The sequence below is a fragment of the Triticum dicoccoides genome, chromosome 1A, assembly GCF_002162155.2.
Source record: "Triticum dicoccoides isolate Atlit2015 ecotype Zavitan chromosome 1A, WEW_v2.0, whole genome shotgun sequence".
Lineage (NCBI taxonomy): Eukaryota > Viridiplantae > Streptophyta > Magnoliopsida > Poales > Poaceae > Triticum > Triticum dicoccoides.
In genome coordinates this window covers 602,916,772-602,972,301 of record NC_041380.1, presented here as the reverse complement: position 1 = coordinate 602,972,301, position 55,530 = coordinate 602,916,772, and the positions used below count along the sequence as shown (strand labels likewise).

General features: G+C 44.2%; 4 protein-coding genes across 6 annotated transcripts; 2 read left to right on the top strand and 2 right to left on the bottom strand.

Moving 5' to 3' along the window:
- The first annotated feature begins 22,126 nt into the window (after positions 1–22,126).
- LOC119294988 lies at positions 22,127–25,096 on the top strand. Of its 3 annotated transcripts, XM_037573306.1 has the most exons (4): positions 22,127–22,149; positions 22,257–22,513; positions 22,588–24,271; positions 24,393–25,096. In XM_037573306.1, exons 2-4 carry the CDS (start codon positions 22,353–22,355, stop codon positions 24,735–24,737), a joined length of 2,190 nt encoding a protein of 729 aa, XP_037429203.1. In that variant the 5' UTR covers positions 22,127–22,149; positions 22,257–22,352; the 3' UTR covers positions 24,738–25,096. The 3 variants fall into 3 exon arrangements, with proteins under 3 accessions (XP_037429203.1, XP_037429201.1, XP_037429210.1); XM_037573304.1 differs by having other exon boundaries at positions 22,133–22,513; XM_037573313.1 differs by having other exon boundaries at positions 22,133–22,513; positions 24,377–24,572.
- Positions 25,097–25,242: 146 nt separating this feature from the next.
- LOC119294984 (DNA damage-binding protein 1) lies at positions 25,243–35,925 on the bottom strand. The gene is made up of 19 exons (XM_037573299.1): positions 35,740–35,925; positions 35,142–35,190; positions 34,978–35,037; positions 34,785–34,876; positions 32,500–32,551; positions 32,243–32,305; positions 32,093–32,142; positions 31,467–31,542; positions 30,573–30,785; positions 30,368–30,474; positions 30,170–30,278; positions 29,582–29,782; positions 29,257–29,472; positions 28,907–29,017; positions 28,047–28,322; positions 27,414–27,688; positions 26,523–26,874; positions 26,108–26,392; positions 25,243–26,004 (listed from the first exon to the last, which is right to left on the bottom strand). Exons 1-19 carry the CDS (start codon positions 35,841–35,843, stop codon positions 25,423–25,425), a joined length of 3,273 nt encoding a protein of 1,090 aa, XP_037429196.1. The 5' UTR covers positions 35,844–35,925; the 3' UTR covers positions 25,243–25,422.
- Positions 35,926–42,087: 6,162 nt separating this feature from the next.
- Positions 42,088–45,139, bottom strand: LOC119349353. Its single transcript, XM_037617367.1, has 4 exons — positions 44,991–45,139; positions 44,623–44,863; positions 42,864–44,547; positions 42,088–42,749 (listed from the first exon to the last, which is right to left on the bottom strand). Exons 2-4 carry the CDS (start codon positions 44,844–44,846, stop codon positions 42,189–42,191), a joined length of 2,469 nt encoding a protein of 822 aa, XP_037473264.1. The 5' UTR covers positions 44,847–44,863; positions 44,991–45,139; the 3' UTR covers positions 42,088–42,188.
- Positions 45,140–52,519: 7,380 nt separating this feature from the next.
- LOC119349344 (translation initiation factor IF-2-like) lies at positions 52,520–53,659 on the top strand. Its single transcript, XM_037617358.1, has one exon. It carries the CDS (start codon positions 52,560–52,562, stop codon positions 53,433–53,435), a length of 876 nt encoding a protein of 291 aa, XP_037473255.1. The 5' UTR covers positions 52,520–52,559; the 3' UTR covers positions 53,436–53,659.
- The last annotated feature ends 1,871 nt before the right edge of the window (positions 53,660–55,530 follow it).

Genomic DNA, 55,530 nt, shown 5'->3' with positions numbered 1-55,530 from the left:
AGCGCTTGGCGAAGCCCTGTTGGAATCCCGCTACTTCCACCACCACGCCGTCGTGCTGCTGGATCTCCATCAACCTCTCCTTCCCCCTTGCTGGATCAAGAAGGAGGAGACGTCGCTGCTCCGTACGTGTGTTGAACGCGGAGGTGTCGTCCGTTCGGCGCTAGGATCATCGGTGATTTGGATCACGACGAGTACGACTCCATCAACCCCGTTCTCTTGAACGCTTCCGCGCGCGATCTACAAGGGTATGTAGATCCACTCCTCCCTCGTTGCTAGATGACTCCATAGATAGATCTTGGTGACACGTAGGAAAATTTTGAATTTATGCTACGTTCCCCAACAGTGGCATCATGAGCTAGGTCTATGCGTAGTTTCTATGCACGAGTAGAACACAAAGTAGTTGTGGGCGTTGATTTTGTTCAATATGATTGCCGTTACTAGTCTTATCTTGATTCGGCGGCATCGTGGGATGAAGCGGCCCGGACCGACCTTACACGTACTCTTACGTGAGACTGGTTCCACCGACTGACATGCACTAGTTGCATAAGGTGGCTAGCGGGTGTCTGTCTCTCCCACTTTAGTCGGATCGGATTCGATGAAAAGGGTCCTTATGAAGGGTAAATAGAAATTGGCATATCACGTTGTGGTTTTTGCGTAGGTAAGAAACGTTCTTGCTAGAAGCCCATAGCAGGCACGTAAAACATGCAAACAACAATTAGAGGACGTCTAACTTGTTTTTGCAGGGTATGCTATGTGATGTGTTATGGCCAAAAGGATGTGATGAATGATATACGTGATGTATGAGATTGATCATGTTCATGTAATAGGAATCACGACTTGCATGTCGATGAGTATGACAACGGGCAGGAGCCATAGGAGTTGTCTTAATTTATTTATGACCTGCGTGTCAACATAAACATCATGTAATTACTTTACTTTATTGCTAACCGTTAGCTGTAGTAGTAGAAGTAATAGTTGACGAGACAACTTCATGAAGACACGATGATGGAGATCATGATGATGGAGATCATGGTGTCATGCCGGTGACAAGATGATCATGGAGCCCCAAGATGGAGATCAAAGGAGCTATATGATATTGGCCATATCATGTCACTATTATTTGATTGCATGTGATGTTTATCATGTTTATGCATCTTATTTGCTTAGAACGACGGTAGTAAATAAGATGATCCCTCACTAAAATTTCAAGAAGGTGTTCCCCCTAACTGTGCATCATTGCGAAAGTTCGTCGTTTCGAAGCACCACGTGATGATCGGGTGTGATAGATTCTTACGTTCGAATACAACGGGTGTTGACGAGCCTAGCATGTACAGACATGGCCTCGGAACACATGCCAAACACTTAGGTTGACTTGACGAGCCTAGCATGTACAGACATGGCCTCGGAACACAAGAGACCAAAAGGTCGAGCATGAGTCGTATGGTAGATACGATCAACATGAAGATGTTCACCGATGTTGACTAGTCCGTCTCACGTGATGATCGGACACAGCCTAGTTGACTCGGATCATGTAATCACTTAGATGACTAGAGGGATGTCTATCTGAGTGGGAGTTCATAAGATGAACTTAATTATCATGAACATAGTCAAAAGGATTTTGTAAATTATGTCATAGCTCGCGCTTTAGTTCTACTGTTTAGTTATGTTCCTAGAGAAATTTAGTTGAAAGTTGATAGTAGCAATTATGCGGACTAGGTCCGTAAACTGAGGATTGTCCTCATTGCTTCATAGAAGGCTTATGTCCTTAATGCACCGCTCAGTGTGCTGAACCTCGAACGTCGTCTGTGGATGTTGCGAACATCTGACATACACATTTTGATAACTACGTGATAGTTCAGTTAAGCGGTTTAGAATTGAGGCACCGAAGACGGTTTTGAAACGTCGCGAAACATATGAGATGTTTCGAGGGCTGAAATTGGGATTTCAGGCTCGTGCCCACGTCAAGAGGTATAAGACCTCCGACGATTTTCTTAGCCTGCAGACTAAGGGGAAAAGCTCAATTGTTGAGCTTGTGCTCAGATTGTCTGAGTACAACAATCATTTGAATCGAGTGGGAGTTGATCTTCCAGATGAGATAGTGATGTTTCTCCGAAGTCATTTCCACCAAGCTGCTAGAGCTTCATGATGAACTATAATGTATCGGGGACATATATGATGATCCTTGAGATATTCGCGATGGTTGACACCACAAAAGTAGAAATCAAGAAGGAGCATCAATTGTTGATGGTTGGTGAAACCACTAGTTTCAAGAAGGGCAAGGGCAAAAAGGGATGCTTCATGAAACGGCAAATCAGCTGCTGCTCGAGTGAAGAAACCCAAGGTTGAACCCAAACCCGAGACTAAGTGCTTTTGTAATAAGGGGAACAGCCACTGGAGCAGAATTACCCTAGATACTTGGTAGATGAGAAGGCTGGCAAGGTCGATAGAAGTATATTGGATATACATTGTGTTGATGTGTACTTTACTAGTACTCCTAGTAGCACCAGGGTATTAGATACCGGTTCGGTTGCTAAGTGTACGTAACTCGAAATAAAAGCTACGGAATAAACGGAGACTAGCTAAAAGGTGAGATGACGATATGTGTTGGAAGTATTTCCAAGGTTGATCAAATATCGTACGCTCCCTCTACCATCGAGATTGGTATTAAACCTAAATAATTGTTTGGTGTTTGCGTTGAGCATAGACATGATTGGATTATGTCTATCGCAATACGGTTATTCATTTAAAGAGAATAATGGTTACTCTGTTTATTTGAATAATACCTTCAATGGTCTTGCACCTAAAATGAATGGTTCATTGAATCTCGATCATAATGATACACATGTTCATGCCAAAAGATATAAGATAGTAATGATAGTACCACCTACTTGTGGCACTGCCACTTAAGTCATGTCGGTATAAAATGCATGAAGAGGCTCCATGTTGATGGATCTTTGGACTCACTCGTTTTTGAAAAGTTTGAGACATGCGAACCATGTCTATTGGTGTATATGCATGAAGAAACTCCATGCAAATGGACCGTTTGGACTCACTTGATTTTGAATCACTTGAGACATGCAAATCATACCACATGGGCAAGATGACTGAAAGCCTCGTTTTCAGTAAAATGGAACTAGAAAGCAACTTGTTGGAAGTAATACATTTTGATGTGTGCAGTCCAATGAGTGCTGAGGCGTGTAGTGGATATCATTATGTTCTTACTTCACAGATGATTTGAGTAGATATTGAGTATATTTACTTGATGAATCACGAGTCTGAATTATTGAAAGGTTCAAGTAATTTCAGGGTGAAGTTGAAAGATCGTCATGACAAGAGGATAAAATGTCTATGATATGATCGTAGAGATGAATATCTGAATTACGAGTTTTGCATAGAATTAAGACATTGTGGAAATTGTTTCACAACCAATACAGCCAGGAACACCATGGTGTGATGGTGTGTCCGAACATCATAATTGCACCCTATTGGATATGATGCATACCATGATGTCTCTTATCGAATTACCACAATAGTTTATGGGTTAGGCATTAGAGACAACCACATTCACTTTAAATAATGCACCACGTAATTCCGATGAGATGACACCGTATGAACTATGGTTTAGAGAAACCTAAGCTGTCATTTCTTAAAAGTTTGGGGCTACGACGCTTATGTGAAAAAGTTTCAGGCTGATAAGCTCGAACACAAAGCGGATAAATGCATCTTCATAGGACACCCAAAACAGTTGGGTATACCTCCTGTCTCAGATCCGAAAGCAATAAGGGATTGTTTCTAGAATCGGGTCCTTTCTCGAGGAAAAGTTTCTCTCGAAAGAATTGAGTGGGAGGATGGTGGAGACTTGATGAGGTTATTGAACCGTCTCTTCAACTAGTGTGTGACAGGGCACAGGGAGTTGTTCCTGTGGCACCTACACCAATTGAAGTGGAAGCTTATGATAGTGATCATGAAACTTCAGATCAAGTCACTACCAAACCTCGTGGGATGACAAGGATGCGTACTACTTCAGAGTGGTACGTAATCCTGTCTTGGAAGTCATGTTGCTAGACAACAATGAACCTACGAGCTATGGAGAAGCGATGGTGGGCCCAGATTCCGATAAATGGCTCGAGGCCATAAAATTCGAGAGAGGATCCATGTATGGAAACAAAGTGTAGACTTTGACAGAACAGCTTGATGGTCATAAGGCTGTTGAGTGCAGATGGATTTTAAAAGGAAGACGGACAATGATGGTAAATGTCACCATTAAGAAAGCTCGACTTGTCGTTAAGATGTTTTCCGACAAGTTCAAAGAGTTGACTACGATGAGACTTTCTCACTCGTAGTGATGCTAAGAGTCTGTTGGAATTATATTAGCGATTACTGCATTATTTATGAAATCTTGCAGATAGGATGTCAAAACATTGTTTCCTCGACGATTTTCTTGAGGAAAGGTTGTATGTGATACAACCGAAAGGTTTTGTCAATCCTGAAAGATGCTAATAAGTATGGAAAGCTCCAGCAATCCTTCTAGGGACTGGAGTAAGCATCTCGGAGTTGGAATGTATGCTTTGATGAGATGATCAAAGATTTTGGGTGTATACAAAGTTTATGAGAAACTTGTATTTCCAAAGAAGTGAGTGGGAGCACTATAAAATTTCTGATGAGTACATGTTGTTGACATATTATGGATCAGAAATGACGTAGAATTTCTGGAAAGCATATAGGGTTTTTTGGAAAGTGTTTTTCAATGGAAAGCCTGGATTAAGCTACTTGAACATTGAGCATCAAGATCTATAAGGATAGATCAAAACGCTTAATGGTACTTTCAAATGAGCACATACCTTGACATGATCTTGAAGGTGTTCAAGATGGATCAGTCAAAGAAGGAGTTCTTGCCTGAGTTGTAAGGTATGAAGTTAAGACTTAAAGCTCGACCACGGCAGAATAGAGGGAAAGGACGAAGGTCGTCCCCTATGCTTAAGACATAGGCTCTACAGTATGATATGCTGTGTACCGCACCTGAAATGTGCCGTGCCATGAGTCAGTCAAGGGGTACAAGAGTGATCTAAGAATGGATCACAGGACAGCGGTCAAAGTTATCCTTAGTAACTAGTGGACTAAGGAATTTTCTCGATTATGGAGGTGGTAAAAGAGTTCGTCGTAAAGGGTTACACCGATGCAAACTTTGACACTAATCCAGATTATTCTGAGTAGTAAACTGGATTCGTATAGTAGAACAGTTATTTGGAATAGCTCCAAATGTAGCGTAGTAGATGCATCTACAAGATGACATAGAGATTTGCAAAGTACATACGGATCTGAAAGATTCAGACCCGTTGACTATAACATCTCTCACAAGCATAACATGTTCAAACCTAGAACTCATCGAGTGTTAATCACATGGTAATGTGAACTAGATTATTGACTCTAGTAAACTCTTTGGGTGTTAGTCACATGGGGATGTGACCTTGAGTGTTAATCACATGTCGATGTGAACTGGATTATTGACTCTAGTGCAAGTGGGAGACTGTTGGAAATGTGCCCTAGAGGCAATAATAAATTAGTTATTATTATATTTCCTTGTTCATGATAATCGTTTATTATCCATGCTAGAATTGTATTGATAGGAAACTCAGATACATGTGTGGATACATAGACAACACCATGTCCCTAGTAAGCCTCTAGTTGACTAGCTCGTTGATCAATAGATGGTTACGGTTTCCTGACCATGGACATTGGATGTCGTTGATAACGGGATCACATCATTAGGAGAATGATGTGATGGACAAGACCCAATCCTAAGCCTAGCACAAGATCATGAAGTTCGTATGCTAAAGCTTTTTAATGTCAAGTATCATTTCCTTAGACCATGAGATTGTGCAACTCCCTGATACCGTAGGAGTGCTTTGGGTGTGCCAAACGTCACAACGTAACTGGGTGGCTATAAAGGTACATTACAGGTATCTCTGAAAGTGTCTGTTGGGTTGGCACGAATCGAGACTGGGATTTGTCACTCCGTGTGACGGAGAGGTATCTTTGGGCCCACTCGGTAGGACATCATCATAATGTGCACAATGTGATCAAGGAGTTGATCACGGGATGATGTGTTACGGAACGAGTAAAGAGACTTGCCAGTAACGAGATTGAACAAGGTATCGGGATACCGACGATCGAATCTCGGGCAAGTATCGTACCGCTAGACAAAGGGAATTGTATACGGGATTGATTAAGTCCTTGACATCGTGGTTCATCCGATGAGATCATCGTGGAACATGTGGGAGCCAACATGGGTATCCAGATCCCGCTGTTGGTTATTGACCGGAGAGTCATCTCGGTCATGTCTGCATGTCTCCCGAACCCGTAGGGTCTACACACTTAAGGTTCGGTGACGCTAGGGTTATAGAGATATTAGTATGCGGTAACCCGAAAGTTGTTCGGAGTCCCGGATGAGATCCCGGACGTCACCAGGAGTTCCGGAATGGTCCGGAGGTAAAGAATTATATATAGGAAGTGCTATTTCGGCCATCGGGACAAGTTTCGGGGTCACCGGTATTGTACCGGGACCACCGGAAGGGTCCCTGGGGTCCACCAGGTGGGGCCACCTGCCCCGGGGGGGGCACATGGGCTGTAGGGGGTGCGCCTTGGCCTATATGGGCCAAGGGCACCAGCCCCAAGAGGCCCATGCGCCAAGAGAAGAGGGAAAGGAAGAGTCCTAAAAGGGTAAGGCACCTCCTAGGTGCCTTGGGGAGGATGGACTCCTCCCTTGGCCGCACCCTTCCTTGGAGGAAGGGCCAAGGCTGCGCCCCCCCCCTATCCCTTGGCCCTATATATAGTGGGGGAAGGGAGGGCAGCAAGACCGAAGCCCTAGCGCCTCCCACTCCCTCCCATGACACATCTCCCTCCTCCCGCAGCGCTTGGCGAAGCCCTGTTGGAATCCCGCTACTTCCACCACCACGCCGTCGTGCTGCTGGATCTCCATCAACCTCTCCTTCCCCCTTGCTGGATCAAGAAGGAGGAGACGTTGCTGCTCTGTACGTGTGTTGAACGCGGAGGTGCCGTCCGTTCGGCGCTAGGATCATCGGTGATTTGGATCACGACGAGTACGACTCCATCAACCCCGTTCTCTTGAACGCTTCCGCGCGCGATCTACAAGGGTATGTAGATCCACTCCTCCCTCGTTGCTAGATGACTCCATAGATAGATCTTGGTGACACGTAGGAAAATTTTGAATTTATTCTACGTTCCCCAACAGTTTCTCCGACGGTTTAATGAGGAAAGGCGCAAAGCCATTGGAGAAGAGGTGGCCCGGCTCTTGGCATCCGGGTTCATTGTGGAAGTTTTTCACCCAGAGTGGTTGGCTAACCCGGTGCTTGTACTCAAGAAGAACGGCACCTAGCGTATGTGTGTGGATTACACCGATTTAAACAAAGCTTGTCCGGCTAATCCTTTTGCTCTCTCTCGTATTGATCAGATCATTGATGCTATGGTGGGTTGTGAGCGTTTGAGTTTTCTGGATGCTTATTCGGGTTATCATCAGATCAAGATGGCAGTTAAGGATCAGGAGAAGACAGCTTTCATCACTCCATTTGGAGTCTTCTGCTATGTGTTTATGCCTTTTGGGCTTAAGAGTGCCCAGGCAACTTATCAACGGTGTGTGCAGAATTGCCTTCACAATCAGATTGGGCATAATGTTCATGCTTATGTGGATGACATAGTAGTGAAGTCCAGAAAAGAGGAAACCTTGGTAACAGATCTGAAGGAGACCTTTGATAACCTCCGGGTCTACAAGATGATGCTTAACCCGGCCAAGTGTGTTTTTGGAGTCCCAGCTGGCAAGCTCTTGGGTTTTTTGGTGTCCAATCGAGGTATTGAAGCTAACCCGAAGAAAATTAAGGCAATCACATCCCTGGCCAAACTAGCATGCATCAATGATGTTCAACGGCTGGCGGGTCGTGTTGCTGCTCTGAGCCAGTTCATAAGCCGGTTAGGGGAGAAGGCGATGCCTTTATATCAGATGATGAAAAAGACGGATGACTTTGTTTGGAGTGAAGCTGCAAATTCTGCCTTTGAGGATCTGAAGAAACAGCTTGCTAAGCCGCCGGTTCTTGCTGCTCCGTTTGAGAAAGAACCACTATTGTTATATGTAGTCGCTAACTCACGAGTTGTTAGTGTGGTGATTGTGGTGGAACACAAGGAAGCTGGCAAGGAACATCCGGTCCAGCGGCCGGTTTACTACGTTAGTGAGGTGTTGATTGAATCTAAACGAAGATATCCACATTGGCAGAAACTCGTTTATGGGGTGTTCATGGCAAGCCGGAAGCTAAAACATTACTTTCAGGGTCACCCAATCACTGTGGTTAGCTCTGCTCCTTTGGGAGACATCATTCAAAATAGAGAAGCTACTGGATGAGTCGCCAAGTGGGCCATTGAACTTGGGTCTCATGGGTTGAAATATGTGCCACGTACTGCGATCAAATATCAAGCGCTGGTTGACTTTATTAATGATTGGATAGAGATGCAGATGTCAGAGGAAAAACCAGACAACATATATTGGACGATTCACTTTGATGGGTCCAGACAGTTGGAAGGCTCGGGGGCTGGAGTTGTGTTAACTTCCCCTTGAGGTGACAAATTTTGTTATGTGTTGCGATTGATGTTTCCTTGTACTAACAACGCAGCAGAATATGAAGCCTTGCTCCATGGTCTTCGAATGGCGAAAGAAATGAGTCTAAGCCGGGTCCGGTGCCTTGGCGACTCAGATTTGGTGGCTCAACAGGTGTCAGGCAAGTGGGATTCCAAGGACCCTCTCATGACGGCTTATCGCCGTGAAGTCGATGTTGTTGCATGACATTTTAAAGCTTATCAGGTGGAACACATTGTCCGTAGGAAGAACGAAGCCGCCAATTCTTTAAGCCGGTTGGGATCTCAACGTAAGACGGTGCCACCTAAGACCTTTTTGGATGTTTTGTATAACCCGTCTGTTAAGTTACCTACATAGGAAGATTTAGCCGTTCCTGATCCGGAGGCACAGTTGGTGACGGCTCTTACGTCATCCCAGATTGGACATTACCGTTCTTGGCTTACATGACCCGGGGCGAGTTGCCAGCAGATGAGACCCTGGCCCGACAGATAACCCAGCGGTCCAAATCAATGACGATTTCTAATGGAGTTATATCATCATAGCGTCACTGGAGCATTTCAACGGTGTGTTTCTCCTGAAGAAGGCCCAGAAATACTTCGGGAGATACATGAAGGGGATTGTGGTCATCACGCCGGGTCAAAGTCTCTTGTGACCAAAGCTTTTCATCATGATTTTTACTGGTTGACAGCTCATGCTGATGCAGAGGATCTGGTCAGTAGGTGTGATGGATGTCAAAAATTTGCACGATGAGTGCATGTGCCGGCTCAAGAGTTGCGGATGATTCCAATCACTTTGCCGTTTGCGGTCTGGAAGCTTGACATGGTTGGACCTTTCAAAAGGTCTAAGGATAAAAAGACACATCTTTTAGTGGCAGTTGACAAATTCACAAAGTGGATTGAGGCAGAGCCAGTGAGTAAGTGTGATGCAGCCACAGTGGTTCAGTTCATGAAAAAGGTGATTTTTCGCTTTGGTTTTCCACACAGCATTATCACTAACAATGGTACTAATTTATCCCAAGGGGCTATGGAAGAATTTTGTCAGCGTGAGCATATCCGACTTGATGTTTCTTCTGTAGCTCACCCTCAATCTAATGGGCAGGCTGAGAGAGCAAATCTGGAAATCTTGAAAGGTCTCAAACCCCGGCTCATGGTTCCCTTACAACGGACGCCGGGTTGTTGGGTAGAGGAGTTACCCTCGGTACTATGGAGTATTAACACCACTTCTAACAGGTCTACGGGTTATACACCCTTCTTCATGGTTTATGGAGCGGAAGTGGTGCTGCCCAGTGACATCCGTCATGACTCGCCTCGTGTGGCGGCTTATGTTGAAGCTAATAGCGAACAAGCCAGACAGGATGCATTTGACTTGTTAGATGAGGAGAGAGACTTAGCAGCGGCTCGATCAACAATTTATCAACAGGACCTGCGCCGTTATCATAGCCGTCGGGTTAAATCCAGGACTTTCCAAGAAGGTGACCTGGTGCTCCAGCTCATCCGGGATCTATTCGATGCACACAAGCTATCCTCGCCTTGGGAAGGACCCTTTGTGGTCAGCAAGAACTTAAACAACGGGTTGTATTACCTCATTGATGTTCGAGAGCACAAAGATTCACGTAAGTCGGAGGAGGAGACCCGCCGGCCGTGGAACATTGCTCAACTTCGGCCATACTACACCTGAGCCACCGACTCTCGTCATGTACATACTTTGACGTTGTATATACTATGATAAGTAATAAAGCAGGACCTCTGTCCTTTTCCTTTTCAAAGATTGTATATCTTTACTTTCTTTTACAATTTAAATGACTATTAAGGAGCTGATCATATCTGAATCAAGTCTAACCTTTTTTGTTCCGGCTTATGATCGTATTCGAATCTATCTGTAAACCTCATGATCACTTGGGGGCTTCCTGTTCAAACATAAGTCATATTCGAACCAAAGAGAACATAGCTGTCGTAACCCTCTTGATCGGCTCAAAGCCAAACTCACTAGGGGGCTTCTTGATCGTATTTGAATCATAGCTTAACCCCTTTTGGGTCCGACTTGGATCGTATTCGAATCAGGGTCGTTAAAAACCTCTCAAGGTCATTTGGGGGCTTCCTGTTCAAACATAGGTCGTATTCGAACCAAAGAGAACATAGTTGACGGTACCCTCTTGATCGGCGCAACGCCAAAGCCACTGGGGCTATATGATCGTATTCGAATCTTAGCTTAACCCCTTTGGTATGGTTTACTGATCGTATTCGAATCAGAAACCCCCAACCTTTAATTACAAGGTTAATTTATATTGTTTACCAACTGTGATTTGTCTTATTGGTCTTTTATTGTATCAATTTTAAACAATTAGCACGGTCTTTTCACCGGCTTGACTATTTGACAATAAGTCGCCAAGGCATGATAGTCATCAGGAGTACAGAAGCATTGACTTCTCAAAAGGACTGGATCATCAATCTCATCACCCGGGTCATATAAACCGGTGGTCCAGAGGTAAAAAATATAGGTATGGCTGTTATTTGTGAACAGTTGTTTTCTGTATTAATCAAAGGTTGTTTCAACCTTGTTTATTTTCGCATATGTTTCTGTTTCTTCTACTATGATAAACTATTGGTTATAAACGGGTGTTCTGACCCGTTTGGTACTAAACCGCCAAGCCAGTTTTTTTCCTTTTTTCTACAGGAACAGACCCGAAATATTACAGAGATAACCATAAATGTGACGCATATATTGACATCAGGAAGCAAAGAGTCACACATTGCGTCTTATGCACGATGGCATAGGCAAAATATGAAGTGTTTCAAGCTAATTCTATTACAAGGCTTTTAAAAGCCCACAAATATGGTTCTCACTCTTCCCTCGTCGGTTCACCTCCTTCTGTCAATTGAAAGCTGGGATTGGACCAGTCAAAGCCGTTCATGGCAATGAACTCTGCTTCATCATCAATCAAGCCAGCCAAATCAACTTCTGGAGCAAATGTGTGTTGACGAATCGGCGGGATAAGGTCTGTCACCTTGTAAGAAGGAGTCGCCATCTTCTTATTCTCCAAATCAAAACCCGGCTGATATTTGTCAATATTGGTTTCATCTCCAAGAATGGTGGCCTGAGGTCAAACTCCCCTCATGCAAGCAATGAAGTCATCTTGCTCGAATAGAGATATGTCTTCCTTTACAGTCGGGTATCCCCTAGCTACATCCACCGGGTCTAGATCTGGCACCCAGGCTTTGGAGCGGCTCAGGGCAGTCAAGGATCCGGCTCTGGCACAGGATCGTTTGACTTCTTGGAACATGGTGGGTAAGATTGACAATTTTTTCAAGACATCACTAAGCCGGTTGGGTCCTTGATCGGCATGAGAGATAGCAGCCAGTGCTCGTTGAGCGCCAGTGTACAACTGCTCCACTAAGGTATAGACCGCCTTCAGTTTAGTCACATTATCTTGGCTCAGATTCTTGCTTCGCGGACCTGCGCATATTTTTTAAACAAGGGGTCAGCTGGCAGTTTATATTCCGGGTCAAAAGAAGGTATAAAAGATCAGTATAGATGGCTTACCAAAGATGGCAGAAACCATTTGAGACACCCGATTCTTTAAACTGGTCAATTCAGTGGTAACCTCCTCAAGCGCCGCTTCAGCTTTTTCGACGCGTTGTGTCAGTAGTATCTTTTCTTCCGCCCAGGATTTCTTTTTGGCAGTCAAGCTGGTTTTCAGTTTTTCTGTCTCAGCAAGACTTAATTGAAGTTTAGAGTCAGCAGACTTGATTTCTGCCTCTTGATCTGTCAGCTGGGTCTTGGCGTCAGTCAATTGGGAACCCAATTCAGCTAAGGCGTTCTACAAAACATACACAGTTGTGTCAAGGTTTAAACTAAAAGATTCAAGATTCAAGTTTCAAGTACTTTGCACTGCAAACCCACTTGGCACTTGGGAGCTAATGTATGCCAAAACAATTTCTTATGACTCTAATATATTTCAAGTCCCAAGTACCTTACAAAGTAACAGCACTTGGCACTTGGGGGCTAATGCATGATATTCAGAAAGTCTCTCAAGATTAAGCCAGATTACAATATTTGTTGGGTTCAGCACAAGACAGTTATGAAATTAAAGTACCGGCTCATTTATGATCAAGTGAACCGGCCCTTGGGGACTACAAGTGAAGTTTATACTACTTTATTGGACTTCAAAAAAATCTAAAGATAAAGCTTTAGCCTATATCATAAGTCTACAGATCATTCAGGTTTTATCATAATCTAAAGACTTGGGGACTGGCAGAATATAAGTAAGCTGGAAGAGCATACCTCATACTTCAGCTGCAATTGCTTGACCGTCTCGATTTCCGAGTCACGGCTGGAGAGCACATGGCTGAGATAGCCGGACAATATGTCATTGGCATTCAGATGGCTATAATGAGACACATCAAAACACACTTTCTGTCTCTCCAGGGCCTCTTGTTTAGCGGTGTGATGAGCCAACATGGTGGGATTCCCCGGCTCAACAAAACAGCTTCCAGTGATCAGAACGTCATGGACAGACGATGATGGCGGGTTGGCCAAGATGGATGGTCCCGTAGTAGAAGGGTTAACGATGGTATCATCAGCTGACGGCTCAGGAGGATCTAATTGAGCATTGGCAGTTGGGTCTTCTGGTGCTTCAGATTGAGGGGGGGAGGTGGCATGGCCGGTTCAGGTGCAAGGACTGACGGGTCTTCCGTTGGCCTAGTCACCTTGGTCTTCTTGGACTTGGCTTGGCCACTAAGAAAGATGTTATGAGACAGTTAGTATAAAGATGCAGTTTGAAAGACACGGAGGAAAGATGATTTTTTTTCCTTACCCAGGGGCAGTCTTAAAGGCCGGAAATTGAGTCTGAGACGAGTCGCCAGAAGAGCGAGACACCTCCTACAAAGATAAAATAAAGTTAGTAATGCAAGGGAGAAGATCCATTAATGGAAAGTAAAAGACGAAGAAATAAACCTCATTCTGGCGTTTTTGAGGAGTTTGTTGAAGAACGGAAGGCGGTTCATCGTCATTCCTGGCCTAACGGCGGCTCTCATATTGCTGCTTTTTCAAAAGAAGATGAGGGTCCAAATAAGCCAAAGGGTGTGAAAACTTATTTTCCGGGTTACGACTCGAAGTTTCTGTCTTGGCAAATGGGATAAGTCGGAGGAAATAGTTACCTCTTCTTTCACGGCCTGACTGGCCCCCGTGTCATCCTGGCAATGATCAGCGTTAATAAGGTTATTAAAAAACTGGCCAAGGGAGTCAAGGGCTACCTCCGACTCAGAAGTATCATCGTCAAGCTTTAACAGGTCTTCAGTGGTGCTCTTCTTCTTCTTCTTAGACTTCCGGGTCGTCTTCTTGGCGGTTATGGCGGCGGCTCCAGCTTTCTTGGCGGCTTCGTGGTCATATTTGGCTTTCCAGAAATCAAATTTGGCCTATAAACAAATAAACAAGATGAAAGGTCATGCAGGTATTTAAAACGGCTGAGAAAAATACAAAGAGAAAGAGATCAGAGGTTCTTTACCTCTGGCGCCGGGTTAAGTTTGCAGAAGGGGTTTAACCCGACTTTACTGCAGTCTTCATATTTGTCATTCACCAGAAGGGTTGACATTGAAACAATATCTTCTTCAGTTAATTGAACGGAGCTATGACGAAGAGAGTCGTCTAGGCCTCCACCATATTCATACATCAATTTGGATCGGCGGCTTAGAGGGATGACCCGCCACGCAACCCAGCAACGGGTCAAGTCAACTCCGGTTAAGCCGTTCCCCTATAAAGCGTTAATCCTTTTAATTGATGGAATCAGCTTCTTGCATTCGGTGGCAGTGAGTTTGTCAGGGAGTGCAAACTTGGAGTCAAGACGCTCTGCGCGATAACCCGGCAGTGGCTTTTCATTTGCTGGTGAAGTGTCTTGACAATAGAACCAAGTCTGATTCCAGTCTTTGGGATGATTCGGCAAGACTATTAGGGGGAAGACGACACCCTGTCGACGCTGAATTGAGATGCCTCCAAGTTCCAAACTAGGGCCATTGGTGCACTCGTTCTGGCGGTTCAGATAAAAATACTCTCTAAAGAGTTCCACAGTCGGTTCTTCTTGAAGGTACACCTCACAGAGAAGTTGGAAGTTGCAGATATTGGATATGGAGTTGGGCCCGATATCTTGAGGGTGGAGTTTGAAAAAATGGAGGACATCTCTGAAGAACTTTGAGCCGGGTGAGGAAAAGCCACGGTTCATGTGGTCAGAAAATACAATAACCTCACCATCTTTTTGATTGGGCCGTTCCTCGTCCGGGTCAGGTGCACGGTAAGACATAACATTCATCCCTGGCAAAAAACCTATGGCAAAGAATTCCTTCAGATTGTCCTCAGTTACTGTGGAAGGGACCCAGTTGCAGATAGTCGGTGCTTTCGACGGCATGATGATCAAAGGGTGAACTGAAAAGAAAGTAACGTGTCGGCTCAATTCAATGGTAAAATTAATAGTTAAATGATGGCGTCAATAAGTAATGGCGACTTAAGTAAGGGCTAATGTGATATAAGGAAAAGTAAGCCGGCGCAATAAGCCGCCATGACTACGGATATTCGAGAAATGCCAGAAACAGATTCGGCTAAGTGTTGAGACAAACAAGTTTCCTAATTGCTTGATATTATTTTGGATCAAATGGCTCTTCAAAATGGAAAATATTCTAGACCTAAAAGTCTAGCACAGATGAGTTCGTGATACCTAATGAGGCCTTTATACCAGGAAAAGGGATCTACTAGTATCAAGAGTAGGCACAAAACAACTACCGCACAAGTATATATCTCTTTTTGGATCAAGAAGAGGCTGCAGTGGAAGAACTATGTAGAAACTGTGATGAATTATGAAGAACACGCGGAAACCTAGAAAGCCCTAATTCAGATCTGAGGAGCAAGAAAGGAAATGCTTACAGCCACAAATCTTCCGCGGAGAGTCGCCGCCGTTCTCTGGACTGATTCCGGTTGATGCAGCGGCCAAGGTCGACGGAGGTGAGGTGCTCTCTGACGGCGACGGAGCTTGAGTAGCGGCGGGAGTTGCGAGAGGAAGGAGATGAAGAAGAAGGAAGGATGAGAAAGACCAGGTCGTGCCTATTTATAAGGGGGTAAGCAAACAGGCGGGCGCAAAAATCGAGGAAGACCCAAATAATGGCTATCCAACTAAATGGACGCCTCGATTCTCGGAAGGCATTAAAGGATAAAGATCCGTTAAGAGATGACGCCATGGTAGTTTTTTCGTATTTTCAAAAGATGACGTCATGGCGGGTTACAAAAATTTCTGCGAAGAGAGAAAGATGGATTTCGTCTAAGTATTAAAGATTGACAAAGAACAAAGTTCAAAGTCAACCTGAGGCCTAATGTTGGGAATATAGCTAACCGGTAAAGACCCGCCCAGGAGGGGCCAGGTCAGCCCCAACGGCGGGTTACAAAAGGAGCCCAGTAATATTCAAGGTAATAGTTATTAAGACTTGTAGAAGGCCTAAGCCCAGAGGCGGCTTAAGGCTCAATATTGTAAACCGCCGTGTGTAAAGAAAGACTTGTAAAGAAAGGCATGTAAAGAAGTCACCGAGCCAGACACGTTTTATGAGCCGGCCGAGACTCTGTACGCCGCCAGGCGTCAACCCGTGTACATAAGGGGGACGACCCGGTGGCGGCTTAGGGTAAGAAACAAGAGATTGATAACCAAGCCGGCGGATTAGCCACTTGGTGATCGAAACCCCAGCAATTCCAACACAACTAGACGTGGATTTTTACCTTCATCGTAAGGGGCGGAACTAGTATAAAACCTCTCGTGTCCTTTGTCCCGATTAACCCCTTTAAGCTTCCTAGTTGCGATGGCTGTACGACTAAGTCCTTTTGCTAGGACATCTGCCGTGACAATTCCACAACAATTACGTTTCAGTCAAAATATTTCAGCAATTTCAGTACAGCACGTGAGTTCAAATATTTTTCAAATTTTCAAATGATCTGAAGTGAATATTTCGGTCATTTGCTGAAAGGCAAACTGAAAAATTCGCTGATTTGGTTGGTGCTGAAATTTTCTGAAACTGAAATTGAAAATCAAGATCCCAACATACCCTGCCGTGGAAAACATGGCGGGTGCGCCACAACCAATTCCTGCTAAGTAGGTTAGATTCGATTGGTTTCGCCGAGCTTGCTTAAAAAGGTCTTGTGCTAAGACACATTGGTCCAAACAAATAAACAAATATTTTTAAAAACAAGCTTAGAAGAAGTCCCCCACTAAGAGACTTAGCATGCTATTTAAAACTATAGAATAAACCCATGTTCTGTTCTGGGTCAGTAAACGATGTGTCAAGCCAAACTAGTCAAACAACCACTTAGACTCTCCTCTTTTAATTTGTTGGCAAACTAGTCAGGCGAGTAGACAGTTCGACTCGACTCCAGGGCCGGCCCTGGGCCAGGGCAGCAGGGGCGACGGCCAGGGGCCCAGCCAAACTAGGGGCCCCGACCTAAGTGTTGTAGCCTATGGAAGAAAAAACCTATACGCAGGGGAGGCCCATCATCTAACAAAAGCACAACTGCTAAGATGCCTAAACGCACGACTACTGGCTAGAATTGAGCACGGCTGCACAGGGCGAGCGGCTCTTTGCCTCCTCCTATTTGCACGCCAGCGCCCTCTCAAAAAAAAAATTGTAACCCCTCAGAAAACATGGTATGCTGTCGTACGCTCACATATATTGGTCGATCGAGCGACTGATTCTCTACGGTAGCGGCTGCCGGATACTAGGGCATCCGCAAGGAATAGCAGAGATAAATCTCTAACGAATTTCTCTTAGCCCTCAATCTTACACTTTGATAAATTTATGTTCTTCTTCTTACAATAGTAGAGTTTGGTCATTAGTCTTGCCAACTTGGCCCTCGACTCAAGGTGTCCTTGAAGATTAGATTTCGATAGCTAAAGAGCATGGGATTTCACTAATTTTACTGCAACGTTTAGCTGACTTTGCTCTTTTTCTTGCAGACATGTTGCCCAAATAATATTTTACGTGGTTCTGATAAAAAGAAGAAAGAGGAAACGAACAAATAAGTTAATTGGATCTCATGATTATTGTAGACTTGGAGGTTAGTTAGCATGTCAGTTCTTTTTTCCAATATATGTATGTAAGTTCTATGAAATTTGATTTAGACTTGAACTAAGACACTTCATCCTATGTTACACCAGGAAAAAATATCATTCTTTACTATAGCTTTGCAAGAATTTATCTATCAATATATGAAATTAGAAAATTCCTCCATTGCCGCCATTGGGCCCATTCATTGAATTCGCCCTGGGGCCTTCGAAACTCGGGGACCGGCACTGCTCGACTCGGTGTACTTTTACTGTAATTCTACTTAAACCATACGTTCTCTTCTTCTGGTTCAGGTGCAAGGATAATTTGCATCATCATTCTCAGGTTGCAGTCTCACACGCCGCTTCAAGGAGGTATGCAAGGTAACTAAACACTTAACCTATTCGCCTTTTCTATTTTTAGTTGCTTGCCCAACACTACTGTGCATCCTCATTTGCCATTCTGAAATGTAATTGTGGATCGACAACTCAAATCCTCTTGCTTCCAGCATTTGCCAATCTAAGGTCTTAAGATCTTCAGTTTTTGTCTGGGTTGTTATGTGTTAAAAATGTTTTAAATAGCGGGCTAGGCCAAATAGCGGTGACCCTCCAAATCAGCTATAGCCGACTATTTCGTATGTTTAGCGGGCTTACCATTTAGTGGCACCTGCTCAAACCGCTATAGCCCTGCTATAGCGGACTATTTAAAACTACTCCCTCCAGTCTTTTTTACTCTGCATATAAGAATTGTTTGAAGTCAAACATCGCAAAGTTTGACCATATTTATATGAAAAAATATCAACATATACAATACTAAAGTTATATGATATGAAAACTAAAGTCATGACGCATCTAATGATGTCGATTTCACATTGTGAATGTTGATATCTTCTTTTATAATGTTGGTCAAAAATTCTGAGGCTTGACTTCAGACAAATCTTATATACGAACTAAAAAGGATCGGAGGGAGTATAACTTAAACACCACTGTGCATGTTCATTTGACATTCTTAAATGTGATTGTCAAATCTATAACTTAAATACTCTGGTTCCTAGTGTTAAGCTGTCTATTTTTTTATTCCAAACCATATTTTTCCTGGAAATTAATGGGTACTGTAATTGATTCCATTCTCAAATGGTTAACCGAATTTTGTTCTTAAAAAAATCAAACTGCATGGTGCATCAGTGATAGGCTAAGAATTGTACTGAAAAGCACAACAATTCTATCAGTTGAAATAAAAATATCTGGTTCCAAAATTTCCTGAAATTAGAATAATCATATATGTGGAATATGTCAATAACTCGATTTCATTTTCCTATATTTTGTTTAACTTATATGTAAGCTTCAAGTTTAAAGAGATTTTTTTTAAAGGAGGATGAGCCTCGGCCTCTACATCTGGAAGACGCATGCATCAATTTTATTAATTATTTACAAAGACCTTATAAAATAGTACATCGGGTAGTCTGAAGCCACCATCTTAGCAACATTTGGTGCTAATCCTATCCACTTGATGAAGAGGTGCCGATAGTCCGAGCCTAATACCAAACAAAGATCGCAAAAATGCCTAACATCTAAAACCGGAGGCCCCAACTAAGCCACATACTGGGTTTGCGGCCCAAACCGGTCCGACGCACTCTCATAGGTCGTCGCCACCGTTTTCCACTGATACATCTTCAGAGCAGGTACTGACACATCAACCTTGCCAGGCCCGCCATCGACGCCCCCACGACGCCAGACAACGCCTCCTCCCGGATGCCTCCTTCTACAGGTCCATCATTGTTGCCTTGCAGTACTTGACGCTCACTCATCCTGAGTTGCAGTATGACGTTTAGAAGATAGCATGCTCCTCGCCATGATCATTGTTCCATGGTGAATCGGATTCTCCGGTACATCCATGGACACATGGATCTAGCATCACCTTGCAGGCATCACCCTCCGGTACATCCATGGACACATGGATCTAGCATCACCTTGCAGGCATCACCCTCCATCGACATCATCGCTTACTTTTTTTTTTGCGAAAAACATCATCGCTTACTTGGATGATGATTGAGCTGGTTGTCTGGACACTCTCCGCTATACGTCTGGATATTGTGTGTTTCTTGAACTATTGCTTATCTTGTGGTCGTATAAGGGACATCCCACGGTTTCGTGATCCAGCGCTAAGGCGGACTATCGTGGCGTGGCCAGCGCCGTTGCTAAGTGCACGTAGCTTCGACGGCTTCTTCATGAGCTTTGTCATCCCATTCACAAAGCCACTCTTGTTTATTGCAATAACATCTATACAGTCTACCTCTCCGCCAACCTGGTCCATCATCACCACACCAAGCACATCGAGCTCCATATTCATTTTGTTCGGGAATAGCTGGCCCTTGGGACGGTTCGAGTTCTTCACATTCCCACTACGCAGCTATCCGCGGATATGATGACAATAGGCTTGTCGATGTCCACCTTTGAGAATTTCCGGTCCAGTATTTGCATCGCCAGACACGATGCTACATTTGCGGGTGGTTGGGGGGAGGGGGTTGAATATATGTATTGCGTGTACAGTAGGCATGTTAGAATTTGTTCATATTCTTTCCTAGCACGCCATATCTCCCGTTCCCTTTGTTGGAATCAGAGATAAACTTCACACTGTAATCTCAAACTAACTCTATCTCTATTTCTCTCCCGTAGATATTCTTCTCTCTGTCCTCTCGTGTAACAACCGAACTCCTAGCGATCTGTAAAACCTTGTAAGCCATGGCAGAGGCTCTTTCTGCCTACGATCAATATATACGTGTGGCTCCTCTACGGAGGAGTAGGAACGCTTCCACCTATACCCTTCCTTGTATTGAGGATACGTTTGAGATATTGGCCGCCTATTATATTCTATATATATTGCGGCATACGATTAATCTAAGTATGGTAATTGCCCTCTATGCAGTGTCCCTGAGGACACTAACCATATTTTCTTCCGCTGTCCGGCTTGTTAAACACCATCATATGCGGCGCATATTAGAGATAAGGTTAGGTATATTAGAGATAAGGTTAGGAGGTAGTTTGTATTGAGATATTCTTGTAACCATCTCCTCCTTTCTTCTCTCACAAGATGTAACCTAGATTCTCTCTTATCTCTCCCTCAAACCGCATGTAAGCCATCTAGGGTTTTGGCTCCCCTGCTATATAACATGAACACGTCGCCCTCGACAAGGGTAAGACGTTTTACCGCTCGCACACGGCTGCCATTTTCTTATGGAGCTGCCTTCGAGAGACAGTGGGAGGCAACTGGGCCCATGACAACCTCCCAGATCTCTTCCGGGAAATTATTGATTCCCGGTGTAGAACTCGCCCCACCCTTTGGGTGGCGATTAGTGTGCTAGCTTGGACACTCTGGAATGTGCGCAATAAACTTGTGATTGAACATGTGATTCCACTTCGGACGACTGATGTCATTTACAAAATGTGCGGATTCTTGCAGCTCTGGCGACCGCTTAGCGAGCGGCGTCATCGAGACGGCATCAACACCATCATCGCCGGACTTCGCTCCACCGCCATCGCCGGACCATTGCTTATTTCGTGATCGTCCAAGTGACAACCCATGGTTTCGTGATCCAGCGATTAGGTGGAGTATCGTGGCATGGCCTGCGATGTGGCTGAGTGCACGTATAGCTTCAACGGCTTCTTCATGAGCTTTCTCATCCCGTTGACAAAGTCACTATTCTTTATTGCGATAACGTCTGTGCAGTCTACCTTTCGGCCAATCCGGTCCATCAACGCCGCACCAAGCACATCGAGCTGGATATTTATTTTGTTCGTGAGCAGCTGGCCCTTGGGACGGTTTGAGTTCTTCACGTTCCCACGACGCAGCAATTCACGGATATGATGACAAAAGGCTTGCCGGCGTCCACCTTTGAGGATTTCTGGTGCAGTATTTGCATCGCCGGACTCGACGCTTCGACTGCGGGTGGGTGTGGGGGGGGAGGGGGCTGAATATATGCATTGCGTATACATTAGGCATGTTAGAATCTGTTGATATTCTTTCCTAGCACGACATACCTCTCGATCTCTTCCTTGTATTGAGGATACGGTTGAGATATTGGCCGCTGCTTATACTCTACATATGCTGCAGCATACGATTAATCAAAGTGTGTTGCATCCTATTGTTTTTCTACAGCTAGGTCCGGTCGCAGTAGGTGTCCGCTGGCCCTGGTTACGATCTCTCCACTCTCCAGCTTTCATCCGATGGGACCAAATGAGTGGAACAAGGATGGTCAATGAAACTAGCAGATAAGATATTGCAAAGCCGTCCGATGGGAGCGGGATCACGTGGCCACCGAGCGCTACTACGAGTAGTCATCAGCCAGCTGAAACGAAAGGTTGTCCATATATAATCAATCCTCTTCTTTGATTTTACACAAAATCAAACATAAGCATATCCCCTTTGCTTGAGCCCTTCAACTAGGTCCTTGTGGCCCACTCATCTCCTCTCCTTTCTCGAGAAGCTAGCAGTCTGATCGATCAATCCCTTGGCTGCATATCATCTCATCATCTTCTTGTTCTGTTTTTCAGTACTAGCATCTTCTTCGCCTGAAAGCCCGTCGGATTGACCTGATCGACTGGCTCTCAGGGGGGTGGAATTAATGGGAGACCAGGAATATCTTATCAATGGCTACGCCGTGTGGGTGGGTTATCTCCATGGCCATCAGTGGCTTGGGTTTCCTGGTGCTTACTTGGACCACTGTTGTACTTCTTGGTGGTTTCGTGTCTGAGCTACATAAGGAGGACTTTTGGTGTGCGGCGTTCATCACCCTTGTACAAACAGCTGGGTTAGTACTCCTCTCTCACTTATTTCGTCCTGCCACTTATATGTACATATCTGATTCAAAAAGATGTACAACAGGATTTTTGATGTTACTCTGAATGAGAAACTAGGCTATATGGAGGATGCGCTCCTTGGGTTCTTGGCGGCCATTTCGTTTGGCATTGTACCCTATGATGCGCCTAGCAAGAGTTGCACCCAAGATTTGTTGTCTTTTCTTCTCTTTTTCTCGGTAATTCTTTTAGTGTTGGTTCAAGTAATGGTGTTGGCCTTAATATTAAGCCCTTTGGCAATTATATATGTGCTTGGGATATTCATGTCCGGGGTGATCTCATTGTGGCGTCTGGTAGAGCACGATCACGGGGGCAACTCAGATGAAAAAGCATCAAACCTAGCACCAGCAATGCAGATCTTGTACTGCCTTGCTCTGCTCCAGGGCGTGCTCTTCTGCTATAGGTTTTTGTTGACTCTCACGGAGAAGAAGTTTTCTAAGACTCTGGTCACCGAAGACTCGGAAGTTCAAGCAGTACTTTACAACTACTTGCGTAAAACAAGGAGAGGATGTGAGAAGGACCCGACATTTACCCAAGGAAGGAACCTCGTCACATATGCTGTAGACAAGATTGGTTCCAATTCACCTGTTGACAGCATTTCCGGGGTAAAGATCCTATACGCAGCCGTATGCATGGTGGAGAGCAAGAATGATTGGTCCAATGTCCATGGGCAGCGCATGCTGATAAAACATCTTGTCTTGTCTACATCATCCTCTCGGAATGTACTGCCGAAACTGCTAGAGATGCTAGATTCAAGAGGCCTACATGACAGAAGGGGTAGAATTCAAGCCGCGATGATAGTGGAGCGACTTGCATTCTACATTAATTTGGAGCAGTTTCCTCGGAGTATTCAACACATATCTTCCTTGATCGGGACGTTTGAACAATATAGTATAGCCGAGCCATATCCCAGATCCAAGGATGGATACGAGCAGCATCTGAAACTGCAGGTTACTCGTGGGCGTCCCTCACCAGCCGGCGAACTTGGGAAGGCCTACAAGGAGTTGTTGCTACAAGGCCTATCTATCCTCCGGAACCTTGCCGCCGACGAAAACAATTGCAGAATCATGAGCAACACCCGAGATCTGGTCTCCAAGATCATGGCACCTGTCACTTGTGACCTACTCGACCACACCACCGATGATCATGGTACGTGGTGCGAAGTAGTAGGCCGATCGATGGAAGTGATGAGCCATTTAAGCGGTGCTCAAGGAGAAACCGGGTCCAAGCTACGCCGTGAAATCTCAAGCTGCGGAGAAGCAATCAGAACTCTCCGGAGGATTCTTAGCTGTAAAAAGTGCAAAGAAGAGTTGCGGCAAAGAGCCATTTGGATTCTCACGCGATTGTACACGGATACTACTGGAATCAGCGGATCATTTGATTTTCATCTTCTCAAAAAAGAAAATAGTTGTTGCGGAGAAGACTTTGTTAGGATGCTAGTCAACATCTTCACTCAGGATAATGAGTATAGCAGCTCCATCAGAGGATACGCGGGAGAAGCGCTGTCAAATATATGTTTCCTTGGCGGAATTAGTGATGCCACGATTATCATACAAACAAGTGGTGATGTTATTGATAGTCTCACTCAAGTACTTTTACATGAAGAAAACGAGACGTGCAGACAAGCATCGGCTGAAATTCTTGAGTGTCTATGTACCCATTACACCAAGGATGATGAATACCTTCACAAACTTAAGAAAGCAATCCTCAAGGTAATTAGTCCTTGTCATCAAATGATGAATAGCCTTTCTTTTATTAGTTAATTACTTCAAACACACTTGATTTAGGGCCTGTTTTAGTCTAATTAAGAGTGTTAGTTTATTCTCGTCGCAGGTGATTGGAAAAATACTTTGTTGTGGAGACGGAACACATAATGGAGAAGACATAGAGAGCCAATGTGATGGCACACAAGAAAACAATGAGCCGAACAAGGATGCCCAGGGATTCCAAGTAAACACACTCTCAACTATGTCACCGAACTTGCTTTCATCATTGTTATGCCTTTGCGGGACGGTCTACAACACGTCGTCGGTCATTGATTTGCGTCCTCAGCTGGATGCATCTAGCTTTCTAAATAATCTGAGGGACATGGTAGTGAAAAGAAGTGGCCCCACCGTCGAAAACCTGTCAGTGTGCAAGGCGGCCGGTAATATGGTCATTTCAATGCTGAAATACTAGAGTGGCGGGTTCTTCAAAGAAGACAACTTTGGGAGCTTGATAGAGGTACTATCTAGTGCTTCCAAGAAGATGCTAGATCTCGACTACTCCATGGTTTGCCCTTCCGCCAGCAGCTCCGAAACCGGATCAAAGCTTGGCAGGCGTACCCTAGTGTCCCTCGTGAGAGAAGCGAAAGGATTGCATGCCATGGCACCATCTACCTCTTTGAGTGGCTGATTTGCCATCAAGTTTAGGTACTTTTTATTCATTCACTGGGTTGGTTGTGTGACGTGGTATGAAGATATGCATTGCCAATTTTATTCACTGGTGTATGGAGATTATATATGCATTGTCAAAAAATATTATCAGTGCTCTCCGTATTTATATTTGTGATCAGTGAGACAAAATGTCCTGTGCTGTTGTGTCAGTATCTTAATCAGAAACCTCAAGTCCAAAGCTTTGCATTTCCAGATGGTTATCACCGTCTACGTTCACCTAGTAATTGTGCCAAACTTTCTTGATACCATTTCAACAAGAGAGATTCACCACTAAAGTTCTACATCAGCACAGATAAAGTTACAATCTTATCACAGAGAAGGGATGTTGCTACAAACACTTGCAGAGGATCATTCTCGAGCAGCCGACGGTTTACAACACAGCGAAAACGAACAAATAAAACAGGATATACATGGCCCGGCGCTACCACCTAGTGCAGTCTCATCAGCTCCTCTACCCGCTTGGACAGCTCCTCAACAGGGACTGCCATGGCCTTGGCCACCTCCTCCATCTTGGACCTGTTGAGGTCGAGGAACGACTCGATCAGGTCGCCGTCCAAGAAGTTGCGAGCCTCCGACGTCTTCTTGTCGTTGTGGAACGACCGCCACTGCTCGTGGCTCAGGCTGCCCACACCCTTGATGAACTTGACCAGGGTTGTCTGGAGCTTCTCCAGGAACACATAGTGGTCGTGGGGCAGGGAGGCGATGATGCCAATGACCCCGTTGATGGTGCCAAAGATGACCGTGGGGATCTGGCCCATCTCAGAGTCGGGGAGGCGCATCACCAGCGAGCCATGCCGGAACCTGTTCACAAACTCTCCGAGGTGGTACTCCCCGACTACCTCCAGCCTGCCCCTCTCCTCGTCTGTGGCCGCGTCGCTGTTCTTGCGCACAGTGAAAAGGTTGTAGCTGTTCTCTGCACCAACATAGATGTCATCGTCAATCATCTCAACTGCAGTCATCCAGTTCGCGTTGTAGTCCCTAGCGAGCTCTTCAATCGCACTCTCCTCATGCTGCTCAAGAAAAGGAGACACTGGTCATTGGCCTGATGAAGAGACTGATATACAAATTGGAACCAGTGTTATGAGCAGTAGATGTCAAACAGCCAATGCTTACCTTGTACACAAGCAAGGATATCGATTTCATCAGGTCTCCGACTACGATGAAATCACCACGGGTTTGGGTATACAGGGCGAGAATGTGCCCATGATGGCCACATTCAGACTGCAACTCATGGGAACCATCCTCCCGCGTCATCCACTTGTATAACTGAATCTTCTGGTTGATAGCTGCCAACAATTTCCCATTGAATGCATTTAGGGAATAGACAGCTCCTTTTGTTTCTTTCTCTACAATTAATTGCAACCTTCCATCTTCAACTGCAAATACAAGGATCCGGCCCTACACCAAGATGCAGTCACGTAAGCACTATGTGCAGGGAAAATCAATGAAGATATTACCACAGAAGCTACAAGAGTAGTAAATTGAACACGTAACCAACAAAGTAACGCCAAGCCCTTCTAGTTATTACCTTTGTCGGTTCATTCTCCTCAGGTAGAACATATGCTGTTCCCACACAGTAATAGAAGTTATTATCATCAGAGAATGAGCAGCTAATCATGGAGCAACCACATTCGTATTGATCAAGAGGATGTGTGGACAGAAACTCAAATGTTTGATGATCCATCAGACGAATGAAATGCGCCTCGCTCTCCTCCATGCTATTCTGGGTATACTTAAAACTGCAGAACGCCAGTGTCCTGGACTGTTCCTGATGGCAAATGCGCCGTGCTTGTTCATTCAACGGAATCGTGCGGATATGAAGCTTCTGGATATCATCAATAGTTCCAATTGAAAGTTCACCTTCTTTAGCAATTGCAAGGCTGTGAATGATATACACAAAAGAAACCAACTTAACAGCGGGTTTAAGACAATCATCATATTGTTTCAAAGTAACTGCTGCCAAGAAATTCATGGAATGGAACACAAGGAACATGTGAAAAGCCCATAGCATCAAGTAGAACAGGTTAGAATTAGCAGCCATTTGTTTTACACCATATAATTTTGTACAGTGTAATATCTAAGAAACTAAACCTACCCCAACTTGTTTGGGATTAAAGGCTTTGTTGTTATTGTAACATATAAGAAACTTAAGTGTCAAATGATAATCATAACATTGGCTTCTATGCATCAAGAACAAATGGAGATGGCGTAAACAAGTCGAAAGAAGAACATATCGTATGAGAAAATGAAAAGAGAATTATTAGCACTATTGTTTTCAGCACAGAATATGTCAGGTTTCATCATTGTAATCAAAGGTTGATTCAAATATAGTGATTCTGCTGGCATACAAGCATTAAGAGCTAAATATGGAAGTACCAAACAAAAAAAAACAGCCATTCTCAGAGAGAAAGAGAGATACCTGTCAGGAAAAGCAGCCGTATTGAAAGGACACATATGATTAACTTCTTTCAGATTGACATTGCTGTACAGCAGCTTTTTATTGCTACTGTAGATAACAGTTGGTCTATCAGACGAAGCAAACACATGGGTTGTGCCCTTTGATGAGAATGTACGAAGGCTAATTGGCTGGGTACCAAGAGAAACCTTCTTTCTATCGGTTAGTTCACCTGTGCTTGCATTCAGTAGAAAACTGAAAAGGTGACCATCTCCAAGAGCACAAAGCAAATATGAAATCTGAAAAAGAAAATTAACCGAGGTCAACAACATTTGTAACTTAGGGGCTGTTTGGTTTGTGACTAACTTTGCCAAAGGTTGCCACACCTAAGGTTAGGCAAGTTTGACTAACTTAGATGAGTGTTTGGTTCAAGCCACACCTTAGGCAAGCCACACTTGAGCCCCACATGGCATACACACAAAAAGTGTGGCAAGATTCCCTTAGGCTTGCCAACTTGTGGCTCTCATTTTGATGAACTAAGCTTAGGCAAGGTTGGCAAAAATATGTGGCAAAGTGTGGCAATACTAGGCCTAGAACCAAACAGCCCCTTAAATTAGCTTTATATTTTTATGATGAAACATGAGGTCAACAACATACCCCTTCCAAGGTACACATCAGAACTGACCGAGGAACAATTTCTCCACCTAAATTTTCCTTCCTGATTAATTCAAGGTCAGGAAGTGAAAATATGCTGACACTTATATCAGTCCACATCCCAATAGCAGCCAGAGAGCTATACTGTGGATTCTCCCCTACTGGGTTCAAATCAACACAAGAAATCTCATGTTCTAGCTGTGCATGTTTCACTTCAACCAGCTTAGCATCCCTAATCTCTAGGTAAACAAGATGGCCACCACCGGTCGCCAACAGGACCTGCAAACACAAAATGTGTTATTTAAAGTTACAGCAGAAAGCTAATATAAATGTGAATTCAAATCATGTATTTAGCATTGTGAAGCAGAGCATGCTAGCATATATCTACCTAATAATGAACAAGTGTTCCGCAGGTCCAGCCACAAGAGGCCTAAATGACACTTCAGGCATTGTTTCATAGGTAAAATGAAATAATACAAAGATTTTGACTTTGGTAGTCAAGAAACAAAGTTATTAATTAATTAACAATACAAAATGAAGAAAGAACTGAAATGCATACACACAAGGAGCAGCAGTGATGAAAGTGGACCGGTATATCAACAGTAAACCCTCTGATGAGTGATTAGTTCCCCTCCCTTCTCTTGCTTATGATTCATGTCTCTAAACCTTTCCTTTTCGCTAAAAAGAACACTTCTCAGTGTAGTTTGGTCAATTTCTATTTGTTGACTATGACTATGTGTATTGACGAAGAATTAAAACATGAATACCCCAAGTTGTATATTCTGTCACAGACATGTCTAATAAGCTGGTCATCATTGGCAATATGCCCAAAGAGAAAGGAGGGGTCCCATGAAGATACCCACCTGACTGGCATTAGCTGATGCAACATTGACTGAAAATCCTTCTGGTGCATTCCATTGATCCACTAGCTCCCGAGAAGTGCAACTGACTAACCGGACAGAATTAGCAGTAACCTGTCATTGAGAATAGCTCATAAGATGCTAATAGGAAACCGGGGACATAAAACTTGACCAAAAAAATACTGAAATCATCCACAGTACTTTTCCATTCATTACACAGGATTATAATCAATTCCCATCTGCTGTTTCTTTAACTTCCCTAGCACCCAGATGTTTTTACTGGGATACACAATAATACAGTTGTGGTTTATCAAGAAAGGCAGAGAAATCAAATATTTCATTAGAAAAGGCACCTGTATAAGCATATCATTGATGGCATTTTGGCAGAACAAAGTCTGGATTTGTGCATCAAACCCTTCTATCTCAATTTCTTCTAATTCATCTTCCATGTTCATAGCCAAGAACCGAGTCTCACTTATAAAGCTCACCACCAGATACATGTCATACAGATCACTGAAGGAAGACTTCAGTGACCATAATCCCTTGATGCCTTGCAGCTCTACTGAAGCCTACTTGCACAGGAGAAGATATACAGATCAGCTTTCTAGAGTAAATTATAGGACATGTCAGAGTACTGTTAATTTCCTTGCAAAAAATTGATTATGCACAATTCAATACCTGCTCATTAATCCCTATACCATTACGAACCACTCGAATGGAACCATCTTTGAATGCTCCTGAACAAGTGACCACCTGACCTTGCCCTTGCCTATCAAGGTCAACCACGCAGAAGTCCACAATGGGTCCAAGATTCACATACCGTTCAAGGATTTCGACGAATGAACCAGTTGCATCAGGTTGGAGATTCAGCTTTACCAGCTGTCAAGACCAACAAATCATTTAGTGCAAATTTCAATTCTGAAGAACTACACAACAGATGACTGAAACTTTCTTGCCAGTAAGTGCACACATTTTATTGCACATGCAGGCATACAATTCTGTGGGTGCACTGCCTGTTAGTTGTTACTGGTTGGTTTACTTTTACTTTTAGGGAGGTGAGGGTGGGAGAGTAGCTTCAAACAATTTGACATAAGCACGAGTACAAGTTACCAATGGAGATGCAAGAATTTTCATCTAACATGGAGCAGTGAAAAAATAGCATGGGTATTCAATTGCTGCATGGCACCAAAGAAGACACAAGTTGCTTCTCTAGCATGGAGTAAGAAGCAAGAGTAGTGGTAGCTTGTAACTTTGCTACTGACCCACCTGTGAATCACCAAATCGAGAACCAACATAGACAACACCATTATCAAGATACGATATTGACGATGCAACTGAAGTCTCTCCCAAATGCTCAATTTTCAAACCAGTTACCCTAAAATGTAACGAACACATGAAAAGAGAGAACTTGTAAGTAGTAAATCAAAGATTCTTTTAGTTCCAAAATAGTGCAAAGGCTAGTACCTTTCTCGTTCCTGGGTAAGGACAAGTAAATGCAAAATGCCTGAATTATCACCAAGTAAATAGCGAGAGCCATCTGGGTCAACCCTTCCATAAGCTCTTGTGATGGACTGGCAGGAAATAGAAGATCAAGGGTAAATAATTACATCACTGTACAGATAGATCATGTGACTAGAATACAAGAAAAATGAAGAGATGTAAGTATTACCTGTTTGATTGGTATAGCTTTAAATGTAGAATTAGCATTGCAGTAAACTATTGTCTCCTCGCCAATAATTATGACACCGCCGAGTGGAGCTGGTACAGGTATTAAAAGACCAGCTCCGTTGTCTAAATTGTTCTGTGACCAAGGACCCTCAACAAAGTCTTTCTCCTTCAGTGCAACTTCATATGTCTTAACATGCCTGGCATCTTTGTTATCCTGACATGTAAGTACAGAAAATACAAGTCATCAAGATCTGTTACTATCACGCTAGTGGTCAAATTATTTGTAGAAGAATTACAAAGGTACAAAACTTAAAAGTGAAAAGATTGCGCACAACAGCAATAAAGAGAAGGTATGTTCAGTCAGTGCCCAAAAGATAATAGTTAGATTATTTCAGTAGATAAATGGCACAGCTTGTGATGTTAAAAGTAAAAAACCAGTCCAAGAGTTTCTATAGGGGTAACTTAGTTTTACAGCGAGGAATGGAACAATGAAGAGCAAGTCAGTTCTGTTTTATTTCAAAAAAGAAACAAGTAATCATCTCAGTAGTATTGAATTGCATCGACATGTCGAGACTAAAAATTAAAAATATGGACATAAAAAAATCACTGGATAACATTATCAATTAATCTAGAAACTCAAAGGTACAAACATTCACCAGTAACCTATGGTATACCATGTATAAGCAGCGTAAAGCACTGCAAGTTGCAAACTGATTACATTTTAAAGGGTAAAAAACATGGATTAAATGCATAAACGAATACACCATATTTTTTCCACTTGAGTAAAAGGGCAAACCATATCAATTAATTTAGTTCAATACTCTGCCCTGCTTGATTTTGATTTTGATTTTAATAGTAGAAATGATGTAAAGAAATGCAGAAGTTTTGAGCAAACCTGGTAGAGCACAACTATCGTAGGTCTGAGACAGCCATACAGGAACTTGATGTCCAATACTTGAAGTTCTTCTAGTCTGACATAACGAGAAAAAAGACGCTAAATATAAGGCAGAGTGATGTAAACACATCTAAGTTAATCGGATCAAATGGCTAAACAAAGAACATCATTAATGAAGCATTAACTCTATCATTAACTTTTAACAAGTGTGCTATCCATCTACTAGTTACTTTAGGACAGAAATAAGCATGCAAATATCGGTACGACTTTCTATGCTGCTCGAGAAACTTTAAGATTTGACTTGACCAACAAGCATTGTAAAGACAAAGTAATACAGAACCAAGATCATTGACGCATTTTTCTGAACCAATAGCAGATCAAGCAACAAAAATATAACACTGAGAAATCGGAACAAAGCATGATTTTGTGTACATTATGTTTGCCTCTGACAAAAGAAACAAGATCTCATAAAAATTCAAACTCATGGAGCTACCGGGCAAAAGCATGACCATGCACATCAATAATCTAGTTGCAGACTACAGTGTACCACATAAATGTCTGGACTATATCACTAAATGAATGGTTTAATCTGCAATGTCATTCAGTTATTCATGCCATACTGGTACCTGATATTGAAAGCTTCCTTCAGCTGTCCTTTGTTGTCGAATGGTATAACCTGCCACACAAGGATTCATTGAAGGATAGGAAATGTGAAGCTTGACTCCAGGAATGAATGAGCAAAAGACATGAAAATATAAGTAGCAGGCTGGGCTTACCTTAAACAATCCATCATAGAGATGAAGGCCAATAAGTCTACAGTCAGGGTCGATGATCCCAATCTGCATTACAAGTAAAAAGGCCACCGGTAGCATTATCGCTCCAGCTTAAATTAAGAGACAGAGTGCATCACTCTCTTTAGTAGATACGGAATGCTATAAACTGATACAGTAAATGGGAAGTTCAAATAAGGCATAAATTAATATCATTTCAAAACCAGAAGTAGAGTTCAAACTTGAAGCTTTGAGTACAGTACCTGTCCATTGTCCGTAGGGCGGCCAATGCGATCAGAAACATCTCCCATGGATCTACATAATCCAAACAAATTATACTCCCGTATGAAAGCATGCTAATAACTCTCAGAAAGTAACATGCAGTGAAAATGTGCACCCTGTTTTTAACAAAACGCTATGCGGGCACAAGATCATCAGGTACATGGCCTGTGATTTGTAGACCTAAGAAGAAAGGGGGGCTTGGCATACACAATCTGGAAAAAATTAATGTCAGCCTACTTTGTAAATGGTGGTGGAATCTGGAAAGTAAGGAAGGTATGTGGCAGGATATAGTTAGAAGAAAATATAATATTTCTAAAATATGATAGGTGGAATCTGGAAAGTAAAGAATGGTGCCAGTCTGGTAAATGGCTCTATCAATAGTTCACCTTGCTGAGCTGATTTGCTGAAGATCAAACAGTTGTATACTAAGGGAGATATGATGATTGGTAATGGCCAGCAAACAAACTTCTGGGTTGATACCTGGTGTGTTGATAAAAACCCTTGAAAGATCAATGTCCTGATTTGTTTGCAATTTGCAATGATACAAGCTGCACTGTGAAACAGCTAGCAGAAAGGGGGTGGAGGCTTACTTTTGGAAGATGAAGACAATGAGGATCGAAGCAAGGACTGCAGCAGACAATGAGGCAGATGAATCGGAAGCAGGAGTTATGGAGGAAGATTGAAATATGGCGATGCAATGGAAGTTTTCTGGGCTTTGGCGGCTAATTCTTCCATGGAACTGGCCTAGGATAAAACTTGAAATGTGCTCTCAGGGTTGTTCTTTAATTCTTTTCAGTTAGCGGATATATGTGGCAGCGATTTGTGAACCTTGTTTTAGTTTTTGCCCCTGTTCAAGAATTCATCCGATTAACCAGTTAACTTGCCGATTAATCCCTACTCATAGGGTCCCCGAGTAGCCAATTACCCGATAAATCGTCCAATTAATTGATTAAATGGCCGATAAACTTGCCGATTAGCCTATTAATCCCCTACTCACCAGCCGACCGAGCAGCTACCAGTTAACGATTTCCTCAACAATGGTTTTTGCTTTGCACCAAGATGCTTTCTTTTGTTATTGTTCCGTTATCCTTTGATGGTGGAACCCGATCCTTTTCTGGGATCGTATGAAAAAGAAAAGGCCATCAAGGTGCCCATTTGAATCGTATGAAAAACAAAGGTAACCCTGCCCAACATACGTCTATGCCACCTATCATCACCTGTCATGCTGGCAACAGACCTGCTGACAGCGACAGCCAGCGGCAACTAAAGTTAGCTTTCCCTCTCAATCTGTGTCTCTACCACCATTTAAACAGGCCACCGCCTACTCGAATTAGACACGCCCGACACACCTGTCTAACCAACCCAGTCAACTGCTAGCACTGTACAGAAGACTTTATTTCGGGTCCTTGTATGGTCCTATGTTTGAACAAAAAATCAAAACTTTGTAGATAAGAGCAATAAGGAGAATACATGAGGCCATCTACACAGTTAAGCAGAGAGCAGTCTTCTATACCCAAAATAAAGTCAATATTATTTTCCCTTCCCTTGTTACGGTTTTTCCTTTTTCAACAAATGAAGTGTCCAGAAGGACCCAGAGCTGGTATTAATTATCCAAAGATATTACAACCCAGCCATTACAGCTATCCTGCCTAGCAGCTAGTGCTGTAAAGACTGCTCCCTGTGTACGGCAAATAGGTAATCAACTATGGCAACCTCCCTGGCCTGCCTTGATGAAAAGGTATCACCTTGATGACATTGTGCGGGACTCGTGATACACAAAATTGCATGACAGTCAACCAGAACCAATGGACTATCCAATTTTCTAGTTCTAAAACACCAATATTATCCTGTGGATACACACCAATAAAGTCAAAATTAATTCCCCTTCCCTTGTTACAGTTTTTCCTTTTTGAACAAAAGAAGAGTCCCGAAGGACCCAGAGCTGGCTGGTACTAATTATCCAAAGATATTACAAGCCAGCCATTACAGCCACCCTGCCTAACAGCTAGCGCTGTAAAGAAGACTGATTGCTAAGTACAGTAAATAGGTAATCGACCATGGCAACCTCCCTGGCCTGCCTGGATGAAAAGGTATCACCTTGATGACAGTGTGTGGGACTCGTGATACACAAAATTGCATGACAGTCAACCAGAACCATTGGACTATCCAATTTCCTGGCTCTAAAACACCAATATTATCCCGCAGACGCATGCCAATTTACGCACCCGCCTTGCAAAACAAAACCAGGGGCATAAAGAGTCCATACCTGGTGAGAAGCTCTGATTTTTCTGCGTCCCACTGCAGGACGCAGAACTTGTACCTCTCCGTGGCGATGAAGAGGAAGTCCTGGGCCTCATTCTGAAACAGGGGAAACAGTTAGGGAATCATTCCGACAGAAACATCGCACCGCACAAATAAAAAAAAGAAGCAGCCTTTGACGGTACGGGGCGTTGACTCACGTGAGGCCGGAAGAGCTCGATCGTCGCGATCCTCCCATATATGGGCACGTCAAGCATAGGCTGGCAACAAAACAAGTGTCACGGTCTTGCGGAAAAGGCAGATTATTGTGTAAGCGAAGAAAGAAACAGAGAGGTGGGCGACAGATACCGCGTCTGTCGGTTACCTGAAGGCCCTGCGGCGTGAGCAGGTGGATCTCGATGCGGGTGCATTTCCTGAAAGTTGATGGTGAGCAAACGCGTTTAGCAGTGGGATTTGGCAGGAACCCGGCATAATAATAATTAAAGAGAAAAACGATGGCATCTAGCTACGGAACCACAAGTGTGCAGCTTATGAAATACTGTAGTTCCCTGAACACATTATCGATTGCTGCATTCAGACACATATGAGCTCTGTCAAATTTCCTGTCTATCAGGGTACCTACGTGTGGTGAGGGTGCAGACACGTCGTCCTATCCAAAGGCGCCATTTTGCTCCGGCCCGACGGGTCAGACCTACAGAACACCGCGCTGCGGCCTAGGGCCGTACAGTACACTTAGTCACCCATGGCTCCAGATCCTCCCGGACGGCTCGCCGGAGAGGAATCCCTAGCGGCAGAACAAATCAGGCACGCGCACGCGCGAGCGGCTCCGACCGGGAGCAAAACCCTAGGCCGCGCGAGCACGGACGCGGGGCAGCGGGGGCGCGCGGGGACGGCCGGGCGGGAGGTGAACCCTACCTAATGGACGGGAGGGGAGGGGAGGGGATTCGGGGAGGGTGGCTTACGCGACGATGAGGTTGAGCTGGTGGGGGCCGGTGAAGTTGCCGACGCAGGAGTGGCTGACGCTGGTGGGCTTGTGCGCCGTGACGACGTAGTTCCACGTGCTCATCTCCCCTCGCCGCCCGCCGCCGCCGCCGCCGCCGGAGGAGGAGGAGGAGGAGGAGGGTTCTGGGCTCTGTGCAGCGGTGCTGGGAGAGAGAGACAGGAGGGGGGAGATGCGCTGCGGCTGGGGCTGGGCTCCCCTCTCCCCTTCGTTTTCACGGCGCTGGACGCCGGTCGAGCGGGCCGCCTTTCGGCCCGCCAGCACCACGCGCTCAATGGGCGTGGCCCTGGGCTGCGTTCCATTCGGGCCGTGCCGAAGCCTTTCTTCTCTCTTCTCGCATGGATCGATGGATCAGGGAAAACCCTATTCGCCGCATTCTGCGGCAAGTTGTCGACCTTTCGCACAGGTACATCGACCGAGAGATCAACTTGGGCCGGCCCGTTTAATCGCTTCAGCCATCTGGTTTTGGGGAACCTTCTCGGAATTTCCTATTTGCCACATGTTGCGGAGTTTAAAAAATTTGTTTGCAATGTTTAAAAAATGTTCGCGATGTTCACTTTTTACTGAAATTTGTTCACATTCAAAATATGTTCAGGAGTTTTCCAAAAATATTTGTGGTTTTAAAGTTTTTGAATCCCAAAAAATGTTCCTCTTTTCAAATTTTGTTCACGGGTGAAAAATCGTTTGAGAATTTCAAAAAATGTTCACGTTTCAAAATTGCACAAGGGGTTTCCAAATTTTCAAGAAATGATCACTTTTTTCAAAATTTGTTCGCTTTTACAAAAAGGAAAATTGAAATTTTGTTCACATTGTTAAATAAATATTCGCATGTTCAAAAAAGTGTTCACAATTGGAAAATATGTTCGGGATTTGAATAATGTGAACAATTTCGAAAATGTTCTTTTTCTAGACAATATTGAATTTCAAAATTTGTTCACAATGTTCAAAAAATGTTGGAACTTTGAAACATTTTGCCAGAATTCAACACCTTTTAAAAATGGCTAGTTCTTAGATATTAGCGCTGCGAATTATTCACGAAGGATTTTTATCTCAGATGGCTATTGGGAGCACTTCATTTCTGCGAGGTCTGGAGTTCGATTTCCCTCTTGTTATTTCTCTTATTTTTGCTACAGTACCAGCATGGCTTCCCATCGCGCTTGATAAGGACCCGCACCTGTCTGCCATGGGCCGGCCCACTCGCTGTGTATCCTGTGCGAAGCGACGTCATTTTGCCACAACGTGCGGCGTATAGGAGCTCCCATGGATCAGCCCCTTCAGAAAAAAAGATCTATGTGATCCGTATGCCGGCCCCGACGAGAATGGGGAGGCTTCTTCCTCTTCCTCCTCCTCCCTCTCCGTTCCGTCCTCGGCGCTGGACTTGGGCCGCGCCGCCGCCCGCGTATTGTTGAGTGCGGGAGAGGCGGCCGCCGTGCAAGGACGCCGGCGGCGAGTGCAGCGACGGCGTGCGGACGCGGGACTCATGGCCAGCCAGCCGGCTACTATGGGTACGACACTGCCACCACTGTACCGGTACTCTCGGGTCTGAATGTGAAGTACTCTTCAATTAACATGTGAAACATCTCTTCAGTTATGGTGGAGTGCTTTATCTGTAAATGTGTGTACATTTCCTAGCTGAGGACAGTTCAAAACATGAAGTGGATTGTGCAATTTATGATGTGCTCTTTTAGATGCGTGATGTTTATCACCTACTAGCAGAAGAGCAACGGGAAAGAAAACATAACACACGCTTTTAACTCAACAACCATCACTCAAGACCACAATAGGTCCATCTCCTTTATTTTTGTGAGGTATCATATTTGTGTTGCCGCTTATCCTCCTCACCCTCGCCGTCGATGGCCTCGGTGTTCACACAAAACAACAAAAAACGTGTGTTGAATATGGTTAATCCTAAGGCATCTCTCTCTCTCCCACTCTCTTCCCTCTCTCTCGCTCGCTTTCTCTCACTCTTGCGATGAGAAATCTGTTGTTTTCCCCTGCGACATTTTTCAGAGGTATGCATGTGTAGTTATCAATAGTTTCTTTTCCGTATATGGTTATAGTGGGGTGTATATTTGCAATCTGGATCGCCGCCGGTATGAAAAAAAAATGAATCTTACGCTATAAATTATAAGTTTGCTTCCATAACAATATTTTAAAAATATTTAACAGATAAAAGTAACATCATATTTAGATTCCACACATTTTTCTAATAAAATTTCATATATAATACGTTAAAATCGAAGTTACGGTTTAAAAGATACAAATAATTTAGAAAATCATTTGGTTTGACTCAAATATATTCTAAAATAATATTAAAATACTTAACAGGTAAAAATATTTTCATATTCATATTCTACATATTTTTTAATCAAATTTCATATATAACATGTTTAAATCAGAGTTACGGTTTAAAAGATATGGACGATTTTAAAAAGCATTTGTTTGACCTAAATATGATTCATGGATAAATTATCTAAAACATCAGGGGGGTTTCTAAAAATGTAAAATAACGGTTCGTGTGTGACTTAAATCCGGACGGCGGGTTGATTTTAAGAAAAGACAAGGACTTTTATGTAAAATACGAAAATAACGATTCATTTTAACTTAAAACAAGACTGCGGGTTGAATTCTCTGAAATAAAGGGACTTTTCTGAAAAATGACATGACGGACGAAAGAAACCTAATTTGCTTTATTATTAGGTAAAGATAAAGATAATATACATGGGTACATTCATGATCTATCTTGTCTTGCACGTGCTTCCGGAATAAGATACCGTGTGATATCCTGATGTTTTCTTTTTCCATTTTTTTAGGATCGATGTCCTTATGTTTTCTTCCGTAAATGAAAACGAGCTCGCTCTTTTAGAATGAACACAAGCAATCTGATGGATGACCAAGGAGTACAAGAATATAGCAGTGTCAGACAGCAGCAGGGGGCTGCTCATGGAGATCGGCCGGCGTGCCGGAGGGAGAGAGCGTAGCAGGTTGAGCGACACCGGGATGTACTTGTAGGCAGGCGGGATTGAGTGGGTCAGGTTCGGGCTCGTCGCTGCATGATCCATTCAGAGAAGAGCTAATGTGGGGGCATTGTTGAAGCTATATTCTGATAAGGTTGATTAATCGAAGAGCTTGCAAAGGATTACCATGTGAGCTGGATGACTGCAGTTGAGGTGATCGATGGTGAGAGCATCTCCAGCCGCGGCCCCAACAGGTCCTCCAAGACCCTTTTTAGCGCCGCCGCTGAAAAAAGGTCCAATCGCGTCCTCAGAATCCCTTTTTTTCATCGGTTAGACCCGAAACTGGCGTCGACGAACTCAGACCGAACCTGGCACGCTGGGGGCGCCGGGGGAATCTTTTTTGGCGCGAAAAAGAGTGGGTCCGTCGAATCAGTGACTCGCCGCCTTGTCGCCCTCACTCATTGCCTCATTTCTTGCGAGAATCAATGTCAAAGCTGCCGCGCAGATCAGCCTTCCATTGATGCCTCACGAGCGGCGCAGTGAAGACGTGGCGACGAGCGTCCCGCCCGCTCCTGCCACGCGGCACACGGCGGCAGCTCTCCCACCACCCATCTGCGGCTGTAAAAGTCGTCTTCCCTCGCCGGTGAACGCACAAGTTCTCGCCACCGACGCCCTTCCCTCTACCTCTTGCCGCCGACGCCTCTCTCTCTCTCTCTCTCGCCCTCTTCCCACGCCGATGTCTCAATGGCTGAGCACTTCCCGGGCGACGGCGTAGTGGCGAACGGCTTCGGCCGCCGCCATCTGCATGAGGATGAGGCGCGCCTCCTCTACGAGGCTGACTACCCGGCGCCCCCGGACATGTGGGGTGCTGGGCACCTGGAGGCTCGGCGCCGGTGGCGTCTCGGTGCCGCCCGCGCCGACCGGAGCGGCCCGGCGAGCCGAGATCGCGCTCATCCGATCTTCGCTGCTGGAGCCACAACAGAACCAGCCGAGGTACGCCCCCGACACCAACACGATGTGGACGGCGTACTTCGAGCGGTGCCATGAGGAGCAGATCGCCCCCACCAACGGCGTCGAGCCCCACGACCACCACAACTCTGAGGGGAGGCACCGATAGTGGGGCGTCCCAGGCCGCACACTCGAGGCCATCCTCGAGCACATTGAGACCGGCAACACGCCGCGCCTGGAGTATCCGGCGCCCCCCTCCTTCTCTCGCCGCCACGACAGCTCCTGAACGTCGCGACGAATGGAGATGGCGACATCGTCATCGTCGGGCTCTGGCTCTCTGTCCTCCGGCTCGCCGGGGCTTCGCCCTGTCATGCTGGAGACGCAGGAGACGCCACTGGGGCGCCGCACCCGCGGCGGCGCCCTTGTCATCAACGAGGGCGGCCACCCCTCTCCTTCTTCCTACCGCCTCGTCTGGCCGAAGACCGAGCCGAGTTTGCTCCCCGTAAAGAAGGAGCACGAGGCCATGGTCGCCGACAACTAGACCGCCCTCAAGTGGGCGAAGGCGGGCTACGTCCACGAGCAGATGGAGCGCCAGCGCCGGGCCTTCGAAGAGATCACCGCTCGGCGCCGGGGACGCGAGGAGGGCGGCGTGGTCGCCCTCAACAACGACGACGAGGATGCGCCTGGGCCGTCCAACCCCCCGCGCGTCGGCAACGCTGGCCAGGGGTGCAGCAGGGACGGCGGCGGCACCCAGCACGGCGGCAACAACTACGACGGCAGCGACTACACCTAGTTCTACAGGCTCCTCGGCATGTAGAAGGCGGGCGGGCGCCGGCGGATGGGCCTAGTCGTTTTTAGTTTGCGTTTAACAATTTTGTTTTAAAGTTCTTTTGTAAAAATATCAATGAATCGCCTAGTTTGGATGAAATTGCGTCGCCGATTTTGTGTTTCAAAAAACGGCGTCTGAGGCCGACTTGGGTGCGGCGGTTGGGGACCCAGTCGCCCTCACGTCGAAATTATCGCCGGTTCGCCCCCAGGCGGCACTATCTCAAGCCCCTAGGGGGCCAAACGGCTGGAGATGCTCTGATACCTACGTCGGTGCAGAGAACAGCTACAACCTCTTCACGGTGCGCAAGAACAACAATGCCGTCATGCACGGACGACTAGAAGGGCAGGCTGGAGGTGGCCGGGGACTTTGTGAACAGGTTCCGGCATGGGTCCCTCGTGATGCGCCCTCCGGAGTGGGACATGGACCAGATCCCCACAGTCATCTTCAGCACGATCAACAGGTTCATCAGCATCATCACTTCATTGCCCCACGGCCACTACGTGTTGGGGAAGCTCTTGGTTAAGTTCATCAAGGGGGTTGGGCAGCCTGAGCCACGAGCAGCGGCGGTCATTCTACAACGACAAGAAGACGATGGGGGCCCACAATTACCTCGACGGGAACTTGATTGAGTCGGTCCTCAACCTTGATAGGGGAAAGATGGAGGAGGTAGCCAAGGCCATGGCGATCCCTGTGGAGGAGATGCCCAAGAGGGTGGAGGAGCTGACGAGACGGCACTAGGTAGCGTCGCCCATTGCTCAGTCATAACCCTATTGCCCGCTCCGCTTTCCCATTCCTATTGATTTCGGCATCTGAATCTTCCCGAATTCAAGTAGAGAATACCAAGGCTTTCTTCTTCTTTGATTTTCCTTGGGGCATAGGATAAAAAAATGGATTTCCGGCATAGCACATGTGGCATTAGGGTTCTAAGATTTAGGAGGGGAAGGGTGAGGAGAGGGATCACATGCATTGAAGAAATCTCAAGATTCTGAAACGGTCAAAATAATGGTGCGGGAAGAAGAAAGAGAGGAGAGTCACGAAAATAGGGTAAACGCAAAGAGACGATGAAAAGCAATCAGAGAGGAGAGGGAAGAATGGCTATGGAAATCATAAAGCTCAGCAAGGAGCACATTACTATGAATAATAATGGAGAGGGACAATAAAGGGGAAAACTGAGCAAATGTTTGTTTCCTCACTTGTGTTGTGCCGTCGGCGGCTTGAGAATGGATAATGTGCAAGTGTTTGTAGCAACATTCTTTTGTTTTGTTTTTGACGTTTGATAGGGCTGTAACTAATCATTCTTCTCATGGCTTTCTAGACTAAGATGGTCATACAAAAAGTCACCAAAGAAAAGCTCTCTTCCAAGCATAGTTTAAAAACCCGGACTGGACCTCACGGTTCTTTAAGCTCACTGGACCGTCCTGCAATCAGACCGGACAGAACCAATCGAACCAGCCGGGTTTTGACCAGTTTTCTTGTGAAACGGGAGGAAAAACCAGAGCCACTGGATGACACGTTGCCGGAACATTTTCTCATGACAAGGACACTGATAACAGTAAAATGCAACGACCCGCTGGTTATATGGATGGAGCACACAATGCATATGTAGAGTCTTCATACAGTACAAAACCAACCAGTGAATACAAATATATACAGTAAGTATCTAAACTTGATTGCCAATCAGCCACTGAAAGAGGTAGATGGTACCATGGCATGCAGTTCTTTAACTTCTCTCACGAGTGACGCGAGAGTGCGCGTGTCAAGCTTCAATATGGTTTTGGAGCTGCTTGCGGAAGAACAAATCGTGTAGTAGTCAAGATTTAGCATGTTCTCAGAAGCACTAGAGAGCGTCTCTATCAAGCTCCTGAAGTCCTCTTGTCTGAAGAACCTACTGTTGTAGTATTCCAACATTAATATAACCATCTTAGTCATAGCCTTGCACAACGACAGGTTTTCAATGACGGGCTCGCTTTTCTCCAGTACTATGTCCTTGAGCTTGTTTAGAAAGCTAGATGTGTCCAACCAAGGAGCCAAATCAGTGATCAACTTCGTGTCGTAGACAGTCCCACAAAGGGATAACAATGACGATAGCAAGTTCATTGACATATTTGAGAGTGCATCCACCTGGAATCCTTCGTCCTTTTTGTCCTGCTCATTGTTTTCTTGTGTGCCATCACATTGGCTTTCTATATCTTTTCCATTATGTGTTTTGTCCCCGCAACAAAACATTTTTCCAATCACCTGCGACGAGAATGAATTAACATTCTTAATAGAATAAAAGAGGTCATAAATCAAGTGTGTTGGCAATAATATAATAAAGCAAAGGTTATTCATCATTTAACAAGGGCTAATTACCTCGAGGACTGCTTTCTTGAGTTTGCAAAGGTATTCATCATCCTTGGTGTCATGAGTACATAGATGCTCAAGGATCTCAGCTGCTGCTTGTTTGCATGTCTCATCCTTTTTAGTATTTAGAAGTACTTGAGTGAGAATATCAACAACATCACCACTTGTTTGTATCACAACTGTGGCATCACTAATTCCACCACGGAAACATATCTCCGACAATGCTTCTCCTGCACATCCTCTGATGGAGTTGGTATACTCGTTACTGTGAGTGAAGATGTTCACTAGCATCCTAACAAAATCTTCTTTGGAGTAACTATTTTCTTTTTTGAGAAGATCAAAACCAGCTGATCTGTTGATTCCGTCGGTATCCCTGTATAATCGTGTGAGAATCCAAATGGCTCTTTGCCGCAACACTTCTTTACACTTTTTACAACTAAGAATCCTCCAGAGAGTGTCGATTGCTTTTGTGCAGCTTGATATTTCACGACATAGCTTGGCCCCAGTTTCTCCTTGAGCACCGGTTAATTGGCTCATCACTTCCATTGATCGATCTACTACTTCGAACCATGTCCCATGATCTTTGGTGGTGTGGTCGAGTAGGTCACAAGTGATAGGCGCCATGATCTTAGAGACCAGATCTCGAGTTTCGCTCATGATTCTGCAGTTGATTTCGTCGGCGGCAAGATTCCGGAGGATAGATAGGCCTTGTAACAACAACTCCTTGTAGGCCCCCCCAAATTCATTGGCTGGTGAAGGGCGCCAACGAGTAAGTTGTAGTTTCAAATTCTGCTCATATTCATACTTGGAACTAGGATACGGCTCGGCTATACTGTATTGTTCAGGTGTCCCAATTAGGGAAGATATGTGTTGAATACCCCGAGGAAACTGCTCCAAATTAATGCAGAATGCAAGTCGCTCCACTATCTTCGCGGCCTGGTTTCTCCTCTCTGTATTATGCATGCCTCTTGAATCCAACGTCTCTAGCAGTATCGGTAGTACATGTCGAGAGGATGATGCATACAAGACCAAATGTTTCATTAATAAGCGCTGCCCAGTGAAATCATGCGGACTATATTGGCTCTCCACCATGCATATGGCTGCATATAAGATCTTTACCCCAGAAATGCAATCAACAGGTGAATTGGATCCAATCTTGTCTACAGCATATGTGATGAGGTTCCTTCCTTCAGCAAAGGTCAGGTCCTTCTCACACCCTCTCCTTGTTTCGCACAAGTAGTTGTGAAGGACAACTTGAACTTCCGAGTCTTTAGTTCCCATAGCCTTAGGCAACCTCTTCCCCATGCGACCCAATACGAACCTATAGCAGAAGATGACACCCTGGAGCAGAGCAAGGTAGTACAAGGTTTCCATTGCCGGCGCCAGGTTTGATGCTTCTCCATCTGAGTTGCCCCCGTAATCGTGCTCTATCAGACGCCACAATGAAACCACTCCGGACATGAATATCCCAAGCACATAAATAATTGCCAGAGGGCTCAATATTATGGCCAACACCACTAGTTGAACCAACAGTAAAAGAAATGCCACGAAAATGAGACAAACATAAGCCAATACAGGGCCCCAGTCGCAGCTTGTCAGTTCGCCTGCCACGCCTGAAAAAATGGCCATCATTAACCCGCCAAATGCATCACCCATATAGCCTAGTTTTTCATTTAGACTAACATCGAATATCCTGTTGTACATCTTTTCAAGTTAGATATGTACATAAGTGATACAGTGAACAAGAAAGAGAGAGAAGTATACTAACCCAGCTGTCTGTACAAGAGTGATGAACGTTAAACACCAAAAGTCTTTCTTGTGCAGCATCGAGACAAAGCCACCAAGAAGTACAACGGTAGCCCAAGTAAGCACCAAGAAACCCAGGCCCTTGATGGCCATGGACAGATAACCCATGAACACAGCGTAGCTGTTGATATACTCTACCTCAACCCAAGCTCTGTCATCAGGAAGTCGTTCCCAGTTAGCCGCCATTAATTCCACACGGCCCCCTTGAAGGGTAAGTCGACAAGGTCAATCTATTGGGCTTTCGGACGAAGAAGATGGTACTAATTGATGAAAAAGGAAACAAGCACAAGAAGATGATGAATTCGTATGCATTCAAAGGATTGCTCTCACCTGCAAGAAGAAGATGCCCCGGCCTCAGTCAGGCTGCTAGTTGCTCAAGAGAGGAGATGGATATATTACCGCTCACCGATCTCGTCAGGCTGGGTGTGAGCGACAAGGAACTAGCTACGGAAGGACTCAAGCAAGGGGATTATAGACCAAGCGAGCTAGGTAGCAGTATTTTGCTCAAGTGTCTACTATATGTGTTTCCTGCATTACCAGTTCATCAACAAGTCATAAGATCAACCATAAAATAAGTATGCCAACTAACATTGTTTTGGAAGTACGTGTTATGTATGCATGCTCCTTTTTCTTTAAGCTTGACCAAGACCAAGCGAGCTAGGCCAATCTAATCAATTAGTCGGCCAGGCTGTTCAGCTTAGCCACCTAACATGGTCTTGGAAGTAAACAAGCAATCTATATATCATTACTTGCGGTTGTTCAGCAATCCACATCACCAGCGCAGAAATGTACTCTAGACCAGCACACTTAACTTCCTAGCGTAGAAAGTTCCATGATTATGAAAAAGTTTAGAATTTTGAAAATTTTCATCAATTTTGAAAAATATCCATGAATTTAAAAATAGTGCGCCTATTTTTGTAAGAAGTTCAGGGATTATGGGAAAAAGTTCATTGATTTCAAAAAAAAATCACACATTTGGGAAAAGTTTGCACATTTAAGTAAACAAAAAAAGAACAAGAAATAATTGAAAAAGAACCGTCCGAAAACTGACCAGCGAACTGGGAAAACTGGTTTGGGAAAGGTTCCAGAAGCTTCCCAAAACCAGGGGCTTCCGCCATCTCGGGAGAATAAAAGGCAAAATTGGAGTACTCCCTCCGTCCGGGTTTATTAGGCCTAAAGACAACTTCTCTTAGACCAAGACACGTAGTAAATTGCTCACCATTAATTCTTTCATTCCACTCCCAATGCACTCTCTCACATGCATGCAGCCAATAAAAAAATATGCATGAAGTGTATTAATTTCCCAGTCATGGCACCAACAACAATGGCTTTCAATACAACCAATGAAATAGTTGCATGCATGCACCTTTCCAAAGCAAGACCTTATAAAAAAGGACATGCTTGTGATGCTGAGAGGCCTAATAAATCCGGACGGAGGGAGTAACTGGGTGCAACTACAAGCATTCGAGATGTCCTAGTGGGTACTGCAGTACATTCTGAACAGAGAGGTGTCAACAGTTTTTGTTGAAGTTTAATAGAAAAGCAAAAAAACAGTAAATGGACCGGCCCAACACAGAGGGGGTTGTGCGCCGTGTACCATTATGCCTACTAGAACATGTAGGCGCGCATTGCCGCGCCCGTTCATTTTCAGAAAAGAATTATATAATTGGTTGAAATTTGTAGATTGTTGCAACACACTATAAATTTCAGATAGTTCAAATTACATTGTATGCATATAAGAGATGAAAACCAGACACAAAATAGTAAATACAAGCAGACAACCAATTAATATAGTCTAGACATATGTAAGAACTTAACTTTTTGGAACGCGAACAAATTAAGGCGTGCACCTTGTAATTGCACATGATTGAAAACCAAAAGTCAGTGATGAGAGTTTATTATTGAAAAACTGGTATTTTCAACAGACATGCTAATAATTTTTTTAATACAGTTAAGATCAAAGGACCGCCCATTATCATACAGTAATGTATACATTTCAATGCAGCTATAAATAAAAAGGCAGAAAATAGTAATTACATTATCCCTTGCATATACGCTGGAGTAGTGGAAAGTCTCATATAATATGCATTTGAATTGTAAGGATTCAATAATTATTTTGTAGCTGAAATCCAAACTATAAGACATTTACATCTTATTAAGGATGAAAAAGAATTTTGATATATCACATGAACCTATAAGCACAAGAGCCAAAGGCATGTCAAGTTGGAAGAGGCCACGAAATATAGTAAAAAAACATTCGGGAGGGGATGTAACATATCTTTAGGTTTTTCCAATGAAGACATTAGTACGAAATTGGCACTTGGCATGATCATACTTCCCAGTAGTAGACCCACGTGATTAGAAATCAATCAGCAAGGAAAAGCAATATAACCATCAGCACAAGAATGAACATATAATGTGCACCCGCTTCACATGCAACCAATCAGACCCTAGGAGCATCTGTACCTGTGGATTTCGCGGCAATGTGCCAACGCCTTGAGCACATAGCTTGTGCTACCGGCGGCACCCCATCCCAGTCCCTGTTGTCTCGATTTGGTCATCAAGAATGCCACTGCTGTCACCTCATCATTCTTTTACATAAATCAACGGCCATCATGCGGAAGAGACTATAGGGTGAGTGGAGGGCACCGAGGCAGTCGCGCAGTAGAGGAGCAGGCGAGCAGCGGAGGCAGACGCGCTTGCGCACGGGACGTAGGACGGCGGCGGCGCATTGCGGACCAACGAACAGAGGAGCAGCGGGGGATATCGCTGGGAACAGAAAACCTGGACGACTGGCCTGTTAGCACGTGGAATTTTTTTTTTTTGAGTGGCTTCAGCGTGTGAATGGGTTTGCACTTTCGACTGGGCTTATCTACAGCCCAGTTAACGTGAGAAACCGGGGCTCACTCTGTGGAGCAGCGGCCCATGAAACGGCCTTAGCATATGAACGACGAAATCATGCGCGTACATTACAGCGAATCAGTGATCCGAAGGCTGAGAGCTCCAAATGGTTGTGAAGGCTCGTAGGTAGCTGAGTCTTATTGTTTAGTAATAACGGGCGCCACAGGGAGAGCTCCTAGTCGGCGCCTTATGCGCCGGCTAAGAGTTCTGGCGCCCACTAGCTGCAGCAATGGACCCACCCATTCCACCATTGTGACACAATACCTTACCCTGACGCATTTGATTCGTTGGTCAACAATTGACTAGTTGACCAGTCAACCGTTGAATTTGATATTTTATAAAAATCCAAAAAAATAAAAATTCCGTGAATTCACAAATGTTCATGGACTTTGAGAAAGAGTTCACAAACTTTGAAAAAAGTAATGAATTGGAAAAGAAGTTTATCAATTTTTAAAAAGTTCATCGCTTTTGAAAAAAGTTCACAAATTTGAAAGAGTTCATCGTTTTTTAAAAAAGTTCATCAATTCTTTAAAAAGCTAACAAATCGAAAAAAGGTTAATCGATTTTTTCACAAGTTCATGAATTGGAAAAAGGTCATTTGTTTTGAAAAAAGTTCATGAATTTGAAAAAGGTCATCGATTTTTAAGGATAGGTTCATCAGTTGTGAAAGAAGTTCACGAAATAGGAAAAAGTTTGCACACTAAGAAAAATATAACAAGAAAAAAGAAATAAAGAAAGAAAAGGGAACAAAAGAAAAACGAATAAGAACTGTTTGAAAACTCACCAACGAACAAGAAAAAACCGATTTGGGAAGCTTCTAGAAGCTTCCTAGAACTGAGGGCTTCGCGCGAACTGGAGAAAATAAAAGGATTAAAACGAAGATAGTAGGACAAGCTCTATGCTAGGTTGCAAGCTACACATAGCAACTGTCATTTTACTCCATGGCTCGACAAGGTGTTTACATCTGCCAAATGCCTACGTGTTTGGGACTAGCAATGCAATGCATAGCCGCGCCAAATATTTTTTGTTATTGTATTTTGTTTTATCTCCATTGATCTTAATTTAGAGTCTAGATAAAGAAAATTCTAGCTAGAGGATCCCTTATTTCACGGTAAAATATATTCTTCTAGACCTTTGTATCATTTGTCAGTTTTTACTAAAAAAAGAGGATTATTTTGTCTTATCATAGTAAAACATTTTCCACACGATGGTCGAGTATTTTTGCCAACATATATAGATGAGTTTTCCCATGATGGACCAAAGTTTTTTCTAGAAAACAGGATATTCATTAGAACATCTTCTCTGAAGTATCAGAATAATAGTTCTAGTGAGTGAAGTGTGACCCCGAACATCTTTAATAGCACTTGGCCCCAGTGATACATTTTTTCTAGCTCCACCACTGAGTACGTACTATCTCTGTCTGAATTAATTGACACTCAAATGAAGAGTACAATGGATTCTTACTAATGAAACCGCTCGACAACGACGGGAATTGATCGATCGGGCGCCGCGAGCTAAGATTAGCGACCAGGCGTTCCACCATGCCTCCACTTCTTCTACTTGTCAAACCAGAGCCCATTTTAGCAGCCCATGCTTCGAAACCAGTCTACAATGACTGAGGGTTGATTTCAGCCCAATGGCGGATTCCTTTCTTTCAGCTTCTCCATCTTGACAGGCCATGAAGAAAGGCACATGCACATGTAGATAGCACACATGTGAAATGTGGTCGAAAAAGAATAAGAAATTTAGTTACTATGCACCAAGTTATACTATTCACTATATCAACTAATGAAAATCAAAACCTCGGGAAAAACTAATGGGGAGAAAAAGGGCGAAGTTACTGTCATTTCATATAACACGATTGGTCATATTGTTATTTTTAGTATCGAAATCCACATGTGTTCAACAACAAATTTTAAAGTCACAAATATTATCAATATGGTACAACTTTGTACTAAATCAGCGACGAGTGATATGGAACGGAGGGAGTATTTGACATTTCTCATTGTGGTGTTATATTTCATTGGTGGAAAGAATGAAGAACATCCTTTTTGTGATGCTTGGATAGCCTGCTTTGCTATCGTGCAGAAGCGTCCTTATTACTGGACTGGATAATTGCCCATGCATTGCAACATGATATAATTATTCTAGTATGTTAGTTCGTGATTTATCTGTCAATATTAATTTGATTGTGTAAATAAATTTTTATCAAATCTTGCCTGTTATTTACCCACCTAAATAAACATTAGAATTTACTTGGTAACCACTCATTGGTTTATCAAAGAAAACATAATATTATTTGGTACTTCAATAAAAAGTGGGACAGTTAAGACAATCTCAAGAAAAATTGATGAAAACAAAATCAAAGATAGAAGGGAGAAAAATAAAAAAGAAAGGGATGGAAGAAGAATGTACATAAGATTGGACGAAGCACTCTGCTGGGTAGGAAAAAGCAACCACGTTAGCACAACGACGCTATTAACATTCGGTACTCGCTTTCCATCTATTTTGCTAGCCATATGAACATTATCTCAATCACGCCATTTTGCGTCCATAGTGGACAAGCGTCATAATTTACCATGATGAACATTGTGGCAAAAGGATACACACATGATATACTGCAAGTTGACATGATCTTTTTTTCATTGGATCAATATGATACTTCTCTCCCCAAGAAAGGCGACTCCCAGACGACAAGGGCTTCCTGCCTCCCGTTGGTGCCGCCATCGGTCTGCCTTATCTCTTGTCTCTTGAGGCCTTAGATCCATGGAGGCACGATGGACCCATGCCCTTGCTAGTGGAAGGGTTTCTGCTCGTTTTTAGTTTGTTTTTTTTACGTCAGTTAGGGTTTGTTTCATGCACAAGGGAGTGAGGCGGTGGCGGCTCCTTGAAGATGGAATAAGGTCCTTCTCGCCTAGCCCCCATCCCGGAGGTGCGTCTATCGTTGTCTGAGGGTGTGTGGAGATGTGTCTCCAGCAATCTCATGAGATTCAGTCGGTGTTGGTCTTTGTTGGATCTCCATGAATCCATTTTTCGTTTGCCCGTGTTTGTGTGTCTACATGTTAGATTATTTTGTTATACACTTCTATTCATCAATGATGTTTATTGTTCTGATGCACTGGTTTCATGTGGCCTTAGCATGACGACTTTCTGACTGTCTACTACAACATGTTTGCTCGGCTCCAGTGAGGAAGGGGAGATGATGGCGGTGTGCCTTCGCCTCACTCCAGTGATGTCTGTCATTGCTAGGTGGTGTATGGATCTGTATGTAATGTTTGTTACTTCTATTGCTCTTTGTACTGCCATTATAGTTGATGAATAAACTGAAAGTTTTTCATGAAGAAAAAGATACTTCTCTCTTTTTTTTGCGGGGAAAAAAATACTTCTCTCTTCCTTTGCAGTGAAGGATAACACCTTTTTTTATTTCCGTAAAGAATGATATTGTTGTCCATTGACTAAGTTAAAATTTGCGCGATGGGGCCAGTTTTTCCTGCGGTTGGAGGGGTTAATGTATGACACCTTTCTATGTAGAAAACAGAAATAGGAGCATTTTTCTCCACAGAAAAACATAAACAAGTTATGCAGGGCGGATTTTTTTGGGACTGAGGGTCGGTTCATGCGTGCGCTCTCCCACTGAAAAACTGCACATTCTGAAGTCATGCCACTATTTTCCCCACAAGTTATACTCCCTCCATTTTTATTACTTCACATATTAGCTTTGTCTCGAGTCAGACTTTCTAAACTTTGACCAAGTTTATACAAAAAATTATTAACATCCAGCATATCACATCAAATACCGTTGGAATCGCCATTCAATTTTTTTAATATCATATGAAAGTATAGATTGTTTTTGCAAAACTTGATCAAACTTTATAAAGTTTAACTTAGGTTAAAGCTAATATGCAAAGTAAATAAAAAAAGAGGAAGTATATAGTTGAAGTGAGATAAAATGAAGATGCGATGCTGATCCAATTAATATAATGACGCACGCGGCCTCCGATCGATGTGAATAGGGGTGGAATTCGAGCCGAGTCGAGCCAGCTCGACTCGACTCGCTAAAGCTCGTTTCATTAACGAGCTAGCTTGACTCGACTCGATACTATAACGAGCTTAAATTCAAGATTGGCTCGACTCGTATAACTCGCGAGCAGGCTCGTTTAGCTTGTTAAGCTCGTTAAAGATATGAACATTAGACCTTACAAATACGATAAAAAGATTAACTGAGAATTTAGCATGTGCATATGTGGTCTTGTACGTGTGAGTCTCCTGGGTGGCTCGGCCTTGAGCGGCTGGGCCATGTGCTGGGACGCAAGGTGTTTAGAGGCTGTATTTTACTATCTCTAAAAAATATTGATTTTTTTATCGAGCTTAACGAGTTACCCGCTCATGATATCAGCTCGTTTAATTAACTTGATATGTAAACGATCTTAAACTAAAGCTCGGCTCGTTATTCTTCGAGTTCGAGCCGAGTCACGAGCTACTCGTTTAGCTCGCGAGCTTTGAGCTTTTTTTCCAGCCCTAGATGTGAACATGGGTGCTGCCGGTGCCGGCGATCTGGATGGAGTTGGCTTGCCTGCCACGATGACATGCACACACCAATCAAGCATTCCTTCTTCACCTCCATAGCTTAGCTTCCCTCCCTCCAAATCTATTTATTTACCCTCCCGCGCAAAGATCCCATTCCCATGAGGCCATGCATGTCTCCATGTATACGTAGCTTGCAAGCTAAGCTACACATCTTCCTACCTAGGCTACACGTATGCATATGCATGGCCGGCCGGGTTAACTCCATCCTACAATCTTCTCCTCTCACTTCTCTCCTCACAAACCAAGTCTCGAATCTAACTAAACCACTACAGGCATCCATCACCATGGCAGGCAACACCTACGTATATATACACACTGCATCATGCCAACCTTCCCATCTCATCCTCTCTCTCTCTCACACACAACAAAACCACGGCTGTATCCATCACGATTCCTTGCCCACGCCTCCTCATGGCGGCTGCCACCGGCGCCAAGCAGCATCCGCACCCAGCTCCACCACCCGGGGCAACGGTGGTGGACCCCAAGTTCGAGTGGACGGAGAGGGCCGGCAGCTACGTGCTCCGCCTCACCCTGACCGGCTTCAGGACGGACGACTTCAGGGTGCAGGTCGACGGCGCGGGCAGGCTCACCATCCGCGGCACCAGGCCGGGCGCCTCCCTCCACAAGGTCTTCCAGCTGCCGTCCTCCGCCAGCCTCGACGACATCGCCGGCCGCTTCGAGGCCGGTGTGCTCACGCTCACCATGCCCAAGCGTGCCGGTGTGCCCAAGGAGGAGGGTGCGCCAACAGAGCAGGTCGACGGCGACGTGAAGACAGGAGACGCCGGCGGTGAGAAGAAGGTGCCTAAACCCGCACCTTCCGGTGATGCTGCGCCCACATCCATCGAGGAGATCAGAACGAAGCCCAAGGAAGAGCAGCAGAGGCCGAAGAAGGAAAAAGAACTGGAGCCCAAGGCTCCCCAGGCGGCAGCAGCTGCGCAGACACCGGAGAAGCAAGCACCGAATCCAACCTCCAGCGACAAGGCCATGGCGGCGGTTGACCGGGAGTGCCTGGCAGAGACGGTGAGGCGACGCGGCGAGGAAGAGAGGGCCAAGGCTGCTGCGGCGGCGACGGCCATGGAAGCTAGAGCAGAGCAGGAGAAGAAGGCGGCGGCCTCGGCGTTCAGCGGCTGGAAAGAGCGCATGACGGAAGGCCTGGGCCAGCTGACGGACATGAAGTGGACGGAGAGCGCAGTGGAGATGGCGAGGAGGAACAAGGAGGTGGTGGCCGTCGGCGTCGCCGCCTTCACACTCGGCTTCTTCGTCTCCCAGAGGCTCTTCAAGAAGTGAGTAGCTATGGAGAATTGACTATGTCACATACACCAACTCGGTAATATGTACTGGCTAGTATTGTGTGGTTAAAATGTACGTTGATTCAACAACCATGTAAAAAGCTATGTGTGTAAGCAAAAAGTGTGTACATTGAGAACGAACATGAAGTCAATCAGCGTGTATAATTCAAAAATATCATGTCAAGATGCTCCATCTGATTGATAACATCAGATATCTGATCATGTACTCAATAGCAATTGTGTGATAAACAGTTGACGGGAAACTTGACGGTTATATTAGTATTTTAGAGTTAGCTGGTGTTGATATAATAATGTTGTTAATCTGTTGTGCACCGGTCCGGAAACTTCTTGATAGCTTGTTGATGCTCTAACTAGAAGTTGGGGTATTACGGTTGTGAAAAAAACATACAAAAGGCTATTACATCTTGTATAGTTCCATACAAGGTGAAATCATCACTACCGATGTTATTTAGAAGAAGACATCTTTATTGATGCTCCCAAATTCTTAGGCTTAGTAACAAAATTTCCAATTGGCTAAAAAGAACAATTCATACTGTTAATTGATTTCCAATGTGTATATATTCCCTATATAATGAAATGAGCTACATTATCTTTCTTATTAATAGTATTGGCATGGAAAAGTTCACACTTCTAATGATCGTACGTTACCTGTTTGCATTTTGCATGTGAAAGCTGAAGTGAAGGAGCCTCCCATGAGGGCTTCGGGTTTCTCTTTGTTCGCTAATTATGACGATTACCAGTGTTGTGTGCCACTAACACTTACAATTCTGCATCCATTCTGACTTTCAGGTAAAGAAGTAAAAATAATCGGATGCCAAGTGATCCAAGACGGACGATTCCGATAGGATGGTGTCTCTGGTGAAGAAAAAGGCAGATCGGGAATGGCGAGCACAAGGACAAGGGAAGAATGCCAAGCCCACGAAGCCACCCAAGGACCAAATCCTTGTTCGCGAGAGAGAGGAAAGGGAAGGCTATGGAAACTAAGAGCCACAACATTCCAAAGAGGGTGCAATATTATGTTCATGGAATGCTTGCACTTTTATTTAGATTTGTTCTGATTTCTTGATAGAAGAGATTATAACACTAGCAGAAAAAGGGCCTGTAGTCCCGGTTCATAAGGGCCTTTTAGTCCTGGTTCTAGAACCGGGACTAAAGCTTCCCCCTTTAGTCCCGGTTCTAACTGGAACCGGGACTAAAGGCCCTCCACGTGGCCGCTGCCTGGAGGTCCACCTTTAGTCCCGGTTGGTAACACCAACCGGTACTAAAGGAAATTTTATGATTTTTTTTGAATTTCAAATTTCTAAATTATTTTAACCTCTAATCTCTATTCACCCTCATCACTGCTCAATTTAACCTTTAATCTCTAATCACCCCTCATCATTCCAAATCATCTAACTTCCCGAACGGTCACCCATCCTCTCACTACTCCAGCCTGAGCACGCTTAACTTCCGGGTTCTATTCTCCCTCGTTTCCAAGTCTGCACTTGTTATTTTCCTGACAATAGTAAGATGTCAATCCTATTAACCCTCAGGAATTTAGCTTGAGCATGAAGTCACACATTTCACTGTTTGAGTTTGAAACTATTGTTCTAAAAATCAATAATTATTCAGTAACACTAATATTTCTTGAATAAGTAGTTTGACCATAGTTGACCAAAATTCAAAAAAACTGAAATAATTATTTAGTAACACTAATATTATTGAATAATTATTTAATAACACTAATACATCTTGAATAAGTAGTTTGACCATAGTTTGACCAGATTTAACAAAAAATCAAAAAAAACTGAAATTTGAGCATAACTTTTTTTCCTTTTAGAATTTGAGGATTCTAAAAATTTGCAAACAGGCCGTAGGCGGTTTCCATCAGATGCGGATTTTCGTTCCGAACATTTTGATATATTATACGTTTTTTTCCGACATCGTATGCAAAAGTTATATCCGTTTTACATTTTTCCGCGATTTTTTGCAAAACATGTCCAAATTTAAGTTTTTAAATTTTCCTAACTAGTAGATGTAGTAATATAACTACCTCTCGAAGGATTTTATATTTTGAAGTTTTTATCATTTTC

Bases quoted from the DNA above. Each gene is read 5' to 3' on its own strand.
- LOC119294988 (XM_037573306.1), top strand. From the start codon at position 22,353: ATGGCTACGCCGTGTGGGTGGGTTATCTCCATGGCCATCAGTGGCTTG. The intron at 22,514-22,587 runs GTTAGTACTCCT...GATGTACAACAG, and splicing joins ACCCTTGTACAAACAGCTGG to GATTTTTGATGTTACTCTGA. The intron at 24,272-24,392 runs GTAATTAGTCCT...TTCTCGTCGCAG, and splicing joins TTAAGAAAGCAATCCTCAAG to GTGATTGGAAAAATACTTTG.
- LOC119294984 (XM_037573299.1), bottom strand. From the start codon at position 35,843: ATGAGCACGTGGAACTACGTCGTCACGGCGCACAAGCCCACCAGCGTC. The intron at 29,473-29,581 runs GTATTGAATTGT...CTGTGCAAGTAG, and splicing joins GTATAGGGATTAATGAGCAG to GCTTCAGTAGAGCTGCAAGG. The intron at 27,689-28,046 runs GTATGTTGTTGA...TTTCTTTTTCAG, and splicing joins TGATGTGTACCTTGGAAGGG to ATTTCATATTTGCTTTGTGC.
- LOC119349353 (XM_037617367.1), bottom strand. From the start codon at position 44,846: ATGGCGGCTAACTGGGAACGACTTCCTGATGACAGAGCTTGGGTTGAG. The intron at 44,548-44,622 runs GTTAGTATACTT...GATGTACAACAG, and splicing joins ACTCTTGTACAGACAGCTGG to GATATTCGATGTTAGTCTAA. The intron at 42,750-42,863 runs GTAATTAGCCCT...TTCTCGTCGCAG, and splicing joins TCAAGAAAGCAGTCCTCGAG to GTGATTGGAAAAATGTTTTG.
- LOC119349344 (XM_037617358.1), top strand. From the start codon at position 52,560: ATGGCGGCTGCCACCGGCGCCAAGCAGCATCCGCACCCAGCTCCACCA.